At 41.4% G+C, this 72,089-nt stretch overlaps 2 protein-coding genes and 1 pseudogene across 7 annotated transcripts in view; 2 read left to right on the top strand and 1 right to left on the bottom strand.

Annotated features, from left to right (window-relative positions):
- Positions 1–7,693, bottom strand: part of LOC308633069 (uncharacterized protein) — a 21,967-nt gene extending 14,274 nt beyond the window's left edge. For both annotated transcript variants that reach the window (XM_081265529.1, XM_081265530.1), the window contains exon 1: positions 7,437–7,693. In XM_081265529.1, coding sequence (XP_081121655.1) covers positions 7,437–7,439 — 3 coding nt within the window. In that variant the 5' untranslated portion in view covers positions 7,440–7,693. The remainder of the gene's footprint in view (positions 1–7,436) is intronic.
- Positions 7,694–26,484: 18,791 nt separating this feature from the next.
- Positions 26,485–69,959, top strand: LOC308633068 (uncharacterized protein). 4 transcript variants are annotated; one of them, XM_081265526.1, is made up of 4 exons: positions 26,485–26,612; positions 29,592–29,651; positions 59,636–59,762; positions 65,651–69,959. In XM_081265526.1, exons 1-4 carry the CDS (start codon positions 26,610–26,612, stop codon positions 67,924–67,926), a joined length of 2,466 nt encoding a protein of 821 aa, XP_081121652.1. In that variant the 5' UTR covers positions 26,485–26,609; the 3' UTR covers positions 67,927–69,959. The 4 variants fall into 4 exon arrangements, with proteins under 4 accessions (XP_081121652.1, XP_081121653.1, XP_081121651.1 ...); XM_081265527.1 differs by lacking the exon at positions 29,592–29,651 and having other exon boundaries at positions 26,520–26,612; XM_081265525.1 differs by lacking the exon at positions 29,592–29,651 and having other exon boundaries at positions 26,571–26,687.
- Positions 60,132–62,173, top strand: LOC308632390 (ribosome maturation protein SBDS-like; annotated as a pseudogene). The gene is made up of 2 exons: positions 60,132–60,160; positions 61,571–62,173. The product of its transcript is annotated as a ribosome maturation protein SBDS-like (transcript).
- Positions 69,960–72,089: the final 2,130 nt, after the last annotated feature.

Below are 72,089 nucleotides of genomic sequence, written 5' to 3'. Positions count from 1 at the left end.
AAGAAATGGCTCTCTCTCAAGGATCAATAATAACTCCTGACAGGGCACAGCAAGAGGGCAGCCTCACCACTAAGGGTCACTGGTCCCCAGGGCAATTAGAATCCCAGCCTCTGGGACAGGAGTCCCCTCTTCTCCTTCACCAGCACAGCAAGAAAACTTATTTTTTCCTTTTCTCAAATCCTTGTCTTCATTATTGGATGAGCAATGGGGACAAAACCAGAAGACAAGTGCTTCTCTACTTGACCTAGAGATGCTTGCTTTCCTAGGATGAAGATGCATCTTTGTTAAAATAAACTTGTCGACCAAATCTGAGTTTGGCACGTATACAAACAGATTCACTAAAAATTGTGCTCCCAGATAGGTCATTAAATTTTCCATTCCATCAAAACCATGGACACACCTATCACTGAACCCCATGTTCCATGCCGTGTAGCTCTCGGTGTAAAGGATGGGAGCGGAAGGACCTGACAGCAGCAGGGAAGGCCCGAAGGCCCTGTAGAAAGCACTGGCCCCGACAACACCACTTCATGGTCCCAAACAATGGCCTCACTTTGTAACTTTTTTTTTTTTTTTTAAGCTGAAATCCAACTGTATCTTTCCTCTTAGGAAATATTTTTTATGTCTTTCAAATACCATTGATGAAATACATGGCTTAGATGGGCAAGGTGGGGCCTGCCTACAATCCCAGTGGCTCAGGAGGTGGAGGCAGGTGGATCTCAAGTTCCAGGCCAGCTTCCAACTTAGTGAGGCTCTAAGCCACCCAGCAAGACCCTGTCTCTAAATAAAATACAGAAAATGGCTGGGGCTGGGGCTGGGGCTCAGGGGTTAAGCAGTCCCAATCAAAACAAAACAAAACTAATAAAATCCCTCGTAGCTTATGAAAAACCGGACATGACGTTACTGAACTTCTTTTTTTTTTTCTTTCAAATTGACAAACTCAGGGAGGGGGCACTTTTCAGCTGAACACAAACATGCCTGACTCTGGGGTCAAGTCAGGTCATCTGCCCAGTGAGAAACTCTTTCACAATATCCTGCTCATTTAAGAACTGAAAGATCATCCCACCATGAGGCACTGTTGTGCCCTCTTATCTGCATGAAGTGAGCTTGGCCCTAGAAATACCTGTAGAATTTACTGAGATGATCTTCCTAGTTCTTTGGAATAGTCTAATCTCCTTTTACAACTCTGAGGATCCAAAGAACAAGGATCATCTTTGTCTTTTCTCTCACCAGCAGGAGCTAACCTGCTGAGCAAAAATGTGTCTGCAGGGAATTGAAGCGAGGGTTAGGGTTAGGGCCAAATCCATGAGTCTCATAGATGAAACCTATGCCAGGATTCTCCTGCATTTTTTAGGGTATCCAGCTGATCCCACAAGATCCTTCATCCCCCAAACCCAAGCTACTCTGCAGGAGGAGAGGAGAACACAGAGGCTGTTATTCCCTAGGAACTCTAAGAGAGAAAGCACCTATGGGTAACTGTGTCATGCAGATCCTAATTGCAAATGAGGAAAATATATTGCAGTGACTGAAGACATATCATCCTGTTAATTTTTCCAAGGGGAGACACAACAAAAAGACATTCTAATATTGCAACTGTGCCTACAGAGGATAAATGGAAAAGAGGTACAAAGATGTTTAACATCTAAGGGTGATTATTCTCTGCTTTCCTTTCATATAAATGTTCAAAATTTTAAAAATGCAAAGAATAACTCAGAAAAATAAATTACAATTCTTTGTTATTTGAAATGTAGCACAAAAAAACATTTAATAAATAGTGAACTGGGAAAAGGAATACAGCATTTAGAAAAAACATGCTTTCCACAGATTTGGAAAGCGTGACCTCAGGGTACAAGAGAGTGATAAGGAATGCCCAAATTTGAATCCCTTTCATGGGTCAGGATTCCCCCTGATGACCCTGCCTGCCTTCGTCACCCACTCTGGGTCAGTGTGAGGTATGGGGAAAGAGCTGCACAGAGAGGACTCAGATCACTCAAAGGTAAACAATTGGGCACAGGACAAAACCACCAGAGCCCTGGCTGCCAGGCCAGCCTCACTATAAGGAGTCAAAGGACAAAATACTAAGCTGTCCTAGCACTGAAATGGAATTCAGATTTAATCCTTGACCTCAGAAAAGCCCAGGTACCCAGAGCCAGGTGTGGCTGCTTTCAACCAACCCTAATCCCCTGTAGACTTAACCATTTCCTGGCTTCTAGTATTTCAAGGCAACCTCTCTACAAATCCTCCAGCACCTATAGGTCAGAGTGACAAAGCCACCCACATATCAGAGAACATGAAGATGGACTCAGAGCTTAGCTGGAGCCAGAGACAAAACCTTCCACATGTGAAGTCCACCTCCTGTTACCTGTCTGTGCCTCTGATTGGTAACTGTCATTCCATCCACCCTGAGTGGTCAAAGTTTGAGGTTTAGAGTCCTCTAGCCCTGAGTGGCAGTTGAAGAACAGTGGCTGCAGAACACAAGACTCACAGATTCCTGGCTACAACCCTTTTTAAACACAGCTTCTTACCTTGAAGAATACCTGACCTTGTAAAAGGGACATTGAAGTGTGTGTGTGTGTGTGTGTGTGTGTGTGTGAGAGAGAGAGAGAGGGGGGGGGATTATCTCTAAAAACTGGAACAAGATAGGGATGCCTTCTTTTACCACTTCCATTGAACATAATTCTTGAAATCCTAGCCAGAAGCAATTAGACAAAAGAAAGAAAGTAAAAAGTTATGTATATGAAAAGAAGAGCTCAAACTATCCCTATTGGCCAAAGACATAATTCTATACTTAGAAGCCCCAAAACACTCCAGAAAACTTCTAGAACTCAGAAATGAATTCAGCAAAGTAGACTGAAGGAGAAATTAAGACAACTTTCCCATTCACAATAACCTCAAAAAAGATAAAATATACTTGGGAATCAATCTAACAAAAGAGGTGAAAGACCTCTACCATAAAAGCTATAGAACCCTGAAGAAAGAAACTGAAGAAGATCTTAGAAGATGGAAAGATCTTCCATGTTCCTGGATAGGCAGAATTAATGTTGTCACTATGACCATAAAGTTGGGCTGGGGTTGTGGCTCAATGGTAGAGTGCTTGCCTAGCCTGTGTGAGGCACTGGGTTTAATTCTCAGCACCACATATAAATAAATGAATAAATAAAGGTCCATTAACATCTAAAATAATATTCTAAAAAATGACCATAAAGTGTTAAACAGATTTAATGCAATTTCTATTAATATCCCAAGGATGTTCTTTATAGAACTAGAAAAAGTAATCATGAAATTCATTTGGAGGGCTGGAGTTTGTAGCTCAGTGGTAGAGCCCTTGCCTAGCACATACTGGTTTTGAACTTCAGGTACTTTAGGTACTGGGTTTGAACTTCAGCATGAAATAAATAAATGAAATAAAGATTTTTTTTTTTTTAAAGAAAGAGTGAGAGAGGAGAGAGAGAGAATTTTTTTTTTTTTTTTTTTAGTGAGAGAGGAGAGAGAGAGAGAGAGAGAGAGAGAGAGAGAGAGAGAGAGAGAGAATTTTTAATATTTATTTTTTAGTTCTCGGCAGACACAACATCTTTGTTGGTATGTGGTGCTGAGGATTGAACCCGGGCCGCACGCATGCCAGGTGAGCGCGCTACCGCTTGAGCCACATCCCCAGCCCCAAAGATATTGTTTATCTAGAATTAAAAATATAAAATAAAAGAAATTCATTTGGAGAAATAAAGAGACCCAGAATAGCCAAAGCAATCCTTAGCAAGAAGAGTGAAGCAGGAAGCATCACAATACCAGACCTTAAACTATACTTCAGAGCCATAGTAACAAAAACATCATGGTACTGGTACCAAAATAAACATGTACCAATGGTACAGAATAGACGACGCAGAGACAAACCCACACAAATACAGTTATCTCATACTAGACAAAGATGCCAAAAGCATTCCTTTAGAAAAGATAGCCTCTCCAACAAATGGTGCTGGGGAAACTGGAAATCCATATATAGCAAAATGAAATTAAACCCCTATCTCTCAACCTGCACAAAACTCAACTCAAAGTAGATCAAGGACCTAGGAATTAGACCAGAGATGCTTGACATAAGAGAAGAAAAAGTAGGTCCAAATCTTCATCATGCTGGCTTAGGACCTGACTTCATTAACAAGGCTCCTAAAGTGCAAGGCATAAAATCAAGAATCAATAAATGAGGGCTGAGGATATAGCTCATTGGCAGAGTGCTTGCCTCCCATGCACAAGGTTCAATCCGCAGCACCACACATACACAAGAAGAATCAATAAATGGGATGGATTCAAACTAAAAAGCTTCTTCTCAGCAAAGGAAACAATCAATAACACAAAGAGAGAACCTACAGATTGGAGAAAATCTTTACCACATGCATTTCAGATAGAGCACTAATCTCCAGAATACAGGAACTCAAAAAACTTAATACCAGAAAGCCAAATAACCCAATCAGTAAATGGGCTAAGGAACTGAATAGACAGTTTTCAGAAGAAATACAACCAATCAACAATTATATGGAAAAATGTTCAACATCTCTAGAAATTAGAGAAATGCAAATCAAAACTACTCTATGATATTACCTAACTCTAGTCAGAATGGCAATCATCAAGAATACAAGCAACAGTAAGTGTTGGTGGAGAATGTGGGGGGAAAGGAATGCTCAGACATTGCTGGTGGGAATGCAAATTAGTGCAACACTATGGAAAGCAGTATGGAGTTCCTTAGAAAAGTTGGAATGGAACCACTCCTTGATCCAGCTATCCTACCCTTGGTTTATAACAAAAGGACTTAAAATGAGGATACCACAGTGACATGACCATGTCAATGTTTATAGCAGCTCAAATCACAATAGCTAAACTACAGAACCAACCTAGATGCCCTTCAATAGATGAATGGATAAAGAAACTGTGCTATATACATACACAATGGAATATTACTCAGTCTTAAAGAAGAACAAAATTATGGCATTTGCAGGTAAATGGATGGAGCTAGAGAATATCATGCTAAGTGAAATAAGCCAAACCCAAAAAAACAAAGGCCAAATGTTTTCTCTGATATGCAGATGCTGATCCATAATGGGGGTGGGGTACTATGGAAAGACAGAAGAACTTGGGAGTGGGCAGAGGGTAGTGAGAGGAGGGGATGGAGGTGGAGTGGGAAGGATTGTGGAATGAGAGTGACATTATTACCCTATGTATATTATTACCCATGATGCAGGAATGGTGTAACTGTGCATCATGTACAACCAGAGAAATGAGACGTTGTACCCATTTGTGTACAATGAGTTGAAATGCATTCTGCTGTCATGTATAAATAATTAGAACAAATAAAAAAATTCCTCCTAAATTAGAAAAAAAGAGAAGTAGCTATCATTACCCGACACTAATGTATAAAACTAATATTGCATTAATAATAAGAATTCATAACACAAACAAAATACATAGCTAAATTCATGTGTATGTAAATTTTCTATTGCCAAGAGCAACAGAAAGGCAATATGAATCCAAACATGAAGAATTACATTAGATTTCAATGCATGGTCAGCCCAATCTAAAGGTAGGTGCAGGAACTGGCAGCATAGTTCACTGGTAGAGTGTGCATGCAGAATGTGCAAGGTCTGGGTTCAAACTCCAGCACCACAATAAAAGGCAGGTATTAATGGAGGATAATGTTGGAAATTCAGTAGAATAGGAGGCTCCTGATTCTCCCTCCATCTATGGATACACTGAATAAATATCTACTCATGTTTCAAGTCCTTAGACAAAGTCATGTCATAAGTAAATTGAGAGACCTAGGAGAGGAAGATTGGGACTCTACATATCCTAACTCTAAAGTTTTCTGTGGTTTGCATCCTAATTTGTCTAGTGCTGAGAGAGGAGGGGACTATAAACACACAAGTATCAAGACCACAGGAAAAAGTGATTTTTTATGGACATGCAAGTACTTCCATGGGCTTCATCACCAGGGACCAGGGAAGACAATGGGTTAAATCTCAAAGGTGTCAGTTTATCCCTAGAAGGGCTCTGGGTCTGCCAGTTCACTCTGCCAACTGCTGCTGCAGATGACTGAGCTCCTATATAGCCAGAATCAACTTCAACACCTTTTCTTCCTGGGTCTCCATCCAAACCTCCTGAGTTCTACAAACAAAGGTAACTGAGCATGTGCAAATCTCCACAGATCACAAACAAATGGTTTTACACTGGTGGGCAAGTACTTCCTTGGGCACAATTCCCACCAGGAGTGAAGAAAAGAGGATAAAAAGCATACACACAAAGTCACAGCACACTCTTCCAGTGGCAATTTGACAGGCTGGATTCTAATTTTCATCAGGGACTTAATGCACAAATAGTAGACTTCCTGCAGCCTGAACAGTGCAATTAAAGTGGCCACTGTCAAGACTTGCCAAATAATTCTAGGTACATATCTAAAGGGATTGGAATCAGTATGTCAAAGAAATGACTGTGCTCTTATTTTGATTATAGTGCTATTCACAGTAGCTAATAAAAGAAACAACTGAAATGCCTTTTAGGTGGAGGGCGGGGATCTGGCAGAACATTCAGCTACTCCCCTGAGAGGTTTCACCCTAGCACCTCCAACTACTCTCTGGGAGCACAAGACCCAGGGAATGGCGTTCAGTAGACACTCCAAGAGGATTTAGACATGGAGTTGTGACAACCTGTGTCAGGCAGTTCTGAAACCCAGGGCCAGGAAAAGATGGGAGGGTCAGGTGAGTACATCTCAAACACTGATATCTGCAGAGGGGAATCTCAACTCAAAAATCATGATAAGTTTTTGTGCCAAGGAAATACAAAGGGAAAAGCACACACAATTTTCTCCCCAATGGTCAAAAAATTCTCTGCTTTCCTCTCATAAAAAATGCTCAAAATGAAAAACCAGATCTTTAAAAAGTACTATTCAGTACTTGGAAAAAAATATTAGTAAAATACTGCGTCCATGCAGCATGAGAAACAAATAGTTCACAACCTGGATAAATCTATAAACGTAGACATTTATAAAGAGCCAGGCTGCAGGACAGGCTCCTCTGCGTTGGACGTGCTGCTTCCCGCACATTCGGGAGGCCCAAGAAGAGACCCCAGCCATCCTCCCGCAGGAACACCACGCACAGAGGTGGACCCTTCCTGAGGATGGTCCCTAGTCTCACCGCACAGCTGGGGCGAGGCCAGGCTGCTGCCCAGACAGGGCGGAGGCGACCACGCAGTGACCCGAGAGCGGGCTGGGTCCCCGCCGCGGCGGACCTACGCTCCGCTAGGACGGCCAGGGCAGCTGAGGGCGGCGCTGCCCCGAGGAGGACTCGGGGCTGCAGACTGGAGAGGACGGGGTGTCCCACCCACCGTTTCAGGTTCCCGCCGCGCCAGTCCTGCCAGTTCCACGCAGCGGGCCCGGGCTCCAGACGCCCCCGCTCACTCACCATTTCCCGCGGACCCGAGCGCAGCGCTCTCCGGTGGGTCCCCTGCGCCTCCGTGGTAGAGCGACGTGGGCGGCAGGACACAGGACACTGAGGCTGCAGGTGGATCAGAAGAATGGCGGACTCCAAAGACCAGAGCAGCTCAGGAGGCAGACGCCCGCCCCCTCTTCACAGGTTCTGCGCTGGATTGGTCAGATTTCCTTCACGTGCCCCTGATTGGACAGGACTTCAGGGCCCGCCCTCTGGAACGGAGCCCATTGAGCCAATGGACTGAGTGACAGTAGATTGCACCCAACCAAGGAATGAATGAGAACAGAACCACAGGTTCTTGGGTACCGTTTTGTTTTCTTTTGTCCTTCTCCTTCAGTGCTAAGGATTTAACCCAAGGTCACTGAGAACATCCCCAGTTAATTTTTTTATTTTAATTTTGAGACAGGTCTTTCTCAATTGCTCAGGCTGGCCTCTGTTATGATCTGAATTGATCAATACAATTAATAAATTATAGATTAAAAATATAGATTAATAAAATAATAAGTATAGCCACAGTGACTCCATATTTATGGCTCCCATGTGAAACTGTTATATAACTGTTTTTAAAAAGTATTTTAAAAAATGTTTTTCTGTGATTCATACATCTGCAAATGTGCTCGAACCCAGGATGTACAACCACAACTGTGCGCGACCCGGAGACGTGGTTGTCTGACTCTGCTCTGCTCACTGCTTTTTTCAGCCTTTAGACCCTGTGCTTGCAATTTGCAGATTCCATAGGATATGGTTTTCTTCCTTAAATACTGGAACCACAGACAGCCTGGCGCGCTTCTATCAGAAGGCCGTTTGGGACATGCCAGAAGCGTCCCTGACCAGGAAAACATAGATAAAATAAAATTCTTTGATTCGTTTCAAATTCGGACTTAGTGTGTTTTCTGAGCGGTCACCCCAGAACTCAACTTGGAATCATGGGGATTTCAGTCATGCCCCACCATGCTTCTTTTCTTTTTTTAATGGTTCTGGACATTGAACCCAGAGCTTCAGACTTGAGCTACTTTAAGGCATGACTCATGCTAAGTAGTGGAATCTAGCCTATCCAGGAAGATATTTGCATTTAACCTTGTCTCCTATTCACCTTGACCATATCAATTTATTAATTGTATGTGCCTGATTATTCATGAAGGTAAATTATATAACATCAATTACTTTAAAATTTTATTTAATTTTTCTGCTCTCTGGTCTTATCAAGAGGAATCTTGAGCTTTGAACTGTGAAACAATACCGTAAGCAGCAAGGTCCAACCCAAACAAAATGTGAGTCACAATTGTAATGGAAGATTTTTCTAACATTCAAATTAAAAATTAAAAGCTGGGTGCGGTTCACACCTGTAATCCCAGTGACTTTGGAGGCTGAATCAGGAAGATCACAGGTTCAAAACCAGCCTCAACAACAAAGTGAGGCTTAAGCAATATATGCAAAATAATATCATTTGTGACCAATATAAAATTATTAATGAAGTGTATACATTTTTGAAGCTATATCTTCAAAACTCACTCTATTTTAAGCCCCCAACAGATCTCAATTCATAGTAGTCAAATTCCAGCTTGCAGAGGTCTGGCTCCCCTGACTTCAGAGAGTAGACCCTGACCTCCCCCTTTTCATGCCACAGGGAAAGAATTCACTTCCTCAGTAATACCTCTCCTCAGAAACAAAGCCCAGGAGAGACACTATCTTCAGAAAGAGTAAGGCGTTCTGACAAGAAGTATCCAGAGTAGGCCATTATTTCTCCCACTATTTCTCACCTGATGCAAGAGCAAAAAGGCATTTCCCTTTCAGATACCACACAGCAAAAAAAGGAAGATGGGTGTCCTAGGAGGTGGGGGTCACATGCATTTAGATGTCTGAACAGTTAGGCTCTATTTCGAGATTAAAGAAAATCTTATTTTGCAAATTGGACTTAGTGGCCAGGCTGTGATGTCAGTGTCCTCCTGTGGTATGGGCACTGTGGGAGCTATTACAAGAAGGAATAAACCTCAAACTATAATAATTTCTATGAAATCCTGCTGATATTTATTTTTTTTTCCAGTGGTTGATGGACCTTTATTTATTTATATGTGGTACTGAGAATTGAACCCAGTGCCTCACACATGCCAGGTAAGCGCTGTACCACTGAGCTTCAACCCCAGCCCCTGCTGACATTTTTTGTAAAAATCTTATTGACAAGGAGAGAACCTATTACGATTTTGATTGGGGGATATTTGGGGGGGGGGCTATATCATATCACTATTCTCATTAAATTTTAAGAATTTTTTTTTTGTACTAGAGATTGAACCCAGAGGCGCTTAACTACAGAGCCACATCCCCAGCACTTTTAAGATATTTTATGTTTAGACAGAGTCTTGCTAAATTGCGTAGGGCCTCACTAAATCGCTGAGGCTGACTTTGAACTTATGATCCTCCTGGCTCAGTCTCCCCAGCTTCTGGGATGACAAGAGTGTTTCAGCAGGCCCCGCGATGCTAAGAACTTTAAAAATTTCTTCCCTGTTTTCTTCTATTACCCGCTAACCCTTTAAAGTGCTCTGTTCAATCTCCACTCTTAACATAGTGTCTGTGGCAGGGCGCCCACAGATCGCGGCAGGGTGCCCACAGATCGCCACAGGGCTGGTTTTTAAATCTGAAGCTGCTGGTATTTGACAGGAGCACCCCCACCCCCAGGCACTCCTCCAAACAGGGGCTGCGGGACCTGACCAAGTCCCCTGAAGCCCGCACTATCCTCTGACGCGTCCGGGTGGCGAACCCCAAGGCCTCCTGGGAGCGGCTGGGCGCAGCGGCGGTGCGCAGCGGCAGTGGCGCAGGCCGGTGGCATCACCAGGGGGTGCAGGTCTGCCAGCACCTGGCGGGTGGTGATGGCACCTCTTAAACTCCTCCCGTGGGAGCGGCTGCGGGGATCCGCGTTCACTGCGGACCGCGATTTGGTGCTGGGCTCGCGTCAATTGCAAGGCGAGAGGCCGTTGCGTCCTGCGCAGGTTGGAGAAGGTCAGGAACACGCCGGACCACCCTGCTCTCCGTGACCTCTTGCCCTTAGCAGGCTGTGCTGGGTTGAGCTTGGTCACTGACCCCAGAGCTGCTGCACGTGCACTCCTGTGTGGTGGAGTGGCCTGAGACTCCATGTTCCCAGCCCCAGTGGGGCCTGAGAGGGACAGCCTGGACCTTCCCGGGGTGAGGGGCGCTGGGAACAGCGGTTTGTGCAGTTTGGAGATATTCCTTCCCGGGTGCATTTGGGAAAGCATAGGGTGATCACTCAGCCGCAGCTGGTTTGGCTGTTGTCTTTCTCAGTCTGCGCTTCTCCTCTGACACTCCGCTCCCCCTCCCCCCGTCCCCTCCCACGGCACGCCTCCCTCGCCCCCCCCCCCGCACCGCGCCCCATCCCCGTCCCCCCCAGCACCGCGTCCCCGCCCCCCCCCCCCCCGTAGCTTCCTGTGAGCCCTGGAGCAACACTGAAACACAGGCCTCCTCAGAAATCTGATTCCAAAGTTCTGCCGATTGCACAAAGTCCAAGTGATCAATGAGGCTGTGAAGGTACTTTTGGCAGAGATGGGTTGGGCCTCTGTGTAGTCAGTGAAGGAACCGTCTTTGTCCAGAGAGGCTGGGTGATGGACTCATTCGTCTTGTTTTTCTTTTTCTTTTTTTACTTTCGAGACCATTTTGAGGACAGGGTTGTGATAGAGATGGGGATTCCTTTAAGTGGAGTGGCACGTTGCAGCTCTTAATGGGGGACCTAGCAGCTGACCACCAATTTCTTTCTGAGTTCTTTTCTGATGAATTTGAAGAATGAAATCCATGGATAACAATGGAAGGCAAGTGTGAAAGGAGTAGGATTTATTTAAGTGAGAAGAAAAGAGAGAGAAGTCTTGCAAGGCAAAAGGGAACCTGGTAGTAGGTTTTTACTTACATGTACTAGTCTAGGGGCTTATGTCTCTTCTGGGTAGGGACAGTGATCAGAAACTGTGCTAAACAGGTATTGTAAAATTACCAAGGCTGTTGGTTAAAATCTGTGTGAAACAATCATTGGAAAATTATTGAGGCTATTTAGCTGTGCCTTTTTAGCCCTTGAGTTTGAACTTACCTGTAACCTCCATTTGAGTCAGCCCCTACTTCCATTTTCCCATGCTCTGGGATAGAGGCTTGGCTGGAATGTTTGTAATGTTTCTACCGGCTGACTTCATGGAGTAGCCTTTGCATTAGGAAGAAAGAAAGAAAGAAAAAAACCTTAAATTTGGGCTCATTATCCTGACAGCCTGACCATTTTACTCTCTATCTAATTCCCTGGGGCCAGAGAGAATAGATTTTGGGGCCCATTGCTACAGAACAGGAATCAGGTGGCTGATGATATGTATAAAGCCTGGGAGGAAGGCTAAGGATTGCTCTGAAAGCCTCTTCTTGGGGCACTTGGTGAGAGGTGCCGGGAGAACAGGCAGGGCTCCTGACCTGCCAGATTGTAACCCATCACTGTTCAGCAACTGTTTTCCCACATAGTTTATTGAGGCATAATTGATATATAATAAATTGCACACCTTTAGGTTGTGCCCTAAGGCACATTCAGTACAACGAGGATAATAAATGTATGCATTCTCCTTAGCAGTTTCCTGCTCTCTTTTTCACCTTCTTGCTTACAAGGAACTACTGCTTTTCTCACTATAAATAATTTTTAACATATTACATAATCATACACTCTATATGTTCTCATCCATCTTCTAGCAGTTTTTTTTTTTTGCAGTGTCACGCTTTGTGTATATCAGTTCCTTTTCAGTGCTGAGTATTTCTTTGCATCTATTAAAGTTGTCTACCCATTCACTTGGTCCCATTTGATGTACATGCAGAATTCAGCTCTCATCAGCACAGTAGCTGCCAACATTTCCCCATAGTCTTTGTGTAGAACTGTACTTGCACCTCTCTTCCTGATGCCCAGGAGTGGAATGTGTGGACCATGAGGTGGCGGTGCACTCAAAGAACCTGCCAAGCTGTTTGCCAAAGTGGAATCCTTTACATTCCTGCCACAGTGTAGACTGTCCCTGCTGCTCCACATCTGCTCCAGTACTGTGTATGGTTATCCTTTCATAATTGTAAGTGTCTTTTCCTTGTACTGGGACATGAGCTCAGGGCCTCATGCATGTTGGGACATGCTGTGCCACTGTACCACATCCAACCCCCTTTTTCTTGAGCCCAGTGGGGAAATATGTTAAAATCACCATCTCTGTGGTTCCTGGGCTGGATTTCAAGCTTGTAGTACATGGTGGTAGGACCAGGACCCTCTGCCAGAGGATACTGGGTGTGGGTAAGGCTGCCTTCCTCTAGGACCTTCACCTTGGCTCTTGACCCTCTCACATGGTCCCTCTAGATGCCAGTGGATGCTACCCACCCAGACTTCAGTGCAGAAAAAGCCCTTGTAGAGGTTGTGACTAGCCACCATTCTCTCACTCATATGTCAAACTCTATTTTTTTTTTTTTTTGTACCAGAGATTGAACCCAGGGGCACTTTACCACTGAGTCACATCCCAGCCCTTTTAAAAAATGTTTTAGAGCTGAGTTGCTTAGGAACTGGCTAGGTTGCTGAAGGTGGCTTTGAACATGCGATCCTCCTGCCTTAGCCTCCTGAGCCCTTGGGATTGCAGGTATGCACCACCACACCCAGCGCAGGCTGCACTGTTCATGAGCCCGAGGCCTCTGGATCTCTTCGTACTGATGCTGGCCTTGGGGGTTCTCAATAAGCAGCAGGGGGCGTGGCTGCCATGCTCATGGCAGTGAGCAGAGCTGTCATATTTCCATCTGCACTGAGCGTCCCCACACTGTGTGCTGCCGACCCACGTCACCTCCTCAAGGAAGACACGGGCATAGATAGCAGGGGACATAGTCTCGAGTAGGGCTTGCTTCTAGCTCAGGGGAAGAGAGGCATCAAGCCTGGGTTTTAGAGTATGGCTTAAAGGAACAGGCAGGAGGAGACTCAAGGGAAGGGAATATGAGACAGCACCCCTGCTCGCGAGGGCCAAGTGGACTGTGTCTGCAGTGTGGCTGTGGAGGGAACGGCAGGGTAGGGCAGCAAGAGCCCTGGATGGCTCTCCCCCACACCCCGAAACATCAGGTTCCACTTACTTCTCATAAAAGTAAGCAGGCCTCCTTCTCCTCCAGAAGGCCAGATGGAATCCCCAGTCCATAGCCCAGCATGCTGCCAGGGTCAAGGGGACGGATACATCCAAGCTGAGGTTCTGCTAGTCACTTGTACTTGGTGCTGGAAGGGCCCAGGCAGCCTAGGAGAGGCACACCACGGTTAGTTACAGTCCAGCCCAACTCCTCACATCAAGGCAAATGGCTTTACCATTTGCTTTTGTTTTTCTAACTATAAAATAAAGTCATGTCACCATTTAAAAGACATAAAAATGCAGAAGGTTACAAAGAACACAAAAGTTCTTCCATCCTACCAAAGTATTTCTTTGTACATTCTTTCACTTTTTCTAGACATACAAACTCATAGATGTTGTTAATCCTTAAAGATACATTCACTCTAAGTGATTTAATGCAAATACATCATACCAGATGTAGATCTTTATAGGGTCCAGTTGTGCACTATCCGGTGGACTCCAGAACAAGACTTCTCCACCTCAGCACTGTGAAACTTGGGATAGGCCATTCCTGCCATGGGGGGCGTTCTGTACACTGCAAGATCGTTAGCAGCTCTGAGGCCTCTATCCACTTAAGGCTGAGAGCAAACCTCCTCCAACTGTTTTGACACTCTAAAATGTCTCCAGAAATTGTGAAATGTTCCCACAAAGGGCAAAATCACCCCTATTAGGAATTACAGCTCTAGAGATAAGAGAGGAAAACAAGTTCACTGATCTTAGGTGTCTTGCATCTAACCATCAGTTTCCAGGAGTGGCTGGAGGGACTTACATCCATTTTATAGATGATAAATTGGGGCTAAGTTCACGATGCCAACAAATAGAGCAGGTCCTGAACTCAGCCTCCCTGCAGGGACACAATTCACAAACACACCAAGAGAAGGGGTCCCTGCAGGTGTGCAAAAGTCTGGACCTGCTCTCTGTGCAGTCTCTTGGGCTTCAGACTCAGCACTCATCTCATTCTTCTCCTCTGTGTCAACCCAATCACTCTTGCTCTTACTCCTTTTGTAGGCTGAGGGAGCCATTTGTGTTTCCAAAAAATAAACACATAAGCAAATAAATAAATAAATAAAATTCTTCTTTCTCCCAGAAAGTCTCCCTAAAGTCATGGGAGAGACAACAATCACACTGAGACAGAAGAAAGGCTTTGGGTTCTGTTCGTGGTAGGGGACTGAGAAGGCAGGAGAAGTCATGTGTGGCAGGCTGTGACAGGCAAGCAAGGAACTGAGAGAGGAAATCCAGACTCTGTCAGCAGAAAGACTTCCACTGTTCAGCACAGTGATTTCCAACCATGCTTTAGAATTCTCCCAGATAGAAAAATTTCAACAAAACATCTTGGGAATGAACATAAGGTTGCTATTGCCTTCATTTCCCAAGAAAGCATTTTAAAAAAATGCCCCATACATAATCATTATTATCTTATGAAAGAGGCTTTTCAAATTGGAATAGAAATCCAATGTTTCAAAATGAAGTAGGCAGTGGACAAATGTGCAATTACATTTCACCATACAATAGCACAAGCTGGCATACAAGGAACGCAACTGTAAAACTCTCACAAGTTCGCACAGACTGCCCTGGGAAAACTGCATCGGAGCCTGGAGCCACCTAGTGGTCAGAAGCGGTTTTGCTTTCATTCAGTCCACAGAGCCTGGGAAATACTTGGCTGTTCCACCCAACTCTTTGATTTATTAAACACTCACAAACACTACGGGCATGAGTGAATAATCACTTGTCATGGTTTGTAATTATACTCTTTTACATACATAGATAAGTACTACCCTTTTGAATGGGTAACAAGTTACAATTCATAAACTGTTGAAATCATAATTTACACTCGCGAGTTTTTGGTATGCATTTATCACTAAACAGAATTTTGGATTTGTAACAAGTCCACTTCATGGTGTGAACATAACCCTTTCTGCTCTGCCACTGTGGCTTATTTTAAATCTGACGTGGTTTGTTCCCTTTTCTCTTCTTTCCTGCCCATCACTAACCTTGGGGAAGGCAAGATGAGTCTTCTTCCCACCCTAGGCAGTTCTCTCTCCTTGAGCTCATACACAACAGGAATCCAGAAATTCAGACTTCAGGAACAGCACCAAAAGACCTAAGAAACAGCTATCTTGAAATTTATAAGTGAATTATAACCCCTGATAAGGCACCCTGCAATGGAGCCTTTGAACCCACCTCTTTAAAAGCCCTCTGTTCCCTCCAATGGGCAGAATCACAGTCTCTGGGACAGGAATCCCCTGAGTTTCTCCTTTGCTAACAGGTCAATAAAACTTTTTCCCTTTTTTTTTCAAAATCACGTCCTCATTATTGGATTGGCTTTGGGGGCAAGGACTGAGCTTGGATCACAGATCCCTCTGCAGGGCTGCACCACATGCAATATGACAGCCTTCCTCATAGGAGAGCAATAGCGTGGAAAGGAAACAGGTTCTACAAGAGGTAACGATGACCACTGGTCACAGGACTACAGGGATAATCATAAAATCACTGTTTCTTATTCTTTAAATTATTTTAACAATAGTGCAACAGTAGTGTAAATAATGGCATGATTAGGAATTTCTGGAAATGAGAGATATAAGTGGCTGCACAACATTGTAAGTGAACCTAATGTCATAGAATTATGCACTTGAGAGTTATAATGGCACATTTTATGTTACATTGTGTGACAATAGAAACACACAGTACTGGAGCAGATGTGGAGCAGCAGGGACGGTCTACATTGTGGCAGGAATGTAAAGGGTTCCACTTTGGCAGACAGCTTGGCAGGTTCTTTAAGTGCACCCCCACCTCATGGTCCACACATTCCATTCTTGGGCAACAGGAAGAGAGGTGCAAGTACAGTTCTACACAAAGACCATGGGGAAACGTTGGCAGCTACTGTGCTGATGAGAGGTGAATTCTGCATGTACATCCAATGGGACCAAGTGAATGGGTAGACAACTTTAATATATACAAAGAATTTTCAGCACTAAAAAGAAGAACCGAGACACATAAAGTATACAACTTCAAAAAATTCTAGAAGATGGACAAGAACATATAGAATGTATAATTATGTAATGTATTATAAATTTATTTATAGTGAGAAAAGCAGTAGTTTTTTTGTTTGTTTTTGTTGTAGATGAACACAATACCTTTATTTTATTTTTTTATTTTTATGTGGTGCTAAGGATTGAACCCAATGCCTCACACGCGCAGGCAAGTGTTCTAACACTGAGCTACAACCTCAGCCCAAGCAGTAGTTTCTTGCATACAAGAAAGTAATAAAGGAGTGGAAGAAAACTACTGTTGAGAATGGATAAAGTTATTATCCTGGTTGTTCTGAAAGTTCCATTGGGTGCAACCAAAATGTGTGCAATATATTATAAATCAATTATACTTCAACAAATTATGTGGGAATAACGCTGATAAATTATATAATACAAGTTTAAACAAACAAAGCAAAACAAAAAACAAGAAACCAAGGAACTAAAATAAGATTTGAGTAGAAAGATATCAAGGGCAAAATAAATATTTCTTTTTTAAAAAAATATTTGTTTTTAGTTGTAAATGAACACAATATCTTTATTTTATTTATTTACTTTTAGATAGTGCTGGGGATCGAATCCAGGGACTTACACATGCTAGGCAAGAATTCTACTGCTGAGCCACAACCCCAATCCAAAATAAATATTTCTAAACAGAGAAAGATATTTATGAGATCCAACATGGCGGCGGGCGTGGAGAGATCAAGTCTCTGACCTCTTTAGCTGCGCGGGCATAGGGAGTCTTAAACTGTCTAAATGCTGTTTGCTCAGGATCACTAGGCAATGCTGAGCTGACGTGGATCTGGGGTGAACAGTCTGTGCCTCTCAGAACACACACCGAGCCCGGATCAGCTGAATTCAAGCTCCCGTTCACCTGCTTCTCGCAGACAAACTGCTGTGACTCAGCACTAAACGATCCCGCTGAAACAACTGGTCGGCCCTTCTGAACCTGCAGAGGTTAATATCAACCGAGCCTTTTTAGGCAGTGGCCACAGGATTGAGATGGGGCTTGGGAGAGCCAGTCAGGACCCACCTGTTGCATTGGTCACCCGGCAAAGGGAACGAACTGTCGCCATTTTCATGGGATACCACCATGGCAGAGAACTGATGTCACCAGAATGCAGTGGAGGAGATAACTTCATTGAAACTGGTGGTGACAGTGACTTCTTCCCTTCCATTCTAATACCTTTCCTCCCAAGCATCAAATAAATTTATAGGAGTAAATAGTAACTCAGCAGTCAAACAGAACAAGAAGTAACATGAGCAGCATGAAAAAGCAAGGAAGAAAAGGAGTACAAACAATGCAGGACAGCCTAAATATTCAGGAGGACCTAGAGGCATCAGAAAAATGGTCAAATAAAGAACTCAAGGAATACCTTAGACAGATGGAATGGAATCTTAAAGAGGATACGAGACAGCAAATTCAAACAGTGAAAGAACACATTGAAAATGAATTACATAAACAGATAAAAGAAGCAAATAAGCATCTTTATCAGGAGATAGAGATTATAAAAAAATCAAACAATAATTCTAGAAATGAAGGAAACTATAAACCAAATTAAAAACACAAATAAGAGTATCACTAACAGAGTGGAGCAAGTAGAAGCCAGAACGTCAGATAATGAAGACAAAATATATCATCTTGAAAAGAGTCTAGCCAACTCAGAAAGGCTGGTAAAAAATCACGAGAAAAACATCCAAGAGATATGGGATAACATTAAAAAAACAAACTTAAGAGTCATCGGGATAGAGGAAGGTATAGAGGTTCAAACCAAGGGAATGAGCAACCTGCTGAATGAAATAATTATAGAAAACTTTCCAGAAATAAAAAAGGAAATGGATGTACAAATTGTAGATGCATACAGGACACCGAGCATACAAAATCACAGTAGACCAACGCCAAGACACATTGTTATGAAGATGTCCAATATACAGAACAAAGAGAAAATATTAAAAGCTACAAGAGAAAGGAGGCAGATTACATTCAGGGGTAAACCAATAAGGTTAACAACGGATTTTTTATCACAGACGCTGAAAGCGAGAAGATCCTGGAACAACATATTTCAAACACTGAAAGACAATGGATGCCAACCAAGAATTTTGTATCCAGCAAAATTAAGCTTCAGGTACGACAACGAAATAAAAATCTTTCATGATAAACAAAAGTTAAAAGAATTTGCAGCCAGAAAACCAGCATTGCAAAGCATCTTGAGCAAAACACTACACGAGGAAGAAATGAAAAACAATAACCAAAACCAACAGTGGGAAGTACCTCAGTAAAGACAGAGGGCGGGGGGAAGCTAATCATGGAGAAACAAACCAAATTAAAAAAAAGATAAATAATCAAACATGGCTGGAAGTACAAACCATATATCAATAGTAACTCTAAACGTTAATGGCTTAAACTCTCCAATAAAGCGACATAGGCTGGTAACATGGATTAAAAAAACAAATCCAACAATATGCTGCCTCCAGGAGACACATCTGATTGTAAAAGACATACAGAGGCTGAAGATGAAAGGTTGGGAAAAAATATACCACACACATGGTCCTCATAAGCAAGCAGGGGTGGCCATCCTTATATCGAATAAAATCGACTTCAAGACTAAGTTAATCAAAAGGGATAAGGAAGGACATTATACACTGTTAAAAGGAATCATTCACCAACAAGACATAACAATTATCAATATTTATACACCAAATAAGGGTGCTGCGACGTTCATAAAACAAACTCTCCTCAAGTTCAAGAATCAAATAGACCACAACACAATGATTATGGGTGACTTCAACACACCTCTCTCACCATTGGACAGATCCTCCAAACAAAAGTTGAATAAAGAAACTATAGAACTCAATATCACAATCAATAACCTAGACTTAACTGACATATATAGAATATATCAACCATCATCAAGTGGATATACTTTTTTCTCAGTAGCACATGGATCCTTCTTAAAAATAGACCATATATTATGCCATAGGGCAACCCTCAGTAAATATAAAGGGGTGGAGATAATACCATGCATTTTATCTGATCATAATGGAGTGAAACTGGAAATCAATGATAAAAGAAGGAAGGAAAAATCCTACATCACATGGAAAATAAACAATATGTTACTGAATAATCAATGGGTTACAGAAGACATAAAGGAGGAAATCAAAAAATTCTTAGAGATAAATAAAAATACAGACACAATATATCAGAATCTATGGGACACAATGAAAGCAGTTTTAAGAGGGAAATTCATTGCCTGGAGGTCATTCCTCAAAAAAAGAAAAAAAAAACAAATAAATGAGCTCACACTTCATCTCAAAGCCCTAGAAAAGGAAGAGCAAAACAACAGCAGATGTAGCAGAAGGCAAGAAATAATTAAAATCAGAGCAGAAATCAACAAAATTGAAACAAAAGAAACTATTGAAAAAATTGACAAAACTAAAAGTTGGTTCTTCGAAAAAATAAATAAGATCGACAGACCCTTAGCCATGCTAATGAAGAGAAGAAGAGAGAGAACTCAAATTACTAACATACGGGATGAAAAAGGCAATATCACAACAGATCTACAGAAATACAGAAGACAATTAGAAATTATTTTGAAAACCTATATTCCAATAAAATAGAAGATAGTAAAGACATCGATAAATTTCTTAAGTCATATGATTTGCCCAGACTGAGTCAGGAGGATACACACAATTTGAACAGACCAATATCAATGGATGAAATAGAAGAAGCAATCAAAAGACTACCAACCAAGAAAAGCCCAGGACCGGATGGGTATACAGCGGAGTTTTACAAAACCTTTAAAGAAGAATTAATACCAATACTTTTCAAGTTATTTCAGGACATAGAAAAAGAGGGAGCTCTTCCAAATTCATTCTATGAGGCCAACATCACCCTGATTCTGAAACCAGACAAAGACACCTCAAAGAAAGAAAACTACAGACCAATATCTCTAATGAACCTAGGTGCAAAAATCCTCAATAAAATTCTGGCGAATCGGATACAAAAACACATCAAAAAAATTGTGCACCATGATCAAGTAGGATTCATCTCTGGGATACAAGGATGGTTCAATATATGGAAATCAATAAATGTTATTCACCACATTAACAGACTTAAAGATAAGAACCATATGATCATCTCGATAGACGCAGAAAAAGCATTTGACAAAGTATAGCATCCCTTTATGTTCAAAACATTAGAAAAACTAGGGATAACAGGAACTTAACTCAACATTGTAAAAGCTATCTATGCTAAGCCTCAGGCTAGTATCATTCTGAATGGAGAAAAATTGAAGGCATTCCCTCTAAAGTCTGGAACAAGTCAGGGATGCCCTCTATCACCACTTCTATTCAATATAGTTCTTGAAACACTGGCCAGAGCAATTAGACAGACAAAGAAATTAAAGGCATAAAAATAGGAAAAGAAGAACTTAAATTATCACAATTTGCTGACAACATGATTCTATACCTAGAAGACCAAAAGGGTCTACAAAGAAACTACTAGAACTAATAAATAAATTCAGCAAAGTGGCAGGATATAAAATCAACACGCATAAATCAAAGGCATTTCTGTATATCAGCGACAAAACTTCTGAAACGGAAATGAGGAAAAACACTCCATTCACAATATCCTAAAAAAAAAAAAATAAAATACTTGGGAATCATCCTAACAAAAGAGGTGAAAGATTTAAACAATGGAAACTACAGAACACTAAAGAGAGAAATAGAAGATCTTAGAAGATGGAAAAATATACCCTGTTCACGGTAGGCAGAACTAACATCATCAAAATGGCGATATTACCAAAAGTTCTGTATACGTTCAATGCAATCCCAATCAAAACCCCAATGGCATTTCTTGTAGAAATAGATAAAGCAATCATGAAATTCATGTGGAAAAATAAAAGACCCAGAATAGCAAAAGCAATTCTAAGCTGGAAGGGTGAATCAGGAGGTATAGCGATACCAGATTTCAAACTGTACTTCAGAGCAATAGTAACAAAAACACCGTGGTACTGGTACCAAAACAGGTGGGTGAACCAATGGTACAGAATAGAGGACACAGAGACTAATCCACAAAGTTACAACTATCTTATATTTGATAAAGGGGCTAAAAGCATGCAATGGAGGAAGGATAGCATCTTCAACAAATGGTGCTGGGAAAACTGGAAAACCATATGCAACAAAATGAAACTGAATCCCTTTCTCTCACCATGCACAAAAGTTAACTCAAAATGGATCAAGGAGCTTGATATCAAATCAGAGACTCTGCGTCTGATAGAAGAAAAAGTTGGCTCCGATCTACAGATTGTGGGGTCGGGCTCCAAATTCCTTAATAGGACACCCATAGCACAAGAGTTAAAAACAAGACTCAACAAATGGGACTTACTCAAACTAAAAAGTTTTTTCTCAGCAAGAGAAACAATAAGAGAGGTAAATAGGGAGCCTACATCCTGGGAACAAATCTTTACCCCTCACACTTCAGATAGAGCCCTAATATCCAGAATATACAAAGAACTCAAAAAATTAAGCAATAAGAAAACAAATAACCCAATCACCAAATGGGCCAACGTCCTGAACAGACACTTCTCAGAGGAGGATATACAATCAATCAACAAGTACATGAAAAAATGCTCACCATCTCTAGCAGTCAGAGAAATGCAAATCAAAACCACCCTAAGATACCATCTCACTCCAGTAAGATTGGCAGCCATTATGAAGTGAAACAACAACAAGTTCTGGCAAGGATGTGGGGAAAAGGGTACACTTGTACACTGCTGGTGGGACTGCAAATTGGTGCAGCCAATTTGGAAAGCAGTATGGAGATTCCTGGGAAAGCTGGGAATGGAACCACCATTTGACCCAGCTATTGCCCTTCTTGGACTATTCCCTGAAGACCTTAAAAGAGCATACTATAGGGATACTGCTACATCGATGTTCATAGCAGCACAATTCACAATAGCTAGACTGTGGAACCAACTTAGATGCCCTTCAATAGATGAATGGATTAAAAAATGTGGCATTTATACACAATGGAGTATTCCTCAGCACTAAAAAATGACAAAATCATGGAATTTGCAGGGAAATGGATGGCATTAGAGCAGATTATGCTAAGTGAAGCTAGCCAATCCCTAACAAACAAATGCCAAATGTCTTCTTTGATATAAGGAGAGCAACTCAAAACAGAGCAGGGAGGAAGAGCATGAGAAAAAGATTAACATTAAACAGGGACGAGAGGTGGGAGGGAAAGGGAGAGAGAAGGGAAATTGCATGGAAATGGAAGGAGACCCTCATTGTTATACAAAATTACATATAAGAGGAAGTGAGGGGAAAGGGAAAAAAATCAAGGGAGAGAAATGAATTACAGTAGATGGGGTAGAGAGAGAAGATGGGAGGGGAGGGGAGGGGGGATAGTAGAGGATAGGAAAGGAGGCAGAATACAACAGACACTAGTATGGCAATATGTAAAAACGTGGATGTGTAACCGATGTGATTCTGCAATCTGTATATGGGGTAAAAATGGGAGTTCATAACCCATTTGAATCAAATGTATGAAATATGATATGTCAAGAGCTTTGTAATGTTTTTTTTTAAAGAGAGAGTGAGAGAGGGGAGAGAGAGAGAGAGAGAGAGAGAGAGAGTGAGAGAGAGAGAGAGAGAAGAGAGAGAGAATTTTTAATATTTATTTTTACTTCTCGGTGGACACAACATCTTTGTTGGTATGTGGTGCTGAGGATCGAATCCGGGCCGCACGCATGCAAGGCGAGCGCGCTACCTCTTGAGCCACATCCCCAGCCCCTTTGTAATGTTTTGAACAACCATTAAAAAAATAAAATAAAATTAATCTGGGTGAAGATCTGGAAAGGCCCAGTTAAGACTTTTCGGTGGAGAAAAGGTTGCCACTTCAATTCCTGTGTTACCTCATGCCTCATGGTTATGAATTTTTTTCTATTAAAATACCCTTGTCATTTTTTAACCTTTCTCTATCTGTAATTCATGCATACTACTGGCTTCTGTCAGCATTTATTTTATTCAAATTTATACATGTATATATGTGTGTTACCATTATGTTTATTCTTTTTGATGTTTTCATTATAGCTCATATTTGGAGATAATTCCCTACAAATGTATTTAGATTAATTCCTTGCACTTCAGTCTGAGAGTGTGTTCCATCAATGCATTGTGGCCACCTTACTGCAATCTCCTCCTAGAGGAGAGTATTACAAACCCACTGAGCTGAAGCAAGCTGCATTGGCCTTCATGCCTCTTTGTAGATATGTTCCATGGTAATATTTTCACAAGGGAGATTTAATGAATCCTTTGATCTATGATTTAAAAATACTGTCTTAGTCTTTGACCTCCTATACTTTCTTATTTAATGATTCAAATTGTCCATTTTTAGCATTGTAGTTATACATTGTAGTCCTCTCCAGTTTCCATATGATGCTTTCTATCACCATGCCTGTGGGTGCATTGTACCTGTTTTCAAATTTCTATTTTCATGAGGAAATAAAATATATTGTTGTTTCTTGGTTTTCTTAATTCAGTCCTTAGTCATTTCCCAAAGATTTTCCAGGAACTTCTCACAAGCTCCAGAGGCATATACTTGAGGTTATTAGTCCCACTGGAGAAGAGCACTAGGTGTTGATCTAGTGCTGATGTTCTGAGTAAGTGTCACTATCAAAGACTTAAGATGCTTAAAAAAAACATGGGTCACATTGTTTAGTGGAGGCATTTTGACTTTGAAATCAGACAAAGTGGATTTCAAATGCCAGCCCAAATTGCTCAATAGTTATGAAGCTTTGGACATGTTCCTTTATATTAAACAGTTATATGAACCTCATTTGTAAGATAATGCAGAATGATACTGAGGGTCAAAATGTAGGCAATTCTTCAGCCTTAATGTATCCACAACCTTGAAGATTTTTTTACTCCTACTCTTGTCAAAGCACAGAATCTCTTTCCCAAACGTTGAATCTGGGGCTTTCCTCATTTTATTACGGCCCATATAAAGATGTGATCATGAAAGTGTATTAGTTGGGTACCTAGGAGCAAATTTCCTTGAATGCTTTTGTTTTGGTTTCATAAACCTGTAATGTCTATGAGACAAAGCCATATTAGCCTTAGAGGATGTGATATCATGAGGAGGAGGATCAAGTTGCTCCAGGGACAGCCAGCTCTCCCTCTGAAATTCAGTAACCGTATTAACAATCAACCATCCATAGGCAGCATTCAGACCCCAGCTGAGCCCAACCTAGATGGATGATCAGCCCAATCATGAGTGAAAACATTTTAGAGTATTTTTATTCATGATTACTAACTAATACATTCATTCACTATAGACAGGCTGCCAAGATTCAATCACATGTGTCTTAGCAGTTATGCAGCAAACAAGAGGTGCCCTACTGGTGCTGATTTTCTTCTTTCCTAATTTAAAAGTTGAGTTTCTTGGTAGATGGTATTGAAGTTTACAGAAATATAGCAGATATATATGCATGTTATTGGTGCTAAAACTCTCACGGTTCCCGTACCACAGGCGGAAACAGCCTGGCCATTAGGTCCAATTTGCAAAATAAGATTTCCTTTAATCTTCTTGAAATAAAGCCTAACTGTTGAGGATGACACCCATCTTCCTTTGTTTGCTGTGTGATATCTGAAAGGGAAATGGCTCTGTGCCCAGCATCACCTGAGAAATAGTGGGAGAAAGAGTGGTTTACTTTGGACACTGACCACTAACTCCTAGTCAGAGCTTCTTGCTCTTTCTGAAGGTAGTGTCTTGCCTGGGCTTTGGCCTCAAGCAGGAATATTGGTAAGGAAGTGTATTCGTTTCCTTTGGCATAAAAAGGAGGCTGTCAGCGCCTTCTTCTTCCTGAAGTCAAGGAAACTATAAATCTGCAAGTTGGAATGTATTTGCTATGTGTTGAGATGTGTTGGGGACTTAATATACAGTGAATTTTGAAGGTACAGCTCCACATATGTATGCCACTTCATTAAAAAATTTATATTGGTCATATATTCTTCATATATTGTTTAGGCCCTTACTTAGTTCCTGAGGCTGACTTTGAACCTGTGATACTTCTGCGTGAGCCTCCCAAGACGCTGGGATTAAACCACCACAAACATGTTTTTTCAATTTTTAATTTGAATGTAAGAAAATCTTCAATAACACTGTGATTCACAATTTGTTTGTGTTGGACATTGCTGCCTTAGGGTATTGTTTCCCAGTTCAAAGGTCAAGCTACCTCCTGATAAGACTACAGAGCAGAAAAGTAAAAATTTAAAGTAATTGATATAATGTTATTTACATTAATAAATAATACATATATGTAATTAATAAATTGATAGGATCAAGGACAAGTTAAAATGCAAATTTCTTCCCGAATAGTACCAATCCCGCTACTTAACAGAAGCCATGCCTTAAAATAGCTGCAGGTTGAAGGTCTGGGTTCAATGTCCATAACCTCTAAATAAAAAGAAAATAGGCACGTGGGCATGACTGAAATTCCCAGGATTCCAAGTTAGGGGCCAGCCTGGAAACTTAGAAAGTCCTTGTCTCAAAGAAAAAAAAAAAGATAAAAGGATTGGGGACGTTACCCATTGACAGACTGTCCTTGGGATAAATCCCTAGTACTGGAGGCAAAAGACAAGAAAACCAAAGGGTCCCCAAGAACTTGCCATTCTGTTCTCATTCATCCTAGGTTGGGTGCAATCTACTGTCACTCAGAGCGTTGGCTCAATGGGCTCCGTTCTAGGGGGCGGGCCTTGAAGGCCTGCCCAATCAGGGGCACATGGGTGAGATCTGCCCAATCCAGCGCAGAGCCCGTGAGGAGGGGGCGGGCTTTTTATATCCGGGGCATGTGGTCCCCGCAGCGGCGCAGCTGTCCTGACGTGTCTTCACATTCGCCCTGCTGTGCTCCGGCTATCCGCGTAGCTCCATCAAGAGGCGCTGGGGACCCACTGGAGAGCGCTGCGCTCCCGACCGCCAGGAAATGGTGAGTGAGCGGGGGCGTCTGGAGCCCGGGCGCTGCGTGGAACTGGCAGGACTGGCGCGGCGGGAACCTGAAACGGTGGGTGGGACACCCCGTCCTCTCCAGTCTGCAGTCCCGAGTCCTCCTCAGGGCAGCGCCGCCCTCAGCCACCCTGGCCGTCCTAGCGGAGCGCAGGTCCGCCGCGGCGGGAACCCAGCCCCCTCTCGGGTCCCTGCGTGTTCGTATCGGCCCTGACTGAAGCCCTGTCTGGGCAGCAGCCTGCCAGCACCCCGACCTCGCCCCAGCTGTGCGGTGAGACCAGGGACCATCCTCAGGAAGGGTCCACCTCTTTGCGTGGTGTTCCTTCTGAGCCTCCAGAATGTGCGGGAAGCAGCACGTCCAACCCATAGGAGCCTGTCCTGCAGCCTGGCTCTTTATAAATGCCTAAGTTATAGATATATTCCTGGGTTTCCGGCTCCCTGTCCTCATTGCAATGCCTAATTCTACTCTCCAGGTTGTGAACTATTTGTCTCCCATGCTACATTTCAAATGGACACGTCATTTTTCCTAATTATCCTCCAAGTGCTGAATGGCACTTTTTAAAGATTTTGTTTTCTGTTTTGAGCATTTTTCATGAGAGGAAAGTAGAGAATTGATTGACCATTTGGGGAAAGAAATGTGTGTGCTTTACGCTGTGTGTTTCCTTTGTACAAAAACTTACCACAATTTTTTGAGTTGAGATTCCTCTCTGCAGACGTCAGTGTGTGATATGTCCTCACCCCACCCTCCCATCTTTTCCTGGCCTTGGGTTTCAGAACTGCCTGACACAAGGTGTCAGAACTCCAAGTCTAAATCCTCTTGGAGTGTCTAGTGTACACCATTCCCTGGGTCTTGTGCTCCCAGAGAGGAGTTGGAGGTGAGAGGGTGGAGCCTCTCAGGGGAGTAGCTGAATGTTCTGTTTCCCATTTTTTTTTTCTTTTTAAATCTAAAAGGCATTTCAGTGTTTCTTTTATTAGTTACTGTGAATGTTGTAGGGACAGAGGAAGCAAGGCACCGAAGATAGCCAGAAACACTTTTGTTTGGTTGCAGCCAGGTTCAGAGGGCACAGCTTTTGCTATAATCAATGAGTCCCCTGAACCCTGGGTTCAGGTAGTTTCAGAATTTTATACCCATCATGTAAGTGGAGGGGCTCAGAGGTTCACATAAAAGCAGCTTTTTCTTTCACTGTTTTGGGCAAGTTAACCCTTCAAGGACAACACCTGAGAAGGGGAGAGCTTCTTCTCCCCTTTCTTTTCTCTCCCTGCCAGCTGTTACATGGAGCCCAATTGGTAACTTCTCTTATCTTAGAAATGTAGATATCTCTGTGAAGCCCCAGCTCAAGGCCAGAGGCCTTGTTTACACATTTATACAAACTACTATACTGGATACATGTTTTTGAAAAACTAATAAGGGGTGTCTAGCACCTGGAGTGCTGATTTCTTCCCAGCCAGTGGCCGAGTAAGACTGGGCAATAGGAGAATAGGAAGTTTATCTACATTGGACTCTTTTGTACAGACTCTTTTGCTGACAGTCCTAAATTCACCCATGGTGAAGATTTCTGGAGAAGCCCAGTTAAGAATTTTCTTTATTTCTATGGAGAAAGGGGTTCCACTACAATTCCCCCCTTTAATGATGCTCCCCATAATTTAATCCTTTAAATTTAAGAGCATCATTACCATTATCTTGGCTTAAAGCCTTATATAATGCCAAAACCTTAGTTGTTGCCATCCTTTCAACAGCAACTTCTGCAGTGGACCCAATAGTTTTAATGCACAGTGGAGCCAAACATGGGAGCAATAAACAGGTTAACAGCTGAATACACACTATACCAGTTAAAGTTTTAAATCTACCAAGAGTTGAAAACCATCTCCCAAAAGCGTGTTTGGGACCCAAACTTTAATACCCTTTTAGGTATGAACTTGCATGTGTTCTAGTTTTCTTGTGTTGTTGGCTTTATCCTTAACTGCTTATCTGTTGTCATCCACATGGATGCGACAATCTGAGCTGTTGAACTCTCCACATATTTCTCTTTCCTCAGCCAGTAGGTAATCTAATGCCAAGTGGTTTTGATAGTTAGCTACTCGCATCTGGGGTCTATTGTGTGGCTATGAGGTCAAAGGCTGTGGCAGTCTGATTAATAATAACTTCTAGCACAGCTTATAAGTGAATAATTCTGTTTAGCATGTAAATAGGAATTCTATTGCCTCAACTGCCATTTTGTGCCCAGGTAGCGGGATGAGAAGTGGCAGTAGTGCTCTGGGGTAGCCAGTTACCTTCATCCCAAGATTGGTGACCTCCTAAATCAAGTTCCTTCCCAATGAACCTCTTTTTCTTTCCAGTTATTCATCTATAGCATTCCTCTGGTGAGACAGGTCCTAAATATGTTTTACCACCTCTTGGTTATAGTAGATTGGCTTGACACATGGTTTACATGATCTCCACTGTTAGAATAGGAGTAGGGCAGAATCCCTTAAGGTTATCAAAGAAAACCAAGCTAAATGATAAAGTAACATTTTGGATAGCATAGGTTAAACAGTATAAATTAACAAAGCCAAACTAATAACACCAAACAAACCCTAGAAAACTTATATAAGCAAGATAAAAAAGTATAAATGAAATTTTGTTACCCAGAGTCCAGTCAGTAGAAGTTACTGTTATCAAACCAGTAGCAAAAACCAAACAGAGAACTATGTATATGTCTAGAAGCAAGGAGTGGCAATGCATTACAGTATAAGAACTATCTTAGAGGTTGAAAGAGTTCATTATTCCTGGTGGGAAGTTTATCTTTCATCATGCATTCATTAGCCAGTCCCTCCTGTGTGGCTGAAACAGGGCTGTAATCTACTCAAGCTTCAGCCGTGCATAGACCAGTCAGCTTCCAGAGTGACTGGAGCAGGGCTGTTGTCCTTCTGATCCTCAAGCTTCTCCAGTGCTCATTTTTTTTTCCTTTTTTTTTTTTTTCAGATGGTCAGCCTCAAAGGCATAGCAGTATCTGGAGAGTACTCCCAGTCTGCAGCTGCAGGGGTGAGTCTGGTGTAATGAATCCAGGGACCTATCTCTGCAAACTTTACTGCAGTTGGGGTGGATAAAATAACAGTGAAAGGGCCCTTCCAAAGAAGTTTAGGGGTTGAATATTCCATTCTTTGACCCAGACTCAATCTCCAGGCTTGAAGGAGTGTGCATCTGTGGTCAGTCTTACTAGCAGTCTTTCTCTAACACATTGGTTGAAAACCTGTAAAGTTTTCACTAAGGCCTGAAGCTGTAGTCTCAGGGTTAATTCTCCTATCTTTCTTAAGTCTCCCAATAGTCGCCTAATAAGAGGTGGGCCTCATGTTCATTATCTTATAAGGAGAGAATCCAGTCCTCTTAATGGAAGTGGATCTAATCCTCAACAGTGTAATCACAATGAGAAGTTCATCACAATGTAAGTGAGTCTCCTGACACAGCTTACCCAATTGAGCCTAAAGTTCTGTTTATCCTTTGAACTTTACCAGAAGTCTCTGGCTTATAGGCAGTATGGAACTTCCATCTGATGTTTAAACTTTTGGTCAGTAATTGTATCACTTCTGCCCCAAAGCTGGCCCATTGTCTGAGCCAATAGTTATTGGGACACCAAATCTGGGAATAATTTCCCAGAGAAGCATCCTAGTATCTCCCTAGCCTTTCCAGTGGTGGTGGGAAAGGTTTCCACCTAGTCAAAGTAGGAACACACAAAACCCCAAAGTTATTTATAGCCCCGTGAGTGTGGTAGTTCAGTGAAGTCTACTTCTAAGTCTTCAAAAGGTGCTCCTCCTATAGTTTGGATTCCTGGTGGGAGCTTTGGCAACTGACAAGGATTGTTGTAAGCACATTATTTACAGATCATCCGGGGTGATGTTTGTGAGCCAGGGGACATAGAAATGTTGACTCAGAACTGTCTCAAATGCTGTATGTCCAACGTGTTCTCCTGGGGAACTGTCTGATAAAGGCTGGGGCTAGAATCTGCAGGATGGCTATGCTGGCCATCAGAAAATCTCCACCATCCACCTGGGAGAAAATTTTCTTTTTCAGCCTTAAACCACTTACTTTCATGCGGGGAATATGTTGGCCCCCATTCTGTTAGATGATCAGTCAGGCAGAGTGGAGCATTTAAACCTAGAACTGGATTTTCTTCTTGTTTCTTGCAGACAGCTAACCTGGCTTCTCTGTCAGCTCTCTGGTTGCCCTGAGCAACCACAGTGTTTCCCTTTTGATGACCTTGGCAATATATAATCACAACCTTCTTGAGAGCCCACAGTGCATCCAAAAGTTGAAGAATTTCTTGCCCATTTATTATACTTTTGTTTTTTAATCCCTGAGTTAATTAGCCCCTTTTCCTTTTGTAAGCCCTATGAACATGAAGTGTAGCAAACGCATATTTTGAATCTATGTATCTATCCACACAGACTCCTGCTGTCAACTGAGGTGCTTGAGTTAAAGCAATAAGTTTTGCTTTTTGTGCTGAAGTTCCCTGAGGCAGAGGTTATGCCTCAACAGTGGAATCCAGAGTGACCATTGCATATCAAGCAAAATATACCCCATCTTTTATAAAACTGCTTCCATCTGTGAAGTACTCCACATCAGGGTCCCCGAGGGCTGGTCTGCCAGGTCTGGTCTGCTGGAGAACATTTCATCCATGACTTCAATATAATTGTGATCAGGTTGTCCAGGTCTGAGGGGCAGCAAAGTTGCTGGGTTTAGAGTCTGGATGACTTTAACATGGACACATGGGTTTTTACATAACATATCCTGGTATTGACCATTCTCTCGTTAGTAAATCAGTATTGTCCTTTGTACTCTAACAATGTCAAAAGTGAATGAGGAACCCTGAAAACCAATTTTTGTCCCCTATTCAGTTTATCAGCTTCCAACACCAGAAGATCTGTGGCTGCAAGGGCCCATAAACAAGGTGGCCAGCCTTGGCATACAGAGTCCAGCTGTTTGGATAGATGTCCTTGTCCCCATTACCTGAGTCAAGACTCCTATAGCCACTCCAGACTATTCATGGACATAAAGAAAGTAAAGCTTTGTGAGGTCAGGGAGCCCTAGTCCAGATGCACTGGGAGTGCTTGTTTAATGTTCTCAAAGGCCTTTCGCTTAGTTGGCCCCCATATTAGGGGATCCCATTCTCTCCCCTTTGTGGCTTCGTAGAGGGATTTTGCCATAATTAAAAGTTGGGGATCCATATATGGCTGAATGCAGCAGCCCCCAAGAATTCTCTAGTCTGATGGCAGGTTGAAGGGACTGGAATTGAGAAGATCTCCTGTTTCTTTAGAGGCCCTGTTGCTGTTGTCTGTTCTGTTGCTCAGTCAGATGGTAACCAAGGTATTTGACTTTTTCTTAATAGATGTGAGCTTTTAAGTCAGAGTTCATGCTGTCCCAAAGATGGTGTACTCAAGCCCCTGAGAGGAACTGTCATTTAGGGAAGGGAGGTGTACACAGAGCCTCTGGTGCTTTAAGATGCAGGATTTTTTTGTTATCTCCCAGTGCAGGATGTTGGCTGCTGGGATTCTCCAACTCTTAAATCTAATGCAAATCGTAGCAGAGACTGATGACCTGGGATATTATTTGTATAAAAGGCACCGATGTAAATCTCTCCATGGGCCGGTTGCCGAGATTAGAGGGCAGGTTCCGTGCAGGTCCTGATGTGGCAGCCACATGGTGCCAACTTAGGTGTTGCTCTTTGACTGCGGAGCTTTCTCCTCCTGCCAGGTAGGAGCCTGCTCTAATTGTATATAGCGGCTGTCCCGCTTATGTTTTTGTTCAGTATGCCTGAGTGCATGGGGCTCTTTGGTCCTTCCTGCTGGTAGCTCATAGCACGTGGCTTGGAGCCAGGGTGGAATGTCCTTTTGTAGTGAGTGCTCTATGGCCCACTGTTGGTTGTTAACATAAATTTATTCCCAGTGTATTCTTGGGCTTGCAGCGGCTGAGCCCTTGAGAGGCCCGGGGTCCCATGCATCCGATATATCTTTGTGTGTCTGCCATTTTCATCAATCATCAACTTCTGAGCAAGAGGGGAGAAACTTAAAGAAGAGGCTGGGGCCAAAGGCAGGGGGAAATATTTGCTCCTTCTCTGTTTAAGGCTTAGCTTTTGAGCGTGGCAGTGGGTGCTTGCCTGCTGGGGCCACTTTACCCTTTTTCTGGCCATGTCCCCCTGCCACCCCCATAAACATTTGGACCATTGGCTTTGTTCTAGTGAGACCCCCCTTTGAGTTACCTCTGGGTTTTTGGTGAGAGCAGCTATAAGGAGATTTATCCTCCTTTTTATCTTTTTGGTCTGCCTGTCTTTGAGCCTCTGGGTCTCAATGGATGAAAACTGTGGTGGCCACCTTAATCAGTTCATTGGCACACTTCTCAGTAAAACCCTCTAGTTTTTGTAATTTTTGGCAAATGCCACTTTGAGCCTGTCCCACAAAGGCTGCATTGATCACCTGTTGTTTAAGCTTCTGCATCTCTTCATGGACACACTTGTGCGGTGGCTGCTACTTTTGCATAGTGCCCTTCTTCCTCTGGATGCCTCTGGGCGGGGAGAGGGGCGGCAGTGGCAGTGGCCCAGACACTCAGCTCTGAGTCAGTTGGGCACATCTCTTTTGATCATTGCTGCCAGTTTCATAGGGCAGAGGAGCCTTAGGCAGATGTGGGGCTGAGAGAAATGTTCAGGGCTACCAAGGGTGCGAGAGGGAGATGCTGGAGCAGTGGGAGGCTTAGCTCAGCTCTGTTTGTCTGCAGATGACCTCCGGCTTAGGCAGGGGTTCAGGGCTGGCTCCAATACCTTCTGACTCTTGGGCACAGACAGTTTGTTTTGTTCTCTTTTTCCCTTCTCTTAAACTTCCTATGAGGGCTTTTTGATATCTCTTTATCTTTTAGACCTTCTTTTTTGTTGGGGCCCCGTCCTAGGTCTGGATAATAGGCTGCATTAGATCAGACATGGCCCAGGCTTTCTTCATGTAGAGGGAGGATGATTTTTCCAGCTTATGAGCTCAATGGTGGTGAAAGGCTGGCACACAAAACTGCCTTGTCTTCCTCAGACATTTCCCTTCTGGTCAACATGGGCAGGTCCTTTATGCCCTTGAGGGACATCTGGAGAGTTCTCATCTGGGTTGTGGCTCTGGTCTTGGAACAAATCTCCCACCTTAATCTTGGGAGGTGAAAGAGTCTTTGGTTCTAGGAAGCCTTTGGCTCTGAGGACATCACAGAGGAAGGAATAGGCAGTATTGGGGACCATCATTTGTTGCCTCTGAGGACGAGAGGGCTGAGGGGACAGTTTGCTGACCCAGTGGCCTTGGCAAAGTTGGGTAGAATGGCACATAAGGTGGTGGGTCCTCTTCTGGCTCACAGGAAAAATGTTTTCTTTCCTATTTTTTCCCTCTGTCAGGTTCTCTGTCTAGCTGCTTTCCGCTAGGTCCTAGAGACCACTATGCTCCCCACTGACATCAGCTTGGATTGTCCATCTAGACAGGCTCTCAACCAAGGGAACTGTTTCTGTACTATCTCTTGCCAGCAATCAATATAAGAGAATTGGTTTAGGGGTTCCAACCACAATCAAAAGGACCTCAGCAATGACTCTCTCATCTAAAGATCCTTCTGGTGGCCACCCCACACCTTATGTGGGCCATTCTAATTCACAGAGAGTATGCAACCTTTGTGGAGTGAGTTTCACACCACAGTTACCAGGAAAACCCTCCTAAAGGTTTCTAACACACATGTCAAAGGCTCAGTTTCCTTTTGTGCCTCCTATTTTCCACATGTTGCACATTTAGGACAAGAGTCACTTCGTCCATCTCCGGCCTTTCCCTTCACGGGGACTTAGGGCCCTCTTAGCCTTGCGGAGCTTTCACCTAGACGTTGGTTGGTGAAATTCCGCCACAGACTGTCTGAGGGGCCACGGAACCACGGATCAGGACTCTGTATTCGCTTCGGCCCTCAGGTTGGGTCGGAACCCGTCCCTTTGTCCATCTCATTCACATATTTTCACACATTTTCACACACTTTCATACAGACATGGCCAGGACAGAATTTTTATACCGCCCAAATTCCAATAATTCCAAACCAAACAAAGAGGGAGTCCCGATTTCCCCTCTGCTCGCTGAACCCGAGCAGAGACTAAATTGGGCGACTCCCCAGGTTTGACTCCCCAGGTTTGTTTGAGCTTCAACCACTTTGGAGGGTACTTGGGACCCAACAGAGGTTGATCAAGCCTCTCTTCAACCTTCTTAGGTCTCTAAGGGGAATCGGGTGGGCTGCAAAAACAAATGGACCCGGGTCCTACCTTTTCAGCTGGGTGGTGCTCCAAAACCCTAATCTGGTTCCTGCTGCCTGTGGGCTCCGTTGTACTCTGGGGTGGCAGCTCCAGGGCACCAGGTGAGTGGATCCTTCTTCAGGCCAAGATTTGCCTGTGTGCACTAAGGGGAAACACTGACCACTACCACCCTGGGGAAGCCAGTCCCTGGAGATAAGAGAGGCAGAACAGACATCCATACCTCCTTTGTCCCATCTGGGTTGCCAAAAATGTTGTAGGGATAGATGAGGCAAGGCACCGAAGATAGCAGGAAACAGTTTTATTTGGCTGCAGCCAGGTTCAGAGGGCACAGCTTTTGCTGTAATCAATCCCCTAAACCCCAAGTTCATGTAGTTTCAGAATTTTATACCCAGCATTTAAGTGGAGGGGCTCAGAAGTTCACAGTCTGCAGAAGTTCACATAAAAGCAGCTTTTCTTTCACTGTTCTGGGCAAGTTAACCCTTCAAGGACAACACCTGAGAAGGGTAGAGCTTCTTCTCCCCTTTCTTTTCTCCCCCTGCCAGCTGTTACCATGGAGCCCAGTTGGTAACTTATCTTAAAATGTAGACATCTCTGTGAAACCCAGCTCAAGGCCAGAGGCCTTGTTTACACATTTTCTTCAAACTACTATACTGGATAGTAGTTTGTGAAAAACGAGTAAGGGGTGTCCAGCACCTGGAGTGCTGATTTCTTCCCAGCCAGTGGCCAAGTAAGACTGGGCAACAGGAAAATAGGAAATTTATCTACATTGAACTCTTTTGTAGAGACTCTTTTGCTGACAGTCCTAAAATCAGCCATGGTGAAGATTTCTGGAGAAGCCCAGTTAAGACTTTTCTGTGGAGAAAGGGGGTGCCATTACATAAATAGCACTAAAATGAAAATGAGAGCACAGTCATTTCTTTGACATACTGATTCCAATCCCTTTAGATATGTACCTAGAATTATTGTTAGTGGATCACATAGTAGTTCTGCTTTTAGTTTTTTGAAGAACCTGTATGCTGTTATTTTTAAAATAATCATATAAAGTTTATATTCTAACCAATATTCTAGTCTCTCTTTTTCCCACAGGTGTGTACTCTGGAGCACTTGTTATCTTGCAACTTTTGACAGTGGCCATTTTAACAGCACTGCTCATTCTGCAGGAGGTCTGCTATTTGACCGGTGCATTAAGTCCTTGATGCACGTTAGAATCCACCCTGTCAAGTTGCCACTAGAAGAGTGCATTGTGACTTTTTCTGAAATCTGTGCTTTTTATAACCTCTTCGTCACTAATGGTGGGGATTGTGCCCGAAGAAGTACTTGCCCTTCAATGTAAAACCACTTGTTTTTGATCTGTGGAGATTTGCTCATGCTCACTTACCTTTGCTCACAGAACTCAGGAGGCTGGGATGGAGACCCAGGAGGAAAAGGTGTTGAACTTGAGGCTGTCAGTGCATGGGCAGACTCCTTGTAGGAAGAATTGGAGTTATTACTGGGGTGAAGTGGGGGAGAGAGCTCAGGAAGCGCCAAACTCCCACTCAGGCTGCCAGTGGTGGCCTTTATTCTCCTCTTTAAATTCATGATTCTGGCTAGATAGGAGCTCAGTCATCTGCAGCAGCAGTTGGCAGAGTGAGCTGGCAGACCCCGAGCCCTTCTGGGGATAAACTGACACCTTTGAGATTTAACCCATTGTCTTCCCTGGTCCAGGTGATGAAACCCATGGAAGTGTTAGCATGTCCTTAAATTGTCACTTTTTCCTGTGATCTTGATACTTGTGTGTTTGTAGTCCCTTCCTCTCTCAGCATTAGATAAATTAAGATGCAAACCACAGAAGAGTTAGGATATGTAGAGTCCTAATCTTCCTCTCCTAGGTCTCTTAATTTACTTGTGACATGACTTTGTCTAAGAACTTGAAACATGAGTTGATATTTATTCATTATATCCATAGATGGAGGGAGAGGCAGGAGTCTCATTTTGCTGAATTTCCAGTCTTATTTCCCCTTAACATCTGCCTTTTATTGTGGTGCTGGGGTTGAACCAGACCTTGCATATCCTGCATACACACTCTACCAGTGAGCTGTAAACCCACCTTCAGCACTTGTCTGCAAATTGGGCTGGTCATCCTTTCAAATATATTGTAATTCTTGATAAGTATTTGGATTCATATTAGCCTTTGAATGGCTCTTGACAATAGAAAAGTTATGTGTGGATTCAGCTGTGGATTTTGTTTGTATTTTGAATTCTTAGTATTATTAATGCAGTATTACAGTTTCATAATATACATTAGTGAATTCCTTTACCACTGTGTGTCGTAATTTAGACCTGATTAAAAACAGCTGAAATGTGGGCCTTGTAGCACACACTTGTAATCCTAGCAACTAGGGAGACTGAAGCTGGAGGACCACAAGTTCAAGGTCAACCTCAGCAGCTTAGCAAGGCCCTAGGAAACTTAGTGAGGCCCTGTCTCAAAATGAAAATGAAAAGGGCTGCGTATGTAGCTCAGCAGTTATTCACCTCTGGGTTCAGTCCTTACTGGCTACACACAAACAGAAAGCAAAACAGCTGGGGCAGACACGAACTATTTATTTCTATTCATTTATTTATTATTTTACTCTTATATAACCATACAGGTGTTATTGAATCTATGCCTTATTCTAGGCTTTGTGGAACTGGATAAAGGAATCCATGCTTCCAGGCATTGGGAGATATAATTCCTTGGCCATTTGAACCATCACGTTTCTGTAATTTGAAACACCAAGTGTCATTGTGAAATAGAAACCAGAATTGAGGCTAAAGAAGGTGAGGTCAGATTTTTCTGTTGAGAATCTAGGGCTGATTTATAATCAAGAGGTCAATGAAATCATGTTTACTAATTTCATATACTTACCATGCATTGGAGACAATCATTCTGGCAAAGTTGCCGATATTGGATTTTAGGAGAGCAGAATGGGAAATAAAATGAGCAAGTATGCAGTTTATGCACACTGGATCACTGTTGTTAGCACGTTTATGTGACACTTGTAGTCAGTGCGTAAATGACCCACCCTGGGTCTTATTTTACCTGGGTTCTTGGTTCTCAGGGTTTGTCCGTCTCATGTTGAGTGGTGTGTGGCTCCCTTCTCATCTGACTATCCTCTGCTCAGTTGCTTCTCTATGAAAACTCGGCTGTGAGAAGAAGGTAGATCCTTGTTATTCCCACACAGTCCTGTGTGCCCATGCAGCCCCAGGCCCTGTGCCCTGGTGCAGATAGGAGAGCCGAGGCAGGAGCCAGCAGGCCGAGGGGGCCAGGGAACTGAGCGCCTGCTGAGGTGCAGGGAGGCCAAGGGCAGACTCCAGATGAAGTGCAGAGGCAGCATGAGGGTGCACTGTGGGAAGCAGTGCTTGGTGTGATCGACCATGGGAGTTCTCAGCCTATGTGAAGGAAATGGTCACAGTTGTAATAATAACAACAACAGAATGTACTTAAGATTTGAGAAAAGGTTGTTTTAACAATAATAAATCATATAGGACAGTAAATATGAGAAAGATTGACATGAGGTGATCTTCCAATAAAGAATAAGTTTAGAAATGTACATTTGTGCTGGGGATGTGAGTTGCCATGCATGTGCAAAAACCCAGGTTTAATTCCCATCACTATAGAAAAGAAAGAAAGGAATAGCATATTTTGAATTTTTATATTTTAGAGCATTATAGTTTTTGTTCTGCTGGTGACCAAACACAGGATTTTGTACATGCTAAGCAAGTACTGCTCTGCTTATCTATAATAACTCCAGAATATATGTTTTAACTTGCCTGTAAGTAAAACAACAAAACTTACAGAATATTCTATATTTAGGCATAAATGATATATAATCATATTATACATCATTACATAATTAATGTATTGTATGTATACATAAGTTTATGTCTTATGTATTTAATGTCTTATGTATTTCATTATATATTTTATATAATTTATTCATTTATGTCTCGTCATATAAAGTTTTATTTACAGTATATGCTTAAACTATGTAATTCTGTAGTTGTTTATATATCTATATATCTAAATCTATCTATATCTGTATAGGTATAGATAAACAGATGTAGATACAGATACATAAACCATAGGTCTATTTATCTATTATGATTCCAGGTGTTCATAATTCATTGAAAAGACTATATTTCTATGAAAGTTTTGCTGTCTCTTATGAATGAACAGTGATGTTTGTTTTAGTTCATTTCTAGGTTTTCAGTTCTGGTCCACTGATCTGTGTGTATAGTCCTTCCCATGTATCTCACTATGTTGACGTAACTTCATAATGAACCTGAAAGCCAGATGTGTGAGTGCTGTATGTTCTTCTACAGTATTGTCAACCATTCCGCATGCCTTGCTTTTCCATATAGACTTTAGAATCAGTATTTGGTATTTGTGCAATAGCTCACTAGGATTTTAATATACTTGTGCTCAACTCATTTATTATAATTGGAGATAACTGATTTTCATACTATTGAATCTTCTTATCTTTGATCATGGGTTATCTTACCATTTATTCACATCTTCAGTCATTTTTCCAGGAATATAAACATTTTGTTATATGAATTTGTTAGATTCATAGTTCTGTCTTTTTTTGTATGTGTTTGTATCTGAAAGTGTTATTGTGTTTTTTACTTTAAATCCTAGTGTTTACAGTTACACAGAAAAACAATTGACTTGTATGTTAATCTTTTATTCTATAAATTTGATATGATCTTTTCAGGACCTTTTCGTTCATTCTTCTTCATGTTCTACATAAACAATTATTCCATTTGTGAAGAAAAGTGTTTTACCTATTCTTTCTCAAATTCAGTGCCTTTTTCTCCCTTTCCTTTCCTTAGTATTTTCTGTAACTGTTGATACGAACAGTTCTTTGTTCTTATTAGTTTGATGGATTATGTTGATATATGAATTTTGAATCAGCCTCCCTTGTGTGATATAATGCCTATTTGGTTCTAGTGTAAAAGTTTGGAAATGCAGTGTGCAACACAAACTCTTGTGCTAGAAGATATTAAAATTATTTAAAAATAAATTAAAAGTTTGGAACATATCAAAAAAGCTTCCGAGTGACCCAAGATTTAAAAATGTGGGACACAAGAATAAATATTGACAGCATTGGTTTACTCTCATCCAAATAAAGCAAATATCAATGAGTTAACATTCATACAAAATGATTATATAAGGAAGGTAGGAAGAAAACAAAGTAGGGACAAATCATTCTTAGAAAATATTTCTAAATAATAAACTCAGGGGGATTATACACAATAGACAATCACTGGTAAAACACTGCAGTAATAGCTCCTGCAGGCTGTCTTCACTGATGTATATGATACTTGTGATTGAAACAAGTCATGATATTATATTGTTTGGTTAAGGTGAATCGTCTTAAACATTCATGGAAACATTTTTTTCTCTTAATTTCTTTGAAACCTATGGTGATTTAGAGCAAAAATTATAACACTGTATCGTGGAATTTATACCTTGCAAATACAATACTTATTATTCTAGTGGAAAAAGATAGAAAACAGCCTAAGGTTTACATGTATTTTAATTATTGAATTCATACCATAATAACTACGCAAATTATAATATGTTAGGATACATATTGCAAACCTTAGAGCAACTAGTAACATCAAAAACTATGTCATTTAAATATTGATAAGAAATTAAACTGAATAGAACATGGATTTGTTTAAGAATGTGCTTAGGACCTGTAGTTCTTTTTCTTTTTTTTTGGGGGGGGGTGGTACTGGGGATTGAACTAAGGGGAACTTGACCATTGAACCACATCCTTGCCTTATTTTGTATTGTATTCAGAGACGGGGCTCACTGAGTTGCTTAGTGCCTCACTTTTGCTGAGACTGGCTTTGAACCATGAGATCCTCCTGCCTCAGTCTCCTGAGCCACTGGGATTACAGGCATGTGCCAATGCACCTGGAAGGGCCCGGTAGTTCTCTTGATGCAAAGCGGGAACTAACCCAGATGTCTTTCAATGCTGAAGTAAATAAACACAGTGTCATGCATGCACACAATTTAACACTGCTCAGAAATACACAGGAGCATGTTATAGAAGCACATACCCTGGTTGAATCTCACAAACATTGTGTGCTGAGACAACTAGACCTAAGATTATGCTTATTGTGTGATTTCAGGCACAGTGAACCTGTCTTTCAAAAATCATAACAGTAACTGGCATCTGGAGGAGGAAAGTATGACTGGGGAGCTCTGGAGATACTTTTCTTGGGTTATGATGAATATTATTTGCTTAAACACAGTAAGGCTTGATAGGTAAAACAGCACAGTTAATATTTGTTACATTCAATATGTGTACATGGACCCCCCCCCCCCGAAAGTAAATAAATGGGGCTTGGTTGGGGAGTGGGTGGGCATATAATTAGCAGATGTTGAATCTGGGTGGCAGGTACATTATACTATTCACTTTATTTTATATATTTTTAAAATTCATGTAATAAGTCATTTGTATGAACATCAATATTTGATCTACAATGTTAATTTTTTTTTAATTATTTTATTGTTGGTTGTTCATAACATTACATAGTTCTTAACATACCATATTTCACAGATTGATTCAAGTGGGTTATGAACTCCCATTTTTACCCCGTATACAGATTGCTGTGTCACATCAGTTACATTTCCATTGATTTACAAATTGCCTTTCTAGTGACTGATGTATTCTGCTGTCTATCCCATTCTCCACTGTCCCCTCACCCCTCCCCTTCCCTCCCCTCCCCTACTCTCTCTCCATCCCCTCTACTATAAATCGTTTCTTCCACTTATATAATTTTCCTCCTACTCCTCCTTTCCTCTTATATGTAATTGTGTATAACCCTGAGGCTCACCTTCCAGTTCCATGCAATTTCCCTTAACTCTCACTTTCCCTCCCGCCTATCATCCCTGTTTAATGTTAATCTTCCTCAAGCTCTTCGTCTCTACCCTGTCCTTGGTTACTCCCCTTATATCAAAGAAGACATTTGACATTTGTTTTTTAAGGATTGGCTAGCTTCACTTAGCATAATCTGCTCTAATGCCATCCATTTCCCTCCAAATTCTATGATTTTGTCATTTCTTATTGCAGAGTAATACTTCATTGTGTATAAATGCCACATTTTTTTAATCCATTCATCTATTGAAGGGCTTCTAGGTTGGTTCCACAGTCTTGCTATCGTGAATTGTGCTGCTATGAACATCGATATAGCAGTGTCCCTGTAGCATGCTCTTGTTAGGTCTTTAGGGAATAGACCGAGGAGGGGAATAGCTGGGTCAAATGGTGGTTCCATTCCCAACTTTCCAAGAAATCTCCATACTGCTTTCCAAATTGGCTGCACCATTTTGCAGTCCCACCAACAATGAACAAGTGTACCCATTTCCCCACATCCTCGCCAGCACTTGTTGTTGTTGGATTTTTTAATGGCTGCCAATCTTACTGGAGTGAGATGGTATCTTAGGGTGGTTTTGATTTGCATTTCTCTGACTGCTAGCGATGTTGAGCATTTTTTCATGTACTTGTTGATTGATTGTATGTCCTCCTCTGAGAAGTGTCTGTTCAGGTCCTTGGCCCATTTGTTGATTGGGTTATTTGTTATCTTATTATCTAATTTTTTGAGTTCTTTGTATACTCTGGATATTAGGGCTCTATCTGAAGTGTGTGGGGTAAAGATTTGTTCCCAGGATGTAGGCTCCCTGTTTATCTCTCTTATTGTTTCTTTTGTTGAGAGAAAACTTCTTAGTTTGAGTAAGTCCCATTTGTTGATTCTGGTTGTTAACTCTTGCGCTATGGGTGTCCTATTGAGGAATTTGGGGCCTGACCCCACAGTATGTAGATCATAGCCGACTTTTTCTTCTATCAGACGCCGTGTCTCTGATTTAATATCGAGCTCCTTGATCCATTTTGAGTTAACTTTTGTGCATGGTGAGAGAAAGGGATTCAGTTTCATTTTGATGCAAATGGATTTCCAGTTTTCCCAGCACCATTTGTTGAAGATGCTATCCTTCCTCCATTGCATGCTTTTAGCCCCTTTATCAAATATAAGATAGTTGTAGTTTTGCGGATTGGTTACTGTGTCTTCTATTCTGTACCATTGGTCCGCTCGCCTGTTTTGGTACCAGTACCATGCTGTTTTTGTTACTATTGCTCTGTAGTATAGTTTGAAGTCTGGTATCGCTATACCGCCTGATTCACACTTCCTGCTTAGCATTGTTTTTGCTATTCTGGGTCTTTTATTATTCCATATGAATTTCCTGATTGTTTTATCTATTTCTACAAGAAATGCTGTTGGGATTTTGATTGGGATAGCATTGAACTTATAGAGAACTTTTGGTAATATCGCCATTTTGATGATGTTAGTTCTGCCTATCCATGAGCAGGGTATATTTTTCCATCTTCTGAGGTCTTCTTCTATGTCTCTTTTTAGGGTTCTGTAGTTTTCATTGTATAGGTCTTTCACCTCTTTTGTTAGATTGATTCCCAGGTATTTTATTTTTTTGGGGGATATTGTGAATGGAGTAGTTGTCCTCATTTCTGTTTCAGAGGATTTGTCGCTGATATACAGGAATGCATTTGATTTATGCGTGTTGATTTTATATCCCGCCACTTTGCTGAATTCATTTATTAACTCTAATAGTTTCTTTGTAGACCCTTTTGGGTCTGTTAGGTATAGAATCATATCGTCTGCAAATAGTGATAATTTAAGTTCTTCTTTTCCTATTTTTATGCCTTTAATTTCTTTCGTCTGTCTAATTGCTCTGGCCAGTGTTTCGAGGACTATGTTGAACAGAAGTGGTGAGAGAGGGCATCCCTGTCTTGTACCAGATCTTAGAGGGAATGCCTTCAATTTTTCTCCATTTAGGATGATGCTGGCCTGTGGCTTATCATAGATTGCTTTAACAATGTTGAGGAATGATCCTGTTATCCCTAATTCTTCTAGAGTTTTGAACATAAAGGGATGCTGTACTTTGTCGAATGCCTTTTCTGCATCTATCGAGATGATCATATGGTTCTTATTTTTAAGTCTATTGATGTGGTGAATAACATTTATTGATTTCCGTATATTGAACCAGCCTTGCATCCCAGGGATGAATCCTACTTGATCATGGTGTATAATTTTTTTGATATGTTTTTGAATCCGATTCGCCAGAATTTTATTGAGGATTTTTGCATCTAGGTTCATTAGAGATATTGGTCTGTAGTTTTCTTTCTTTGAAGTGTCTTTGTCTGGTTTAGGAATCAGGGTGATGTTGGCCTCGTAGAATGTATTTGGAAGTTCTCCCTCTTTTTCTATTTCCTGAAATAACTTGAAAAGTATTGGTGTTAGTTCCTCTTTAAAGGTTTTGTAAAATTCTGCTGTATACCCATCCGGTCCTGGGCTTTTCTTAGTTGGTAGTCTTTTGATGGTTTCTTCTATTTCCTCTATTGTTATTGGTCTGTTTAGGTTGTCTATATCTTCCTGACTCAATCTGGGCAGATCATATGACTTAAGAAATTTATCGATGCCTTCACTATCTTCTATTTTATTGGAGTATAAGGATTCAAAGTAATTTCTGATTATCTTCTGTATTTCTGAAGTGTCTGTTGTGATATTGCCTTTTTCATCCCGTATGCTAGTAATTTGGGTTCTCTCTCTTCTTCTCTTCGTTAGCATGGCTAAGGGTCTGTCAATTTTGTTTATTTTTTCAAAGAACCAACTTTTGGTTTTGTCAATTTTTTCAATTGTTTCTTTTGTTTCAATTTCATTAATTTCAGCTCTGATTTTAATTATTTCTTGCCTTCTACTTCTTTTGCTGTTATTTTGCTCTTCTTTTTCTAGGATTTTGAGATGAAGTATGAGATCATTTATTTGTTGGTTTTTTCTTTTTTTAAGGAATGAACTCCAAGCAATGAATTTTCCTCTTAAAACTGCTTTCAAGGTGTCCCATAGATTCCGATATGTTGTGTCAGTGTTTTCATTTATCTCTAAGAATTTTTTAATTTCCTCCTTGATTACAATGTTAATTTTTAAGATCTTGGTTGTCTCTGTTTATCATGGATGAAAAAATAGATTACTTGTGTACCCTAGGCAAGTTCGATTCTACTCCTTTGTTATACAGATGTGTTTGCTTTGTGAAGATTCGTGAAGTTTCACATGAATGCGTGTATGTTTTAACATGCACATCATATATCAATGTACATATTAAATATGGCTGATTTGCACAAACTCAGTATCTTAGAATAACAGCAGCATTTTTTGTTTTGTTTTAGAGTAGGTCATATTTACTCATCCTATGGATTTTAATATTCTGAAGAATCTATCTTTGTCCTATGTCCTTGGGTGGCCCCCTGTCTTTTCATTTTGGCCCCATTGTGGTTAGTGGCCTTGTTTTTATTTTTATTTTTTTCAGTACAAGAGTGCTTTACTACTGAGTTGCACCTCCAGCTCTTTTAATTTTTTTCTGCTGAGACGAATGACACCTATTCGTCCTCCCTTAGTCTTTTGAGGACCTGGGATTGCACTATACCCAGCTTAACTTTTCTTTTCTTTTTTTAAATATACCTTTATTTTATTTATTTATTTTTATGTGGTGCTGAGGATGGAACCCAGGGCCTCGCATGTGCGAGGCCAACACTCTACTGCTGAGCCATAACCCCAGCCCCTTAACTTTTCTTTTGATTGAAATTTTTCCCAGTAAAATTCTTTCACACAATAATGCTCATCATGAGAAGGGTACAAGCCCTGTGCCCTGGACGTAGTATAATCTCAATAAATATTAACTGAGTTCAAGGAGAGAAAAATGACTATCAAAGATGAGTTTGTGCAAAGGATAGGAATGAGGTAATTCAGGTGCTGTGGTTGGATAACTGTTCACCAAAGTCCATGCATTAAAGGCTTGGTTCCAAGGGTGCTGGTGTTGGGAGGTGGCCAAGCTTTATGAGGTGAGGCCAAATGGGAGGTCATTGAATCCTAAGGGGAGAGCATGGAACAAACGGGGATTATGGACTCCTGGGTTTTCTTTGCTCTTTTACTTCCTGGACCTGAGGTGATCGGTTTTGCTTTGCCATGTGCTTCTGCCATGGTGTGTTCCCTTCCCACCAAAGCTACAAGGATCATCAGTTATCAATTGGAAACTCCAGAACTGTGATTCAAGAAAGTCTTTTCTCTCTATCAGTTGGTTACCACGGGTATTTTTTATAGTGATGGAGAACTAAAAGCAAAAGCTCAAATCCTGAGCAAATGACTTACATGTATTTGCAACTAGTTCACCAAAAAAAAAAAAGTTCATTTGAAGCAGCAATTTTTAGGTTTAGCTGCATATGGTAATTTCATTAAAGTCTTTAAGAAGTTGGTGCTGCATGCCTGTATTCCCAGTGGCTTAGGAGGCTGAATCAGGAGGACTGCAAATATAAAGCCAGCCTCAGCAATTTAGCAAGGCTCTAAGTAACTCAGCAAGACCCTCCAAATAAAACAAAAAGTGTTGGGGATGTGAGTCAGTGATTAAGCACCCCTGGGTTAAATCTTCAGTACCAGAAAGAAACAAAGAAAATCTTTAATAGACACTGATGTCCCAATCCTAATCTAGGGATTTAGATTTCATTTATTTATTTTAAGTTGTGTTTGGGAATTTTAAGAGCACACTAGGTGACTGTACTTTTCATCCAGGGCCAAGAACCACTGATTTAGGGATATAAAGGCATTAACTGTGTGGATTTGCCCTTTGCAGAAGCTCATCTTGGGAAGGTCTATGGAAATTAAAATTAAAGGTTTATGGTCCATTAAAATCAAGGTATAACTCCAAGACATGCTCAGGTGTTTGATTAAATAGTAGCTGGAGGAAATGTCTTCTCAGCAGGTCTATCTCAGGCCGCTTCCTTTGCCTTAAGAGGTTGTTTCAGGCACAGTATTGTCAATTAGTTCAAGTTTAAAAGTATAAAGTCTACCAGATGCCAAAAAGAAATTTAAAAAAATGCAAATATGTGAAGTGTAGTGAACACATTTTAAAAATTGATCCCATGATAAGAAATTTTAAAACATCATTAACCTTTCCTTTCCTAAACAAAGCTGTAAGCTATTTATCCATATTATTTCAGGTTTTGCAAAACAATTAAGAAGTACTACAGTGATATGAACCTAAAGAAGTCCTGCATTTGTTGCAGAAATTTTCCTGTATTTCCTTGACATTCTGGAGAATCTTCATCACTAGTATGGTCTGCAAAGAATTTTGAATTTTTTAGTTAGGCCATAGTTATTCTGAATTTTGGCCCAGTCTCTCTTTTTAGTTACTGTGAAATTTGTAAAGTTTTTATAATCTGGAAAGTCATAGGCTTCATATAAAAAAAGGCAAAAGGAGCTCCAGTTCTTCATGCTTCCCAGTATCTATGCCTTGGGTATTGTTCTAGTTGCAGGTGTGCCCATTGAGAGGTGAGCTCTCCTTCTGAGCTTGATTCTAGGATGGCTCACGTACTTTGTCAGTACAATGCAGTGGGTATGGCAGTGTGCCAGTTTTATTCCTAAGTGTAAAGTGTCTGGAATATTTTTGCCTTTCCTTTCCAAACCCCACCTACTCCATTAGCCTTATGAAGGATAAGATGCCATGAGGAGGAGAATGAAAGTGCCTCAGGGGACAGCCAACTGTCCCCCAGAAGCAGATCCCCAAGTCAAAGAGCAGAACACAGGGCTGAGGGAGCCCAGCTGAGTCTAGAAGAGCAGCCCCTGTAAACCCAGCCTAAGCTGGTCTTCATCGTGATGTGACAGTTTCAATCATAAACTGTTAAGCTTGGGGTGGCTTCTTGTGCCTGACGCTATTCAGCAGCACCCATCACAGACAGAGTGCCAAGAATGATGATTGCTGACTTCAGGTGCACTGAGGGGCAGCAGGCAGGCAGCAGGTACTGAGCTGGTGTTTGCTGTCTCCTTAGATGATTTTACTCCATAGGAATCCATGTGACATGGAAACATGTCAACAGTGCTGAACTCACACAGTACTCCACACCCAAGGACGAAACAGAAACCATAACTGAAGATTAGGGTCAGGGCTAAAGTGCAAAATAAGAAGTGTGTCTCTAGTCTGTTCCCTTCACATCTGAACCCTGGTGTTCAAGGAGGAATCAGAGCTGAGGTCTACAGGGGATTCCTTCTGGGTCCACATCATCCTTTATTCACTGCCTGATGTTTACAAGGGGGATGTGACACTCCGGGGATTTTCTTCTCTCAGGGCACCATCTCTTCCCCCCTTGGCCAAAGAATTGATATTGAGAGGGAAATCATGTCTCCTCACCTCTGACGGAAATGGGGGTTTCAGGTCATTCACTTCCCTTGGGTCTGGTCAGAGACCTCAGATCTGCACTTGTAATGTGGCAGCAGTTTGTCACCTGGGATATGGCACCTGAATAGAGCTGGTTTTTGTTGAGAAGTCCTAGAAACTTAAAACAGAGCAAGATGTAAAGGTTTAGTGTCAAATATAGGTATAATTAATTGATAATTTTACCTTGACCACATTACAATGAAAATGTTTTGGATATGTTGGGTTAAAGAAATTATTACATACTATTTACTTCTATCTTTTCAATTAATATGTGACCACTAAAATTTCACAGTTATACATGTGGCTCGTATTTCTGTTTCATGGACAGTGCTGCTCTAGTAGGCTGCCTCCTTCTGCAGAGGTCAGACTGCCTCTTCAAATCATGAGAGGATGAGCAGGGTGTGGTGGCTCATGCCTGTAATCCCAGTTGCTTGGGTACAGCAGGAGGATCACAAGTTTGAGGTCAGCCTCAACAAGTTAGTGAGACCCTGTCTGAAAATAAATTTTAATAATAACTGGGAATACAGCTCAGTGACAAAGTGCCTCTGGCTTCAAACACACACACTCACACACATAACCAAAACATGAAGTTAATAAAAACCTGCAAATTAAAACTAATTCTCACTATATTATTTACATCTGCAAATATATATTATTGATACTTTTATGTTATTGATATTTTTATTGATAAAACCTTGATGAACTTCACATGCCCTGTGCAAGATCAGCTATTCTTCAAGGTAGTTAGCACTGTCTAAAAAGGATTGTAGCCAAGAACATGTCAATCTCCGTCTGCAGCCAGACTGAATTTCTTCACCTGCCACTCAGGGCTAGAGGAATCTGGGTCTGGAGCTCTTGTCTACACAGTGTTGATGGGATGAGAATTACAAATCAGATGCACAGACAGGTAACGGGGTGGATTCCTAATGTGTAAGATTCTGTCTCTGGCCCAACCCAAGCTTTGAGTCCATCTTCAGGTTCTCTGATATGTGGGTGGCTTTTTCACTCTGACCTTCAGGTGCTGGAGGATTTGTACAGATGTTGCCTGGACACAGCAGAAGCCAGAAAATGGTGTACAGGGGGTTAGAGTTGGTTGGAAGCAGATAGAATTGGCTCTGGGGACCTGGGCTTTTCTAAGGCCAGGTATTAAGTGTGAATTCTATTTCAAAGCTGGGACATCTTAATATTGTGTTCTTTGTGACCTCATGTTGAGGCTGGACTGACAGTCAGGTCCCTGGTGGTTTTGTCCTGTGCCTGATGTGAGATTATTTTTTTTTTTTTAACATGCACAACCACACCTAATTCATATGGAGATTTTTTTTAGTGGCCTCCTTCTGCACAAACCAGCAGGGCCAAGAAGCAGGTGCCTGCATGCAAGGGGGACTCCCGGGGGCCACTGTACCTGCTGATCTCTGTGTGCAAGGAAGGACTCCATTTAGAGCCATGTGCTTTTAGGCAAAACTCAGAGGTTTAGGTTGTACAAGGTAGGGGAGCTTGTGCTGAAGGCCTTGCCTCCTCTTCTCAGCTCCCCTGGCCTTGGGTGAAAGGTCCATGGGGGTCTGACCAGGGCTCTGAGGCCAGTCAGGTGGCTCCTGTTTATCTCTACATGGACATGAGCCCTGCTGCTGTTGGTGCAGCTGTAGTACAGCTTGGGTGGCCTATCACAAGGCAGCCAGCTCCTTGCCAGGGTAATTTTTCCTATTCAGGAGGGGGTGAGCCACTTTTGAAAATAAAGTCTGAAATTATTAGTGAAGAATTAAAAGACAAAGTCAGAAAAATAATTTTAAGGACAGAGTGCCTGATAGGTCCAGCCTACACAGGAACTGGAGATGAACTATTAGAAAATGGCTGTGGTGATTTATTTAAGGGGGTATATCAAAGGCAGGGATATGGTTTCAGAGGTGGAGTCTTACTTCATGATGTCTTGTGGTCAACAGGTTGATTGGCATTTTGGCAGGCTACACCCACCTCAGAGAGGCTGTGTGGCTACATAGGTCACCCCATTTCTGGTGCTGTGTGGGACCTGGCAGAACTAATAGGACTCACATGTATCTGGGCAATCTTACCAGTGAGATTTCCACTGGAAGTTCCCAAATACCAGATTTTCCTATTTAATGGGCTTCCTTGCTGATTTGGTCACATAAAGTTCACGGATGGCGCTCATGGGTAGCCCAGGACCGTAACCCTTTGTAGTCAGAATTTAGCTACTGGTTTTGTCCAGAGCCTGTGAAGCTGCACCTTTCTCTCTTCTCTGGCCACCTGCTGTTATCCACAGCTGTGTTTTGCCTGACCGCAGTTGTTTATCCTGTTCTTCCTGTACATTTAGGGTTAGGGATACTGGCATAGGAAAAACTGCTCTGCACTGTGCTGAGTGTCCCCAGAGTACATGGGCTGTCCTCTCAATCTTAAACAGGAGATCATCCTTGTCCCCAAGTCACTTTCTGCCACAGTCTGGCTGGGCACAATTCAGGAGCCACTTGTCAAAAGAAACGAACTTTATTTTTAGAACCACACAGGCCAAACAAAACAGCTCCTCAGGAAAAACCCTCAGAGCCCAACTACCACCACCGGCTTCCCACAAGCCTCTCTCACACACACACAAGCCTCCCCCACTCCCACAGTCCTGCTCTTGGCTGGGTCACGCGGGTGGAGCCAAAGAAGTCCCCCAATGAGCAGCTCTGTGGTCTGAAAGGGCAGGGAAACAGCCCAATGAGCATCACCACAGAGGAGCCAATCAGCTAGATGTTGCTGGGGTCGCTGTGAGCCAATCATCAGCCGGCAGCTGGAAGTTTGCTGGCAGCTGGAAGTTTGCTGGGGCCCCTTCGGCTGTGGCTCTCAACAACTTTCTAGTGGTTCTAAGACCCACTTCCATGTCCTTTTGGTTCTTTCCCTAGCCTGGGCAAAGGAGGTGGACATCATGACCTCTTCACTTTTCTAAACCTCAGCGCATTTTCTGGGATTGTTATTTTGACAGAGGGCTGATTTTCCTGATCCACAGTGGCATGATCTGCGGTTGTCTGCAACTGGGCTAAGAAACAGTACTGGGCAAAGTTTTGTTTTCCAGTTTCTTGTTGTCCTTGCCCACCAGAGACAGTGTCTTTTTACACCATCTGCTTAGTCTCAGGCCAGTCAGACGCCTCATGCGACTGCATGATTACCTGCACATGTAGAATTTCTTCCATTTACCTACCTCTGACAGACCAGTTCCTATAGGAAGATTATGAAATAATTCGGAAATTCATTCAGTGACCTGATTGTTACAGTAAAACATTTTTTTTTTTTTTTTTTTTAGACAGATGTATACCTTTCTTGTGGCCTTCTCAGCCCAGATTATTCCCAAGAGTCTCTAGTTGGGATCAATGAAGCATTGCCTATGTCTTAGAGGGCCAGCAACATTCACTCAGAAACACAGAGACAACCAGAGTGGATGCCCCCAGTCAGGACCAACAGAAGGGAACCTTTAAAATAGGTCAGGTAGGGGGAAGTCTCTCAAGTCACCTGCTCCCATTTAACCAAATGTTGGACAGCATTGATACCATAGATGTCCACAGAAAGAATAACCAGGTGTTCCCCTGTAAGGGATTGGAGTGTGGAATCTAGGGTCTTCGTGTGCACACTGGAGGATCATCACTGCATTCAGTTTCCTTTTCCCAGAGTAGGCCCATGGTGGAGCCCCACACCATTCAGGGAGAGCAAGAGGCCCCTGAAGCCAAGGGGCCTTGGCAGCTGCTGGGAAGGCCCCTCAGACTCTCCCTTTACTTACTGGAACAGCTCCTCCAGGACAACCTGAGGCAATTCACCTGTCTCCTAATTCTCCAGGCTCAGCTGTCAGTGAGCTCATCAGCCAGCTTCCAACTCCTCAGTGTGGAAGTGGGGTTGCTCAGAGCACCATACCTGCCCAGGAAGGCTGGAGGAGGGCACTCTCGGTTTTCCTCCTGGAGACTAAGTTTGATAGTGAAACCTTAGTCCTTTCCCCATTTCTGATCCAATAATGATTATAAGGTTTTGAGAAAAAGGAAAATATAGTGTTATTGCTTTGCTACCAAAAGAGAGACACAGGGGACTCCTTTCCCAGAGACTGTGATTCCAATTGCCAGGTAAATAGAGGACTTTTAATGCAGTGGATCATAGACTACCCTCTAGCTGTGCCCTGCCAGGAGTCACAATTCCCTTGTAGCCTCGAGAAAGTTATTTCTTAGAACTTATTGTGCCAGCCTTGAAGTCTGGATTTCTCGGTTCCTGTGGTGCATGAGCTGAAGGACATACACCTGGCTTAAGTCCTGACTTAAGACAAAAGTTTAATCTAAATTTTCCCATAATTTGGGAGGCAGAGAGGGAGAAGAGAAAGGAGAAAATAAGTGAGTTTTAAAATAAGCCACCATCATAGAGCAGCAACAATTATGTTTAAAGCATAGAGTGAACTCTCTTACATTCCCAGAGAGAAGCAAATCAAACACCTGGCAGGAGGGAGAGGTGGGGTTGATGAAGAATAGAAAACTCAGTTCCAGCTGGGTATTCTGGTGGATGCCAGCCAGCCAGGGACTCACTGAGGCAAAGTGGTTACAAGTGGAGGGTCAGCCCAGGGAACTTAGTGAAATCATGAAAGATCAAAATTATAGGAGGATTGTGGATGTGGCTCAGTTGTGTAGTGTCCCTGGGTTAAGTCTTTAATACCACATAAAAAATTCAAATGTCATGGGGCTGGAGTTGTGGCTCAGTGATAGAGCACTCACCTAGCATGTGTGGGGCACTGGGTTTCCTCCTCAGCACCACATAAAGATAAATAAATAAAGGTATTGTGTCCATCTACAACTAAAAAAAATAAAAATAAAAAAAATTCAAATGTCAGATCAAAGAATCCTTTAACATGAAGCCAGCATGTACTTAAGAGGGTTCATGGAAAAGAGTGTGTTGTCTGAGGCTGAGGTGAGTCAGACTCCCTGGGGCTGTAGGAGGAGGGACTCTTAAGCCAATTTCAGTTAACAAATATTTCTCACCACTAAAAGTGAACTGGTCAGTTAATTATGAATGTTGGGGTTGTTAGGACCATTAAACTCATAATGAGAAGGATAATGTTTATTTTCCAATTGGATGCCAGGGATTGAACCCAGGGGCTCTTAACCACTGAGACACTTCTCCTGTGCTTTTTAATATTTTACTTAGAGAGAGGGTCTCATATACTTGCTTAGGGCCTCTCTAAGTTGCTGAGCCTGGATTTGAATTCATAATCCTCCTTCCTCAGCCTCTGAAGCCACCAACTCTTGGCTCAGGAAGGGAGACTCTCTAGTAAGCTGCTGTAGAAGAAGGATGGGAGAATATTTTTACTCGTCTCTTAGGATTACCTACCTGCCACATCTTCTTCTGGCTCTTTCTATGCTCTGTGCATCTTTTCTATTGCTTAACTTCCTGAGTTATGAGAAACTGGTACACATAGTCAAGTGTTTTCCTTTATTCTGAGTAATTATTTCAAATTATTGAACATGTTAGATGTAGGTTCCCTCATTTTATAGGATGTTGACAAGAGGTGTAGATGATATCCTGAAGCTTGTAACTGAATTCCCAGTTAGATGAAATTCTTCAGGTTTGAGCCCCAAACTTATGATATTTCCACTAAAGAGTGTGAAATTGAATTATGGGATAATGCATTGTTAGAACATTGGTTGATGTTCTGCAAATTCATACTTTTGTTAAAAGTGGATGCACAAAAAAGACATCATTGGTCAGGATGGTAAGCTGACTCTAGCTATGTGGTCAGTGGTGAGAACTGTGACCCTGGAAGAGGGAGCATTTGCACACTGTGAAATAGGGACATACAGTGCACTTACTCCTGTGACTCCGTGTCCAGAAAGAAGACACAAGGGTGGGGGGTTGGGCTTTGCCAGCTTTTGAAGGCTGGAGTGAAGCTGTGTCAAAATGCAGAGGTCCCCTGTGAGCAGCAAACTGGCTGAGAATGCTGCAGCCAAGATTCTGTCATTCTGACACCACTCAGCCAGGGTTTGGATGCCCCTTCTGGCACTCTGTGCCTCTGTGGGCCTGATACTCTTCCCAATCATGGACTCTGGGTGGGATCTGCTCAATCAGGTCTGCAGTCAGAAAGGAGGTGCTGTTCTTAGACAGGTGTATCTGTCCTGCCTCCAGAGCTCTTGTGAGGCCCAAGTGGCTTTGCTGGGGCCTATATCACCCTTTGAACTGAAAGCCATGCAAGAATTCTAGGAAGGTGCTGGGATTCCTAGAATGCCAGAAAATGTAGAATCTTCTCAACTTGGTACTGCCGGAGGGACTGTGTCCTGCCTAAAATTAGCTCCCGATGCAGGTGATTTAAGCACTGCTGTGGCATTGTGGACCTTTGACTCCTCTGGACCATGGAATGAAAGACTAGCCAGCAGCTGGAACCTCTGGGCATTGTGTCCCCACAAGAGCCACCATTGGGCATCTCTAGGTCTCCCCAGTTTGTGCAGAGTACACAAGCGTCGTCCTGGGAGAAGCCTCCTTGGTGGATGTGGTTCCTGTGTGGGAGGCACTGTCTTAACTGCAGACATCAGCTCTTCCTTTCTTCCCAGAGTTGTTCATTTTTTCTGATTCTTCCACAAGATGAGAGGCAGGACCTCAAAACTTAGACCTGGTTCTCTCTGTAGCTGCTCACAGGGCAGTTTCTTTCACAGGTTCCAAAATATCAATTTTTCCTTTGCAGTTTACAGAGTTATTAACAGTTTTTACCCATGCAGTATTTGAAGATGATCCAGTATTCTAATTGCCATATACTCCTAGCTAATGGATGATACCTTTGAAAATGTTTGTTTTCAGGAGGTTAATTTTTAACATGAGAAGACAGCAGAGAATAATCACCAGACTCTGCTTGACAGAATTTTTGTGCTGTAATGCATTCTATTGTCATATATAAAAAATTAATTTTTTAAAAAGTTTTGTGCCTTCCTCTTTTCTTAGGCACAGTCATCTTTCCCCCATATCTTTGACAAGTATTCTGGCTTATAACAGGGTTGTCTCCAAAATCTCACCTGTTGAAACATGGTCCCCAAATGCAGCAAGGTGGAAAGATGAGCTTTTATGCTATGACTATTACGGAGGCTCTGACTTCTTCTGTGGACCAGTCCACTAACAACTGATTGGACTACTGGGAAGAGAACTAGTTAGAGGACATAGATCACTGGGGTAGCTCTGAACAGAATCATCTTCTCCCAGCACCTTCCTCCTTCTCTGCTGCCTGGCTGCCATGAGCCGAACAGCTTTTCACCATGTTCTTCTTCCCTGATGTTTTTGTCTTGGAGTGAGACTACCATGGCCTGAGTGCTCTGAAACTGTGAGCTGAAATAAATATTTCCACTCCTAAGTTGTTATTTTAGCTATTTAGGTCACCAAAATGAAAAGCTCACTATAATGGAAATGTTAATAGGTGGCATGTCCTTATCCACTGTCCTATTTTTTCACTAGTGCTGGATTTCAGAATTGCCTGGGGATGGCACTTGGTACCCAGGGGGTATTAGATTGTCTACAGATCTCTTAGATTGTCTATAAAGCATCACCTCCTGGCCATCTCTTCCTAGATGACAGACTGAGGATTGTGGTGCAGCCTTGAGGGAAAAACTGGTTGTCCTAGAATAAATTTTATCTATACCCGTAACTCCTTGGAACATGAGTATTTTCCCCATAACCTCCACTTTATGGAGATTTTTGGTGGCCTACAGATTGGATCATGGTGTTGAAGGGGAAATACAGAATTCATTCTCCTCTCTGTGTTTTCTCTGAATTATGAGTGTAAGGAAAACAGCCCAAAGTTAAAGCAAAACCCTCACTCTTCAGGTGTACAGGAATCCATAATGTACCTTGTGAGTAAAAATAGGGATGGGAGAAGGTCCAAGCTGACATAAAAACTTGGGTCTGACCTGTCTTTTTACAGTCAGCTCTGCTCTTCCCGGGCTTGTCACTTTGAAAAGATGTCTTTACTTACTTCAGCTTCAACTTTTCCCTATCTGTAAAATGTGTTTATTTGTAGAGCTTCAAACATAAGCAAACATATGAAAAGTTACAGGATAGAGTTGGATTTTAGAAAAGGAAGTCAGCATTATGTTACTTTGTTTAAACGTTTTATTAATCTTCTTTTCTGGAGTATCCTTTATACGTTTCTCATGTGCTCTGTGTTTTGGGAAGTGCTTTCAAATAGCATTAGTTTTGGAAATTTTACCAGAAATAATAAATAGGGAAAATCTCTCTTTCATTATGACTAAGAAAAAATAACTGCAGTTTTTCAAAATTGAGTGTTAGGTGCATAGATGAATTTCAGATTCACCAAGTCATTAGTTCCTTGTCCATGGAGGCCTGTGACAGTCAAAATGTCATAGATCTTGGGGCCGGGGCTGTAGCTCAGTGGCAGAGTGTTTGCCCAGCTTATGTGAGGCACTGGTTTGATCCTCAGCCCACATAAAAATAAATTAATAAGCAAAGATATTGTGTCCCTCTACAACTTAAAAATATTTTTTAAAAACCATAGATCTTATTATCTGGATGTTGGAGTTTAATACAAAGACATGTGAGATGAGGTTTGGCAAATCCTAGAATTATACACAGGATTTATGTTTTAGTAAATGATTTGTTATCATGGAGATAGCAACCAAATATCACATTTATTTTTTGAAAAAAGATGGATGGTCTTGGTTTTCCTATTGTGGCATGAATGTAAGTGCTTTACATATTTGTTGCCTCCTGTGGACATAACACTGAGTTTGGATGGGCATGGTGGGTGGTTTATGCCTGGGAAGGCAGCTACTCAGGAGGCTAATTGCACATTTGAGATCAGCCTTGGCAGATAAGAGAGACCGTGTCTCAAAATAAAAAGTAAAAAAAATGTTATGATTGTTGGTAGTGGTAAATCTGTAATTAGTCCCTGGATTCAATCCTAACTACAAGACAAAATCCCACTGAGTATTAATACTTTTACCCATTAAGTTGTGAATATTCAACTTTAACTCCTTAAAATATATAAGCTCATATATGCCTCCTATGTTGGGGGCTTTGTTCTTACACTTTCTTCTGATACACGCTATGTATGCATGACCTGCAGGCTTCAAAAGGTTTTGTTTTTGACAGATAAACAATGGAAAATCTTGGTCTCCTAGATTTGTTGATGGTTTTGGGTCATTAGATTTGTTAAAAAGTGAGCCATGCTTTGTTTTCTTCCCATCTGAATGCTCTATCATCTACAAATGCACGAGTGTTAATAAAACGTGCATTCATTGCCCTTAATATCTTAGTAAGTCCTAAAAAAACCCAGAATGATTACAAGAAACTGTAACTCTAGAATTCTAAGAAAAATCTACTGAAGTACACTATTATGACATTTTGTTTGATTTGCCCACTGATGTCACAGCAGTGATGTGTCCTTTTATGTTTATTGACACTTCATATAAATATGTTCCATTACAGCTGTTTTAACCTTATTTGCTGGAATTAATACTGTCTGCCTAATTTTCCCTCTAAAGTTAATTTTTTCTCTTTGTCTTTAGGTATCTTGGTAGAATATTTCTAAATAATCTACATAAACCATCATATTTGAAACAGAAACTCTTCTTTCTTAATATTTTTTTCACCTTACTTTGGGGAAAGCAGCCTCAGCCTTGTCACCAGAGACACTGGCTCTATTGTGGAGCTCCTGGAGAGACCACCACCCTGGAGGCTTTCATCTCATCCCCCTGCAGCTCACAGCTGTATACCTCATAACGTCCTTGGATTCTCAGTGAAAGGAACAAGAATCACATCTTTCCAAGAGTCTGAAAATTATAAAGTGTACCTCAAAATAAAATTTCAATGACAGGGAAAATGTCACATACACAGGATTCAGTAACTATGGCTCTTATTTTATCACCTACCCTTAAGTGTGTAAATCTCAACAATGTCTTCTAAGATAATATGCATCCAAGTTGAAGTCCACATTTTACAAAGTGGAATGACTTGTCTTTATTTCCATGAAAGTCTTCCTGGGTGAGCAGAGTTCCCCTCCAGAATCCCCAGCTAATCAGAGTTCCTAACTATGTAATTCTCTTGCCTTGCAGAGTATCTTTTGGGAGCTTATTTTCTTAGTGAATGAATTTCAGATCCTTACTTTGAAGAAAAAGTTGACATTCCTATGTGCATACATGGATCATAAATATCATTGATCAACCTGATCTTGTTTCTTCCTAATATGTTTCTATTAGTCTTCTCATTTACAATAAATTCTGTGTTCTTAAAATTTTTCTAGCGTTCACATGTTATCTTGACTTTAATTTTTCCTCTCTTTTTGTGTTAGAAGTCAAATAAAAGTGGGTAAAAATTAGGCTATATTATTTTTGGGTGTTTGACAAAATGTCATAAATATTGAACACCATTACTGCTATCATATTCTTTTGGTTTTCTCCATTAAGACATGAAAAACTGGGCTGGGGATGTGGCTCAAGCGGTAGCACGCTCGCCTGGCATGCGTGTGGCCCGGGTTCGATCCTCAGCACCACATACAAACAAAGATGTTTTGTCTGCCAATAACTAAAATATAAATATTTAAAAAATTCTCTCTCTCTCTCTCTCTCTCTCTCTCTCTCCCCTCTCTCTTAAAAAAACAAAACAAAACATGAAAAACTCTTAGAAGTATGTATTTGAAACGGTCAAGAAAGATTGTTGTTGATCATTGCTATTTTAATAAAAATATATAAATCACTTAGAATACTTGAACTTAAATTCATCAGTGATGTTTTCCCTGGAGTTGTCTACCTCATTGCTATTCAAGAATTCTCTTGGTGTGCTGGGATTGTGGCTCAGTGGTAGAGTGCTCACCTCACATTCATGAGGCACTGGGTTTGATCCTCAGCACCACATAAAAATAAAATAAAGATATTGTGTCCCCACAACTAAAAAATATATACTAAAAAAAAATAGAAGAATTATCTTGGCCCACTGGCCCTAGTATCAGTAGATTGGGATTATTGCTATATAGTCAGAAAACCAGTTCCATCCCAGAACTACTGAACCTGAGTCTGAATCTCTGATTCATGGTTGTGCATTAAAAATTTAAGAATCACTCTTTTTTTAAATTTATTTTTTAGTTCTCGGCGGACACAACATCTTTGTTGGTATGTGGTGCTGAGGATCGAACCCGGGCCGCACGCATGCCAGGCGAGTGCGCTACCGCTTGAGCCACATCCCCAGCCCGAGAATCACTCTTTTTACAAGTGGAGTATATACACTTTTTTTGACTTATGATACTCTTTCCTCAGAGTTAGAGAATATCACTGTGTTACCAGGTATTTTCTTGAATAATTAAAGTCACTTACCAACTTGAGAACCAGTTCTACTAACTCTGATTTTATTTTCAGTCAACTTACAAGCTGTGTGAATGATCGAATGGTCAATGTGCTGTTAATTTATCTATTCTTATTTCAGGAACTGTTGACATTCAGGGATGTGGCCATTGATTTCTCTGAAGAGGAATGGGAATGCCTGGAATCTGCTCAGAGGAATTTATACAGAGATGTGATGCTAGAGACCTACAGAAACCTGGTCTTCCTGGGTGAGCAGAGCTTCCCTTCAGAATTCCTAATTATATAGTTTTCTTCCTTTGCAGAATATCTTTTGGGAGCTTCTGCTCTTAATGAATAAGTTTCAGATTCTGTCATTCAAGAAAAAGGCTCAGGCTGTTTTTGTTACAGAGAAGAAAATATTAATGCCATTGTTTTTAGTCCTTATTCTTGCCTTTTCTTGAGGTGATATATACCCTTCATGTTTACAGTAATTCAGTGATATGGAATGATGTGAGCTACACATCAAAGTCCAATTTCTCCCCTTTATGGTACCAAAATAGAATATCTGTTTTCACAGGGAGATTCCCAACAAATAGACATTACATTTTCCAGTGAACACATCTCATTGTATCTAAGCCATGTTTGGGCACCTTCCTATGGAGCAGAGGTGGGTAAAAATTCATGAAGCAGAGGACACAGTTGAGAGGTCCAAAGGTCATGGAGGTAGCCAAACTTCCAAATGTTGGGGGAGAAGTCATGCCACATAAATGGTTTTCCAGAAGCTTAGGTTTGTTTCTCTTGCTATCCTACAAGGACAGGTACTGCCCTATGTTTAGCATGCTTTCGACTTCTTCAGTCTCTTCCTCCTGTGGGGATGCCCCAATATATTGAAATAAGCAGCCCAAACACTCCCCTTTGCTTGTGAGGGTCATCGTGATCTGACAGCATTTTCTTTATTTGGGTATCAGAAATCTGGATACCTCTAGGTGAGGCATTGTAATTTATTAGTTTCATAAAGCAGTTTCTCTAATATCACATATATATTTATTCATTGAAATTTTCTTATCAGATTTTATTATGAATACTTACAATGAATTTTTTGTGGAATTTTTCTGATATAAAATGAATGTCAGTGATTCACAGTGGCTGCTCATTTTGGGTATATGGTCAAGGTGAATTTTGTAGTTATATAAAGGTTTGTAAAATAATACAACCATGGTTATTCAGAATTTTATTGGCTAAATTTTCCTTTTCTTTTTTATTTTCTGTGTTTCATTTTCCAGGGTAAGTTTCACAGTGTAGTATAGCTTTTTTCTCACATCAGTTAATGATGTTTTTATTTTTTTAACCTAAATTTTATGATTCAATGGCAATTTATAATATTTCACAAATTAGGGCAATGTAAGATGAAGTTAAGATAAGCCTGATCCTTGCTTCCATTGCCAATAAATTATATTTGCCTCTATATTTTTAGTTTTTGCTTTTATTGCCAATAAAGTCATATTTGAGATAAAATGTACCTCATAAATTTTTCTTTTAAAGCATGTTTGGCATATGAAAATTATTGCCACTCCAGTTTCTGGTCATTCTTACATATTTTTGTCTTCACCTTGCATCCTTAGATTTTTAATCTCCTGTAGACTGCATATATTGTTTTTTATTTTTATAAGTTTCCTTTGCTTCTTTTCTGTTTCTTCCTTTTCTTCTGACTTTAACTTGTGGTTCACTCATTTTTATGGTAACATTCTTTTGATTCCTCTTTCAATTTCCTTCATTCTATGAACATTTTAAAATTTATTTTGGCATTTTATAAAATCATTTTAAGCTTACATTACATTTTAAACTGGCAACAAGGTCGTTACTGTTGTGTGCTTGGGGTAGTTGGAGGTGGGGCCCTTGGCTGTGAGGCACAGAATCCTGGTTCCCAGGCCGCCACACCCACCATCTCCACGCCATCTGCCTGACCAGCCCAGCGGTGGTTTGCATGAAGTGCTTGGGCAAGTGCTTAGAGATTGCCTGCTATAAGAACAAGCTTGCATGTGTGTTCACATGGTACTTTCTCACCTGCCCTCCTCAGGGAAACAGACCTAGATGATCTCCTGCAAACCTACCCTGTGTTTGTAATTGTTTGTGAAGGTCAGGTTGCAAAGGAGGAGGATCTCATCAGTCCACTTGGAACAGATGCCCAACCTGAAATCTGTAAGCAGATTTTGACTAAAGGAGAGGTTTAGATATTAGATAAAGAAGGCACCATACAGCTGCAACAGATGTTCAGGGATATTTCAACCATTGTGGTGGACAGGTGTGTCAACCCAGAAACAAAAGACCATACACCGTTGTCCTTGTTGGGAGAGCCATGAAGGACATCCACTATTCAGTCAAACCCAACAAGAGTACAACACATCCGGCTTTGGAAGGGATAAGGCAGCTGAAGGAGAAAACGAAGATGGAAGGTGGTCACATGAGGCCTGGGTTCTTTCCTCCAGTGAATGAAGGGAAGAAGCTGAAGGAGAGTGCAGGCCCTTGGTCAAGGTTATAGAAAGTGAAAACTACAGCCAGCAGCTAGAAATTGTGTGTAGGGCTGACCAAGGCTGCTTCCGAGAAATTGCTAATAAAAAAGGAAACAAAAGGCAAAGGTGCTTTGGAAGTACTCAGTTTGAGAGAGGAGAAATTTGAATGACACTCATCAGTCTCTTTGGTTATTAAAAAACAAACAAACACAAAACCACTAAAGCAAATGTTTTTCTTTCTGATGACACTGTTTAATTTCAGTGATTTGCCAAAAAATAAAAAAATAAATAAAAAGGCATAATTTGACATTTTCTGACTTATACACATAGAAAGACTTCCTACATGAGTATAATGTGGGAATGATTTTGTTTTAATTTTAAATTGGTGTTCTAAACAAAAGCAAAAACTCAAAAGAATGAAGTCCAAAGGGTCATTTTGCTGCTGTCTTATACCTTTATAACTTTCCAAAATGAAAGCTACTTGAGACAACTCTTCTGGCTAAAAAGTTAAGTTTTGTACATTGTATAGGTAAGATTATTTGGGGAATGTCATTATGACAAAAAGGAGTGTTTACTGGAGAAGAAAACCTGTCTTGTTTCTCTATGATTCAGTGTGTGGGGAACTATATTGTCAGTCAAGTTGGGATGATTTATTTCTAATTCTTAAAGTTACAATATATATCAGTATAGTTAAAATTATATGTAATCAATAAAACTACTATTTATATTAAAAAACAAAAAAGCAAACTGACAATAAATTTTCTTCAATTTGATAACAAAAGTCAGTATATATTTATTTATCTTTTGAATATTATGTTATTAACGGCAGTTTTATTTATACTGCATACCCATTAAAAGGTTTATGATAACTTTTATGTTTTTCTCTTTCAAATTCTGTTGAAAAAAGTGAGTGCTTTATGCCCAGTCATTCCAGTAAAATTGAATTCTATATTGCTATATGGGTTTTCCTTGCTAGGAGAACTTTAAAATTTCATAAAACTTCTATTGCTGTGCACATATATTTCATTTTTCAATATGAGGGGTGCACTTTACTATATTTTGAAGGACAGGTCAGTAGCTATGAAGTTTGGGTAAATTTATATATTTTTAAAGTCTTTGTTTTCTTATTTTTTGAAGGTTAGTATTTTGGGTTGCAGTGTTCTTAGTTGGTAATTCTGGTTTTGATGTTTTGGACACTATTACCCAGTTCCTTTTTGAGTTGAAAGGCTTCAACTAAGAAATTGACTTATAATCATATTCAAGTGCCTTTCTCAGTGGCACATCTTTTTCTTTTGGTGCTCTCAAGATTCTCTCTTTGTGAATATTGAAACATTGAGTAAAATGTGCTTTGAGTCTTTTTTTGTGTGTGTGTATGTGTGTGTGTGTGTGTGTGTGTGTGTGCTTTTCCTACTTGGGAGATAACAAGCTTCTTGAATTCTGTTATCCTATTTATTGCTCATTTCACCACATCTCTGACTTTTTATTACCACTGGAGACTTTCCTTTCCCCTGCCCTTTTTCTTAGGCCTTTTCGCTTTTTGTTTTTCATATCTCCCTTAGTTGCTGGGGCTGGCCTGAAACTCGGGATCCTCCTGGCTCAGACTCCCAAGTGGCTAGGATTATAGCTATGCACAACCACCCCTGACTGAACACTATTACTTAATACTTTCTGCAAGTACATAACTTTTACTTATTTCTGCTAATGATTTTGGTCCGTGTTTTATTCAACATTCTGTGTTCTGGTATAATTCACTAAATTTACTTCAAATGGTTATTTAGCTTCTTTGGGTAATTCACAACGCTTACTTTCCTGATGTTCAATGCCTAGTGTTTTATTTGATTCTTGGATTAAGTCAAGTGCCCCCTTTTCTTTGTGTACTTATTATATTTTATTCGTCCATTTAAAAAAGAGTCTCTAGTAGATTAATTTTCATTTTGTAAAACAATAGGAAATTAGTAAAGAATTGAGAAATAGGGAAGCACGGTTCTGCATTCTGGTAACTTCAGGTAATTGGGACAATGTTCAAGAGAATTTTATGTTTGAGGTGTGTCACACCATGTCTCAAACCATTTTAAAAGGGCTTATTTTATAAGTCAGTGGTACAACAACTTTGGGCTTAATCTTAAGCATCACACATAAAAAATTAAAAGTAGAATGACCCTGTGATCCAGAAATGCACATTTTAAAGAAGTATCCCAGGGATATTAAATAAGCACATGGAAGAGATATCTCCACTACCATTTCATTGGAAGCATTGTTTACAGTAGTCAAGACAAGGACTCAAAGTTTTTGCCTATCAGTGATCGAGTGAGTAAACGATATGATATTTCTAATCAACAAATTAACATTAGAAAAGATATCCTGACACTTAAAGTGAGATGAATATGTAGAACTGGGCATTATGTGAAATAGACACAGTAATTTGCAGCCTCATTTGACTCAATGTGAAACTTAAAAGTGCAGAGAGTAAAATGTTTACCTGCTGTTGTGCTTTGGGGAGTGTTGTTCAGTCTGCAAAATATTATTGTAATGGACATAAAGTTAAGAGATCCATTGTTCTCATGGTAAGTGTAATGTATTATATCTTTGTTTTTGCAGGGGGGTACCCAGTATTGAAACTAGAAGCACTGAAAAACTGAAAAACATCCCCAGTTCTTTTTTTATTTTTTATTTTGAGACAGGGTCTTGCTAAGTTACTTATGGTCTCCCACTAAGTTGCTGAGATGGTTTTGAATTTGGAATCCTCCTGCCTCAGCCTTCCAATGTGTGGGGATTCCAGGCTTGTCTCACTGCACTGGCTAATGTATTATATTCTTGGTGAATGCTAATAGAAATGAATGCAATGTTTTCTTAGCACTGATAATATAATGTGATAATTATATAAAATAATGCATTTATTAATTAGCTAGACTTAGTCATTCCTTCACTTATTTAAATTTTAAAATACCATGATATACTTAGTAAATACATAAAATTGATTTTGTCAATTAAATGATTCAGTAAATAATAATTTGTAAATAATTTGTATTGACTGCCATGTGTTTACTTGTTCTGGTAATACTGATATAGGCTGTGTGGGTGGGTGCATGCATGGATGTGTATATTTTTTCCATTAAAAAGATTTATCCATATTTCTCCATATGGACTCTATGCTCTTTAACCCTATTGAATATCTGTGTTATTGTCATCCAAATTCCATCTCTTATATCTGGGTCTTTGTCGTGGTAGACAGAAAATGATTTTCAGACAGTCTCCAAAAAAGCCAGAAATGTTCATGTTTCACATTTCCCTTTTTTTATTGAGAAATGAAGGGAGTTGGTGGATTTTCCCCAATTGTACAATAATGTATTCTGGAGTAGGAAGGCCTGTAGTGGATAAAAGTAACATGCATTCCTTTTCTATGGTATATATATGGTCCTTAATTATATGCTCATCTTGAATACTGTAAATTCTCAGATGTTTTTTTAATTCTCACAAAGTAATTTTGTCTGTTATTCTTTCACTCACATATATTTGGAGTAAGGATGGCTTTCAGTGTACTCCTCTGCCACCCTGCTGATGTCCCAACTGCTATGACTTCATGTTATATTTACAAAGTTTATTCCCAATCCAATATGTAAAATAATTGTCATTTTTATTCATTTCAGCCATGACCTCTCATCATACCCAGAAAATTTCACCAGAGCCTGGCATAGAACATTTATTTAAAAAAGTGATACAGAGAAGATGTGGAAATTGTGACCTTGACTTTTTACAACAAAAGAAAGTATGGGACATTGCAGGTGAGAATGAAGGTCAGAAATCATACTATAAAGAACAAGACCAATTAGTAGTGACTGTCCATAATGAAAATTCTACTGTCAACAGAACTCAAGAACATTTAATAGCTCAAGAAAGTATTCAATTTATAACTAAAGGCCAAGTTTCTAAAAGTGATCACTTAGAAAATTTCATTGGAAACCATCCATTACTCTGCAATGAACAAACGTACATCTATAAGGATTGTGGAGAGGCCCCTGTTTACTCATTATTGCTTAATCTAAATTCAGATATAAATTTCAGGAAAGTGTGCAACACACATAATGAAACAAGCAACACCTTTAGTCAGGTCTCTACTGTAAGCAATTACCAGTGTGCTTCTGTTAAAGAAAACAATTGTGAATGTAGCAAAACACAGAAGAACTCTGGCTCTGGTTGCAATATGAGAGAACATCAGCTTGGTCATTGTGCACAGAACCCTTACAGAGATGATGAATGTGGGAATGTCTTTCCTCAGTGCTCAAAGCTGATGACCTATCCAAGTACTCAGGGCCAAGAGGCGCCTTGCAAATGTGAGGCATGTGAGAGAGCTTCTAACCTAGTGGCTAGCCTTCCTCAATACAGTGGAGCTCCTCCTGGAAGGGAGCCTCCCAAATTTAAGGAGTGTGTCCAAGCAAGGAGTTGCTCACCCCTTTCTAAACACCACAGGTACCATAGCAGTGATCAACACTACAAATTTAAAGAATGTGGCACAACTTTTAGTCAAGAACTATCCCCTGGTAAGCACCATAGAATTCATACTGGAGAGAAACCCTACAAATGTGAAGAATGTGGCAAATCCTTTAAAAATTGTTCAAACTTTTCTAAACACCTCAGATGCCATAGCAATGAGGAAACCTACAAATGTAAAGAATGTGGAAAAGTTTTTAAGAAGTTTTCAACTCTTAGTCAACACAAAAGGATTCATACAGGAGAGAAGCCCCACAAGTGTGAAGAATGTGGCAAAGTTCTTACTCGAAGAGCATACCTTACACAACACCAGAGAATTCACACAGGAGAGAAGCCCTACAAGTGTGAAACATGTGGCAAAGCTTTTAATCAAAGATCACACCTTACTCAACACCAGAGACTTCATACTGGAAAGCATCCCTACAAATGTGAAGAATGTGGGAAAGGTTTTAATCAAACCTCAGACCTTACTGAACACCAGAGAATTCATACAGGAGAGAAGCCCTACAAATGTGAAGAATGTGGGAAATGTTTTACTCGAAGAGGTTACCTTCCTCAGCACCAGAGATTTCATAGTAAAGAGAAGCCCTACAAATGTGAAAAATGTGGCAAAGGTTTTAGTCAAAGAGCTTGCCTTACTCAACACCAGAGAATTCATACAGGAGAGAAGCCCTACAAATGTGAAGAATGTGGGAAAGGTTTTAATCAAAGCTCAAACCTTACAAAACACCAGAGAATTCATACAGGAGAGAAACCTTACAAATGTGAAGAATGTGGCAAAGGTTTTACTCGAAGAGCATGCCTTACTCAACACCAGAGAATTCATACCGGAAAGCATCCCTACAAATGTGAAGAATGTGGGAAAGGTTTTAATCTAACCTCAGACCTTACCCAACACCAGAGAATTCATACAGGGGAGAAGCCCTACAAATGTGAAGAATGTGGCAAATGTTTTACTCGAAGAGGTTACCTTCCTCAGCACCAGAGATTTCATACTAAAGAAAAGCCCTACAAATGTGAACAATGTGGGAAAGGCTTTAATCAAACCTCAGACCTTACTAAACACCAGAGAATTCATACAGGAGAGAAGCCCTACAAATGTGAAGAATGTGGGAAGTGTTTTACTCAAACACAAAATCTTACTGAACACCAGAGAATTCATACAGGGGAGAAGCCCTACAAATGTGAACAGTGTTGGAAAGGTTTTACTCGAAGAACCCATCTTACTCGACACCAGAGAATTCATAATGGAGAGAAGCCCTACAAATATAAGGAATCTAACAAAGCTTTTAAGGATCCTTTGTCCTTTACTAAACACCAGAGTGCTCGTGCAGGAGAGAATGGAAGTCCCAACCATAGCACCCCAGAGCACCTGCTGGCTTTCCTGCACATGCTACAAGTGCCCAGAGCTCTGGATTGCCACGCATTTCAGTAGCAACTAACCCCACACCAGCCACCTTCCCATGTGGGCAGTTTTGCAGGGCTGCTGACCCACAGGGAGGGAAGTTTGTTTTTTTTCCTTTCTTTCTTTCTTGGTGAGGACATTTGATTTTCTTTCTTTCTGTCCATCTAAATTTATTTCTGTCAGCATTGCTGCCTTCCTTTTTTCCATGTTTCCCTCCCTCCCATCACGTTCCCTCTTCTACTGTCTTGTCTTTATATTTTTTCTTCTCTTAAATGTAAGTCCTCTGTAGATGAATGTAAAAATCATTCATCTCCCTAGCCGTCCTCCTGCAAGATTCCATATGCCCCTGATGAGTGCATTCCTGTCACCTTCCTGCTCATTTATTATCTGCACTTAGTTTGTACACCAGGTTGAAAGTTTATCTCTATCTCCTGCTTCCCTCTTGAAGTAGGAAAAAAGGCTGACTTCAAGAGGCAGCTAAATATAATATTTCCTGTTTGTACTTGTGTGTGTGTGTGTGTGTGTGTGTGTGTGTGTGTGTGTGTGTGTGGCAGACCCAATATCATAATCTCTGAATTAAATAGGGTAAAAGGTAGAATTGCCCATGGCACAAAGATTCTGTTTTATTTTCTAGCAGCTTCTTTGCTGCCTGAGGGACTTTCTGCAGCTATACCTTCCTTGTGTCCAGGGAAAGCTGAGCAACAGTGTAACCTGATACAACTCCCAGCTAAGCCTAGGAACCTTTCCTCAACACATGAGCCGAAACACATAAACTACAGTCACCAGAAAGAGAACAGCATTGCCTTATTTTCATGATTCCCAGTTTTACTAATAATGCTGATTAGTTGCCAAAGAAAATCATTCCTTAGGCCTTAAGCCCTGCAGAATAATTTCCTTTGGGACAAGGTACTGCCACTCCCTGTCAGACCTCCAATAGGATACAGAGCCATCCCAAACCCGACATTGAACTTGGATAATTGGAATGTGGACTGTGTTTCCCTCTGAGTCAATAAAACACATGAAGAGGGCTGGGGATGGAGCTCAGGGACAGAGTGCCTGTGGGTTTAAGGCCTAGCATTATAAACAAGACCAGTCACCTTCCTTCATACTGGAAGGAAGAAAAGGAGAAGAGTGGAAAATACATTCTAGGACTTGACATACATCCCCAGACATAAAATAGTGTGAGACCTAAGTTGGCACTGAATTAAACATCATTAAAAGCGACATTGACTCTGTGTGTCTTGATGGCTCACCTGTAGAAATAAAACAAATTCCCAACCAGGTCTAACTCCCAGGCCTTTACAAAGGGCGCAGAGGAGATTTCTGTCCCCACTGAATTTGCAATGAGGCTTTTAGAAGAAGGAGCCCAGGAGGGAAGAGAAACACCCCCTGGCAGCATGGGTTTTGCACCCTTGGAACTGGGGTGGACAGCAGTGTTTGCTCTCCAGAGGAGATGGAATGACTGGCCTTTGTCACTCCCACCCTCCCTGAGACAATGATTGCAGAACACTCACAGCTGGTGAAGAAACCCAGGGTGCCCTGGAGAATGGCGGTGTACTATGGAGAATTAGATAAAGTGTTGCCTTCTCTGCCTGTAGCACTTCTCACTGTGCAGGAATTGGACAGGCGTAGCCCAGACACCTCCCCAGCAATGTGGGGACATACTTTGGAAAAGGAGGACTTTGCACACTAGTTTCTTATCCCATGTGCTCCAGGAAAATGTAAGGCTGGTGCAGTATGCACCTGAAGAGGCAGCAGGAACTTCTGATGAATGTGAGCTGACAGAGCCATCATCCCTCAGGGAAGGAGCAGCCCCAGTGGGTGACAGTTCTTGGTACACTGACTGGTTCAGCAGAGGCCGTGGGACCAGTGGACTCCCATTGCTACACAGCCCTCCATGGACACCTTAGGATGTGTTGGAGGCATAGGGCAGAGCAGCCTGTGGGCTGTTCCATGCTTTATGTGCTAGAAATAGTGGGGTCCTGGGTGCCCCAGGAGACCAAAAAAAAAAAAAACAAAAAAAACTAATCAAGTCTGTCACCAGGGCAAGAATTTTATTTTCATGCACAGCTTTATTTTTACATGTCCATTGCTTTTGAGGTTTTTTTTTTTTTTTTTTTTTTTTTTTTTTTTTTTGTGAGGGGGCAGGAAAATGATGATTTAAAAGGTTAGAGGGTCATCAAGTGGCCTCACTGTGGTGCCCTGAGGCCGCATAGTCGCAGCATAGATCACTTCAACAGTCATTTTAATCAGGAGGGGGCATGGCCAAATTCAGGGTGGCCGAGCAGAAGAAATCCTCGGGGAAGCTGTAATTTATATGAGCAGAGAGATGAGGCACTGTGCTTACCAGGCTGGATTAGGGTGATATTTAATATTGAAAAGTGACAGCATTGGGAAGGGCAGGGGCAATGGAGATGGCTGGCTGAATTCTGAATGAGGACCCCGCCTGTGCACTGGGGGCCTGACCCACCCGCTGGGCTCGGCAGGGGTCCACGGCGAGCTGCACCAGCCAGGGACCTGCTGTTCAATCAGGAGTTTGTCCCTCACGTCTCGGCGCCATCATGAAGCCACAGGGAACTGGACACGGACTTGGACTTGAACAGTAAGAGAAGAAGCCGACCAAGAGATCAGCGAACAGAGTTCTTGTCCTTTCCCAGCTACCCGGGCCACCGCGAGAGACCGGCCACTTGCATGGCAGGCCTAGGAGCTGCGGGGCGACCTCGTGGGGAGCCAGGGCAGGAGGCTTCCAGATGCAGAAAAGCCTGCTCTGGACCCGGGGCTTCGTGCAGAGACCCCAGGAAGACAGGAGAGCGGGGAAGCAGGGCAAGTGCCCTCCCAGACGCCCACCTGCCCTGTGGGAGCAGTGTACCTGCACGGTCACGGAGACAGAGGGAGGATTTCACCAAGAAGGTGGCCCGCTGCAGAGTTGGGCGTGGGTGGGACAGTGGGCTCTAGAGGCTCCACCGAGGACCTGGCGCGGGCAGCCGGGTCAGGCCAGCCCTGCAGCCCAGCCCATGCTCTCGGAGCCAAACACAGGGCTCGGGAGCAGCTCAGAGGTGAGGCTCCCGGGTCAACCCACGCGGGAGGGGGAGGCAGGAAGATTGCCAGACCCTCTCCTGCCATCGGGGCAGCAGTGACTAAAGAATGAATAGCAATAAGACCTGCTGTGAGGAGGGGGCAGAATGTGGGCGTTTGAAAACACAGAAATGCAGGTAAATTAAAAACTAAAACGACTCTCGACTCTGACTCTCGTGGCTGCCTCTGGGGAGTCGAGGAGGGGAGGAAACAGGAAAGAAGGGAAGCATGTCAGTGATTTTATTATGCACTTTTAGCCATCATCGGAGTTTAAAAACTATATGCATATGTTACTTTGATTAAGAACAAATTTAAAATTTCTGAATAATGTGAATATCACTTTTAACATTTATATAAGATCATATCAAGAATACATGATTAAGACCACCCTGGTTTCTTGGCTAGTCCCTTGTGATATTTGTTTCATTTAACCATCTCATATCCTCATAAGCTCCTAAAATGCAGAGACTGTTCTACCTTGAATGTGGTTTATTACTAACATTATAACATGAAATATAATGTTAATACAATTTTAAAAATCACACTTGGAGAAGAACACACAGTAAAAGTGCTTGTTGCTCTCAGAGCGCCCAGCAGAAGGGGACAGTGTGCACAGATGCCCACACAAAGTCACTTGAAAGAGCCTGGCCAAGGCAGGGGGAAGGGCAGAACAAGGGCCAGTGGGCCTTCAGAGGGTTATGGGTGGGAAACTTGTGGCACCAGGGAGGCATTCTCACTGGGTAATGATTTTTACATTTTTCTTTTTTTTTGTACTATGGATTGAACCCAGGGGCACATTACTACTGAGTCACATTCCCAGTCCTTATTTTTTACTTTTAGACAGAGTTTCACTGAGTTTTTTAGGTCCCTGATATGTTGCTGAGGCTAGCCTTGAACTTGTAATCCTCTTGCCTCAGCCTCCCCCAGCCACTTAGCATTACAGCTGTGCATCATATCTGGCCTCTGACATGTAAGTTGAATGTACTGGGTTAATAGATGTCTGGGTTCTTTTGTGTAGCTATATGAAAATACTTGAGATTAGGTAATTTATAAAAACAGAAGTTAGTTTTCTCACAGTTCTGGAGGTTGGAGTGTCCAAGTTCAAGGTGTTGGCAGAG

This window comes from Spermophilus citellus (genome assembly GCF_964194105.1).
Source record: "Spermophilus citellus genome assembly, chromosome: 13".
Taxonomy (NCBI): Eukaryota; Metazoa; Chordata; class Mammalia; order Rodentia; family Sciuridae; genus Spermophilus; species Spermophilus citellus.
The sequence above is the reverse complement of the archived record's forward strand: the minus strand, read 5'-3'. Positions and strand labels throughout refer to the sequence as shown.

Coding starts and splice junctions, on each gene's coding strand:
- LOC308633068 (XM_081265525.1), top strand. CDS start 26,610: ATGGTGAGTGAGCGGGGGCGTCTGGAGCCCGGGCGCTGCGTGGAACTG. Junction 26,688..59,635: donor CGCGGCGGGAACCTGAAACG/GTGGGTGGGACA, acceptor TTCTTATTTCAG/GAACTGTTGACATTCAGGGA. Junction 59,763..65,650: donor CAGAAACCTGGTCTTCCTGG/GTGAGCAGAGCT, acceptor TATTCATTTCAG/CCATGACCTCTCATCATACC.